The sequence below is a fragment of the Passer domesticus genome, chromosome 6, assembly GCF_036417665.1.
Source record: "Passer domesticus isolate bPasDom1 chromosome 6, bPasDom1.hap1, whole genome shotgun sequence".
NCBI lineage: Eukaryota > Metazoa > Chordata > Aves > Passeriformes > Passeridae > Passer > Passer domesticus.
This window is the reverse complement of record NC_087479.1, coordinates 73,200,116-73,270,034: the sequence shown is the minus strand read 5'-3', so window position 1 is coordinate 73,270,034 and position 69,919 is coordinate 73,200,116. Positions and strand designations below refer to the sequence as shown.

The 69,919-nt window shown below is 51.7% G+C and overlaps 1 protein-coding gene and 3 long non-coding RNA genes across 4 annotated transcripts; 2 read left to right on the top strand and 2 right to left on the bottom strand.

The window, feature by feature from the left end:
• The first annotated feature begins 18,707 nt into the window (after window positions 1–18,707).
• On the top strand, window positions 18,708–22,604 carry LOC135304030 (uncharacterized). The gene is made up of 4 exons (XR_010365467.1): window positions 18,708–18,758; window positions 20,345–21,086; window positions 21,274–21,357; window positions 22,002–22,604. It is a non-coding gene; the product is annotated as an uncharacterized LOC135304030 (long non-coding RNA).
• A 14,396-nt stretch (window positions 22,605–37,000) lies between these two features.
• LOC135304029 (uncharacterized) lies at window positions 37,001–40,914 on the bottom strand. Its single transcript, XR_010365466.1, has 2 exons — window positions 38,266–40,914; window positions 37,001–38,113 (listed from the first exon to the last, which is right to left on the bottom strand). It is a non-coding gene; the product is annotated as an uncharacterized LOC135304029 (long non-coding RNA).
• Window positions 40,915–41,977: 1,063 nt separating this feature from the next.
• LOC135302284 (uncharacterized) lies at window positions 41,978–45,776 on the top strand. The gene is made up of 3 exons (XR_010363987.1): window positions 41,978–43,283; window positions 44,454–44,513; window positions 44,666–45,776. It is a non-coding gene; the product is annotated as an uncharacterized LOC135302284 (long non-coding RNA).
• A 17,426-nt stretch (window positions 45,777–63,202) lies between these two features.
• On the bottom strand, window positions 63,203–64,150 carry LOC135302283 (olfactory receptor 14A16-like). The gene has a single exon (XM_064422672.1). It carries the CDS (start codon window positions 64,148–64,150, stop codon window positions 63,218–63,220), a length of 933 nt encoding a protein of 310 aa, XP_064278742.1. The 3' UTR covers window positions 63,203–63,217.
• Window positions 64,151–69,919: the final 5,769 nt, after the last annotated feature.

Sequence of the window (69,919 nt, the reverse complement as noted above, 5' to 3'; positions counted from 1 at the left end):
ATCTGTGGGAATCCTAGGAAACCTTTCTGCCAGGGCATCCCACCCAGCTCTGGCCATGGCCACAAGAGAGGGGGTGTCAACTGGATCAGCTGGCCACCCAATCTGCCCCACCACTCCCCCCCTTTCAGGCCATTCCCACTGACTAAGAAGGTGTCTTATTCTTTTCCATCGGTGTTCTTCCGCCTCTGGGTTCAAGGGAATTGTGGTTGGCAGCCACTCCAGAATGCCTAGTTCATTCTTCATTCTTGTTTCGGCAAGAACCCTTTGTGTGAGGACACGAGGCTTGACTCCATTTTCATCAGAAGGCTGATTTATTATGTTATATATTATACTAAAATACTACATTACAACTATACTAAAAGAACAGAGAGAAGAGATCAGAAGGCTACAAAGACAAGAATAGAGTAGGAATGAATAACAAAAATCCTGTGACTGCTCACAGCCTTGGCACAGGTGGCTGTGATTGGTCACTGATTTAAAATAATCCACATGGACCAATGGAAGATGCACCTGTGGCATTCCACAGCAGTAGATAGTTATTGTTTACATTTCTTTCCTGAGACTGTCAGCTCCTCAGGACAGGAAAAATCCTAGCAGAGGCTTTTTCACTAAAATATCATGGCAACAGTTGTCTTCACGTCAGGGGAGATCTCAAAGGTATCAGTCAGCTCTAACCTCTTTTATAGTCCTTTTGAAATGGGGGAAGGGGACCCATTTCAAAATAGTCTATTGATAAAGGGTACAAGGAGTCCATCAGCAGTCCATCAGGAACAGGTGTCGTCAGCAGCAGACGTTGTAGGCAGGAACCATTGTCTTCTCAGTCCAGTGGTCACTTGCAAAACTTGCTCCGGTCCCCACGCATACCTTCCCTCACCCTACGGCGGGGATTTCACTCTCAATCCTTTTGGGAAGAAGAGGGGAGCTTTTCCATGTAGGGGTCGCATGTCTCAGTCCTTGAGGGAGAACCCTCTCCCATCTCAGTCCATCTGTCACGGTGGATGATGTACGGGGAATGGAGGGTCTTTTAGTGGTGATCTCTGGGAAGGTCATTCCAGAGAGAAAGTCCAGGCAAGTCAGAAGGGTGGAGAAATTCCAGTACTAGCGTTGCTAGGTGATGCAGGCGAAGGAGAGCACACTGCCCCTTCTTGGGTGCACTGCACCCCTTCTTGGGTGCAGTGTTCCATGAGTTGAGCAAACACACCCGTAGGCAATAATCTGGCTTGGTGGACCGGACAGACCTGGATTTTCAGAACAGGATCTTTCCCCGGTGGTCTTGGCTTTCATGACGATCGAGAGGCAAAAAATGAGGGAAGTTTCGGACAGACTCTCACAGACGGTTGTGAGGCAAAGGAAGGGAACTCCAGAGTGTCTCTCACACATGCCATGTGCCAGGCAGGATTTGGTGTCACCCAGGTGCCCTCAGCCCCAGGCTGGCAGAGCTCCAGGCCCAGGGCAGCTGTCCCTGGCCCCTTTCCCAGCTCCATGTTGGCCACAGGCCTTGCCCAGAGCCAGACGCCACTGGCAGCTTTCCCCCTTTGGCCACGCACAATTCCCTCACGCTGAGTGGCCCCAGTGGCACCCGGCTTGCCTGCCTGAGCCCTGGGATCCGCCAGCCTCTTCCAGGGCACCCTGAACCCCGTTCTACCCAAAAGGATGGCAGCAGCCCCTGTCCTCCGGCCCCCTTGGGAATATTGTCTGCTGGGGGTCTATGTACAAATCACCAACAGGATGGGACTGCTGTGGAACACACCTCGAGCTGTTTATTTGCCAGCATAAGTCTCATTACATGGTTATGACAATGGGAAGATTGCAGCAGCTCATGTCCCTGACAGCAGACCGAGAACTCAGTGTTACAACTCCAAGGTTTTTTTGGCCAATCACACAAAGCAAAAGCATATTGACAGTAGCTCTATCCAACCGCTAGAAAAACATGTACCTTTGTTTAAAATAATGCTTGCTGATTTTGAATACAATACCTCCTTGTAAGCCTTAAAATGCAATGCACAGAGCTCCAGTATTAAGCTTAGAACTTCCTAATCTCTTTCTAGATATACTTTTCTGTAGCTTAGGGAGTTCTTCTAGCCAAGCATTAATACACTGACCACTGTTCTATTTCTCCTTACTTTTCTACTTCTAACATTACTTTTCTGCTGACAAACCTTAGGGCTACCACTTAGCTCTAATCACAGTTCTGCTGTCTCTGAGGCCTGCCTTTTGCAGCTTTTCCAAAATCCTCTGGCTCTGAGCATTCCCACAGAGGATGTGGCAGGGAGCTCTTGGCAAAGCTGCTCAGCCCTTCTGAGCCTGGGGGCTGCAGCTGCCCTCAGGCTGCCAGGGAGAACAGCAGCAGCCTCTTGCAGCAGCTGCAGCCTCCCGCAGCTGCCTCCCGAGCCTCCTTTGCTCCAGGCTGAACATGCCCGGCTCCCTCAGCTGCCCCTCACCAGCTCCAGTGCCATCTCTGCACGTGCCCCAGCCTCACAGTGTGGTCCCAAACCTGAGCCCACCATTCCAGATGCACCCGCAGCAGTGCCAAGTACTGGGAGATTGGTACAAAATCATAGAATATTCTGAGCTGGAAGGGATCCACGAGGATAGATCCTAAAGGATGCCAAACACTCTCACAGTGGTGTTCAAATGTAGAGAGCAGCAGAAGAAAGGAAGACATTTTTCATATCAGAGCATCAAACTGCCTGAATTAATCAAATTAGATGAAGAAACAGGTAATCATGGAATAAAATGAATTTATTTAAATACTGCTTTCCATCATTTTAAAACATGGCCTTATGTGATTGGTTTCAGGCATTTATCTCTTTTCTTTTCTTGAGCAGAAATGAAATAGTTCCTTTAAAAATAACACCAAGATGTGGGTACACTACTGGCTGTGATGAAGGCCATCAATGATGGCAGTAATGCCGCTGGGATAAAATAGTTATGAAGAAAAAAAAAAAAAAAAAAAGAACTGCCCAGATTGCAGCCAGAGAAGAGACCACAATGCCATGAGAGAGTCTCAGGGAAATTGCCTGTGGGGATGGATAGGAGCAGGGCAAGAAGCAGGAGCGGTCCATCAGCAGCAATTCCTCACAGCAGCACAGCGAGCCAAGGGAGCCTCCTCACAAGAGCCAAGTGGCCAGAGCTCCTCAGGACACTCCTCTGCCCACAGAAATGCAACAGCTAGAAGCCTCCTTTACTTCAGTGCTTAAGTAGAATACCTTATGGCCTGGAAATCCAGCATTAGGAAGGGGAAAATGAGGCATGGGCTTTTATGTGCTTAAAAACCAAACTGTGCATTTAAAGAGGATGAAGTAGACAATTTTGTAATAAAAACATAAGAAATGTGAAGTGGAATGAAAGCTGTGCTTTTATTTCCACAGAGTGCAGAAGGTCACATGGAGCCATTGGGTTAGGTGGGACAGAGGCTGGCAATAGGTGTCCTGTCTGTGAGGAGAGCCTTTGTCACCTCAGGTCCCTGAGGGCTCCCTCGGTGCCGGCAGGGCCCGGGGGCTCGGTGGCACAGGGCCCTGCTGGCCCCGCCGTGGGGAGAGCCCGTGTGCTGCTGCCTGGCAGGCCTGGGTTCCCGCAGTGCAGCCGGGGCTGCGGGCAGGCTGCAGCAGGGTTCCGTGCCCGCTGAGCCCCCGTGGCACCGGGACACCGCCCGGCCGGGCCGGGCACGTTCCGCCGGCACCCGGGCCCTGCCAAGGGCAGAGCCGCCTGTGGGCAGCGCCTGCGGGCTGCAGCAGCGCGGAGCGAGCGCAGCTCCACTCGGGGAGCGCTGCTCGGCCTGAAAGCCTGTTCCAGCGCCTTTCCTGCCGCTCGGAGACATTCCTCGCCCGCAAGCCCGCAGGCTTGTGCCAGGTAATTCTGCGCTCTGCTGCCAGGGGGCGAACACAGCAGCCGCGGCTGTCTCTGCTGCATTGCAGCGCTGAGCACCAGCAGGAACAGCTTCAAAGCCAGGCTCTTGCTCCTGCCTCTGCCAGCTGACAGCACTTTGCTGGGAAAGAGTCACTGACCAGCCAAATGGCCTTCAAGGCCTTCTGCATGCAAATATTTAGCATTATTCTCCTCCAGCTTGCAGCGGGACAAATCCCTTGCAAGTGCAGAGGGCAAGGTTGCAGGAGGGCTTGCTGCTGCAGATTCAGCTTGAATGCTAAGTGTCTCTGAAGAGCAGGAGAGCCAGGCAATCCCTGGGGAAGGAGGGTGACAGGGGAAGCCCAAAGGCCCCTGGCTTCTGCCCCACGTGCTGCCAAAAGGTGCCAGCACGGAGAGGGAGAGGCTTGAGGGCAGAGGCAGCAGATGGGTGCCAGGGGGAACTCTGGGCTTTTCCTGGGCACTGCCTGCAGCAGGTGCTCCAGCTGGGGCCTGGGATTGCCCCGTTGGGAGTGGGAGCAGCTGCCAGGGGCCACTCTTGCAGTTGAACGGTCACAGCCGGGACTCCAGAGGGAGGCTGCAAAGCCCACGTGGAAACAGCCACATGCCAAAGTGAAGCCAAAGGTATTGACTGATAATTTTTCAGTTTGAAGACTCAAGGCCATTATAATGACAGTGGCTTTGTCTGTATCTATATTTGTAATCATGTGTCTATAAGAACAGTGGCCACCAGAATATTTGAATCATTCAAGGATAGGTTGGACAAGTGTCTGTTTCACACCAGTTGTGCCAGTGGGGTGGTTCAGAAGCCATCACAGGATGCTCCTGTAACCTCCTCCGCAGCAAGAAATGATTCTGCTCCCTCCAGAGTGTGAGATACTGCAAGTCAATACCAATCGAAATGTAAATGTTTTCAGTCCTTTTTGTGGCTTTTTGAGATCTTGCATTGCAAGATTCCCTCTTGCATCTGTTGAGGGAATATTGTTATCTTTTCATCTAGAACTGTCTTTTAATTACTTTTTTTTACCCTCCATTTCTTTCCTTCCTCTTCCCACAAATGCTGCCATTCATGTGGGGCCCATTTTGTTGTCTACAGGCAGGGTTCTTAGGGCACTTTTGTTCTGAACATGGAACTAAATTTCCTGGAGGCTGTAGCAGTGGCCTGGTTTGTTGTGCTCTTGGCCAAATCTGGAGTTCAGTGCTGACTTGAAATGCAGCATCCCTGCTGGGGGAAGGGGAAAATGGATCTCTTGGTTCTCCCATTCTCAGCTACGTGTCATCCTTGTGTTTGGTTGGTTTCTGTTTAGGAGCACTGGAATGAGTCCCAGTTGGGCACTCCAGGCTCTGAGTGCAGCAAGTCCCTGGAGATCTTGACCTCCCCTTTAGGCATGAACCCGTGCAGATGGTGAATATCTGTTTGTTCTCTTCCAGAGAAGCTGACTCCAATTGAGGCTTCCTAACGGAACGGACAGACAAGCAGAAGAGAGACAATAGGTAGGAATGAATTTGATGTAATCTTGGCTTCCCGGGTGCTGTGATCAATGTTGTGATGGTTTAGAAAAAGAATTCCCCCTGCTATGCAAGAATCAGCATTCCAGAGTGGGAGAAATGAAGTAAGGATTGCCTGCCAGTGAGAGTGGCTTCAGAGCACATTGGTATTTTAAGAGCTTCTGTTACAGAGCCAGGCCTGGATATGATCATGGGTCAGGACAGATTCTCTGCTGAAATTTCTGAAGCCAATCTCTTATTGCTGGAGCCAGGGCACTCCCTTCTGCAGTTGGGGATGCTTTTGGCCTAGGAGTATTTTCCTGTTTCAGTCTGTAGCAACGCACAAGTTGCATTTTTTTGGGATGGGGGTGAATTGTGTGAATTTTTACTTCTGGTGTCAAAAGATATTTGAAGATGATGAGGACTGAGGTGATGTTTCAGGGCAGCCATTCAGTTTCATCTGCTTCTTTGAGCAGTCAGGTTGTTGGGGTTTTCCTGGTGACACATCAAGTGAGGAGCAGCTGCAGCAAGTACAGGACTATTTGTAAAGCTGCAGTGTTGAGCTGTTTTCGCCCCGGTGATGGTGGGCTTGGGACTGTGCAGTCTCCCTGCACCAAGGCTCCCAGGTGCTGGGTGTGTTGGTGCAAAGCCTGGAGGTGCAGTTCCCAAAGCTTCCAGTGTTCCCTGACCTTAAGGGAAATGTGCGGGGTTCTGAGTGGCAGCAGAGCTCAGGTTTGCAAAGGGTTTGAAGAGCATCTGGACAAACACCTTCAAGGGCAGGCCAGACATGGGCAGCAAAGGTGTCTCCAGGGCTGGGGAGACCGGGAGATCTACAGGCTTATCTAAAAAGTCTGGGCATTTCCGTAGACAGCAGACTCATAGACTCTGAATTAGGAATGCCATCCAGTGCAAAAACCTGTTGATTGTAAGTGGCAGCCCCTCAGGATGAGATGAGGCAGCTGTGCCTCGGCTCTAGGAATGATTAAACTTTCAGGAGCTGATTATTGGTGTGGTATTGGAGTAAATGTCACTGCTGGAGCAGACAAAGCTCCCCCCTTGCAACCCGGGACACTAGGGAATTTCATTTGCAAAGCAGACTTTATGAATTGTATGTACAAAGACTTTGCAGTAGAGTAGAAATAGATACCTGCATGCAATGTGCCTGCATGCTTTTCCTTCCCCAATGTCCATAAATATCAGAGCCAGAGTTTGCCCCATTTTGCAGTAGTCTTTCAAAGGCCAGGGACAGTTTAAAGGATCTGGCTTTCCATGCTGGGACACTTTATTGTTGTTTTCTTGTGTTATCTCAGCTGTGATTGAGTACATACATATGTGGCTGAGGAGGAACAGGGGGATTTGACCTGGTGTTTTCTGAATTCCTGAGAACTCCTTTCTAATTACACTGATAGGATGGCTTTAAATGCAGCTCCATGATTTCTTAGGGAAGCAGCTTTCCAAATGTATGTTTGAAGTCGAGAATGAATTTCCAAGGTTGTTAATAAAGTGGGCAAAGTTCAAGCCTTGAAAGTTGAAACACCTTCAGAACAGAAGATTCTGTTTGACTCGCAAGGGGGGAGACTGGGGTGAGAGGTCTGAAGGAGAACAAGACTGGTGCTTTCTCCCATTAATCATTGCAAGTGGATTTGCCAGCTCATGTGCTGATCAGCCCAGTGACTGCTTCTGCCTTTCACAAGGAAATGGGGGGAGAGTCCTTCCCTTCCCAGCCTTCTTGGAGGCTGGGATCAGGAGTAGCATTCCCTGAGAAGGATTGTGCTGTCCCCTGTGTGTCTCATGGCTCTGGGGCACAGCACACAGTGGACAGAACTGATCTGTCCACTGTCAGCATGCTGAGGATTTCAACATTGCTTTGCTGCTGGCCGTGTGCCCTTGTGGGAAAGGCCCTGTTTCTGCAGGGAGTATAAACAGGGCCTGGAGTGTTAAGTCTCTTTTCTGTGTCTCTGTGTGAAAGGTGGAAGAACAACAGAGACTTGCTCCGTATTCTGGAGCAAGAGAGGCGGAGGAGGCAGGTGGCTCCAGAGGAGAAAGATCCATTTTTGGAGAAGACTCCCCTCTTTGCCAAGCCCTACAAGGTAATGGGAGTGGAGTGCAGGCTGGAAGGAGAGAAGGAAGGAGGCTTGGGGTGGGAGAGGAGAGCTGTGCCTTCTGCATGGGCTGTAGCAGCCTAGAGCCTGATTCCTGCAAACACGACATCTTCCCGTCTGCTGCACTGAGCTTGCCTAACTGCCCTTGTGGGGATGCATGGAGATTCCATGAAGATGCTGAGCAATGTCTCTTGCTGAGCTGGATCTCTTGCTTGGGCTGTTTCTGACATTTCCCCCTCTCTGTTCTTGTGCTGCAGATGGATAAAGAAGATGAGCTGTCAAGGCGCATCAAGAACCTGCTGGGCGACGAGGACTCCAAGGTGCTCCTGAGCCATGAGTCCCCTCTGAATCCCAGATGGAACCCAAAAAAGCCTCAGTCCAACTCCCAGGCCTCCAGTCACAGGCCGGCCTCCAGTAAGACAAATCCATGTGAGGACATATGGAGAGAATCCTCACCAGAATCACTGAGCACCAGACCTAAGCCTGAGCAGAACTACGGTGCCAGCAATGAAGGCCTCTCAAATGGGAGGTCAGAAGCCAAAGCTCCACAATCTGAAATCTTTCTTGAGCCTGTCAAGGTGAGTTCAATTGTTGGGGTCCTCTGTTGCTGGAGTCCCTCAAGGCCAAGGGAGCAGCACACAGGCCCTGTCTGGTTCATGGCTCAGCCTCTCCAGAGGTCAAAGGCACTTGGTTGCCAGGTGCAATTTGGGGTTTTGCCAGGCTGATCCATCAGCACTGGGATGTTGCTGTGCCCTATGGAATGTAGGAGCCCACAGTGCTGAAGCACAGCAGTTGGTGTAGGATGGCCATGGAGATGGTTTTCAAATTGTGTTTGGCCCTTGGAATGAGAAGGAAAAGCTGGAGGCTGCAGCCAGCTTTTCCTGAAAAATGCTGTTGATCAGCTGCAAAGGACTCGAGACAACATCTTGTGGAAAACGGGAGGCAGCTGAGAGAAGTAGAGCACTGCAGGGCCTTGCTTTTTGCAGGAGCCATGCTTCATGCCAAAAAGATGAAGCAGCAGTGTGGATCTCCAACCCTTGAAAGTGCAGAGTGCTGCAATCAGCCCTGAGGCTCCCAGCAATGGGCAGTGTTTTTCCTTGCTGCTTGCAAGCCCAGTTGAGGGAGTGTGAAGAAAGGAGCAGGGATGCTGCATCTTCCTTGGAGAGTGCAGTGAGGGAGGGGAAGGAGTGTTTTTCTCTCAGACCAAGTGTTTCTGAGGGAGGGCTGGAGTCCCTGCCAGCTTCTGCCATCAGCTGGGGGTGGACTCAGCTCTTTGGGGTAGCTCAAAGTTAACTTCTCTCCATAGTGTGTCTCTGAGAACCCCTGGAGAACCTCCACTGCTCCAAATTTGGCTGCTAAATCCATCCCTTTGCCAAGCAAGGGGAGAGTGAGAAATGGTAGTCGGGGATTTGCAAATCCTGCAGGGGCAACAAGTGGATGCCTAAAGTCAGCCAGAACTTGCATAAACTGTGGGGCATCATTCCAGCAACAGGAGAAGTCAGTGTTTTGTCCAGACTGCTGTTGCCTTCAGAAGAATAAGGAGTCTCCTTTTGTTTGGGTGAATAAGAAATATTCCCCTTTCTCTAGAAATGGCTTAGAAGAATTGGGATCTATTATTTCTGGCTGTTTTTCTTTTAACTAAGGAAGCTTCTTGCAGAACTTTTTAAATGCTGAGGCAGCCTGTGCCTTTGAAGACAAAGTGTGTTGCTTGATAGTATAATAGTAGAATTCCATAAAGGGAGAAGACTGCACAGACATACTTACATCATCATAATCACAGTAATGATAAATAGCAGCAGTAGTAGTAGCAGCAGTAGTAGTAGTAGTAGTAGTAGTAGTAGTAGTAGTAGTAGTAGTAGTAGCAGCAGCAGCAGTAGTTTTCAAATGGAAAGAGTATTTCCAGCCTGCCAGGTTCCAAAGGGATTTCCTCTTTTCCTCAGTGGCAGAAGAGATGACTTTGGGAATTTCAGCTGCTTTTCCGCTTGGCCTCCATTCTCAATTCCCCTTCAGATGGGCCTTTTGATCCTCAGTAGCATTGGATTATGAATGGAATTGCATGCCATTTCTACAGTTGTTGGTAACCAAATGCTGCTGTGTCCAGGTCAATTAGTAAAAAAGCCAAACAAACTCCTCCTGCCTCCCTCATTCTTGTTTCAGAAAAAGAAGCCCATTGATGTGCCATCCACTGCAAAAACGTTGAAGTTTGGTCTCTTCCATAATAGATCTCTGTATTTGCTCATGTTCTGCATACATGAAAGAAATGGTTGGGGAAAAAATACATTGTTCAGCTCCTGCTGACACAGCAGACGTTGCCCTCCCTGAAAGTGTGTTTTGGGCTGGGCTGAGGAGAAGTAGGGATAAAAGCTGGAGTTGTAAGATCAGCCTTCCTCTCAGTCTGTGAGCGTAACGCTGCCTAGAGCAGTTCAAGGACCAGACTGACAACTCATGCCAGGCAGGCAGAGCTGCTCCTCCCTCAAGCTGGGGGATGCCTTTCCTGAGCTCCCCTTGTCCAAAGGCTCTGGACCTGCTGCCTCGTGTCTGGGCTTCCAAATTTCCATTTGGGAAACAAAGGGCATCCAGCCCCATGAGTTCCTGAGAACCAGATGCCGTTGTGTCTCAGAGTGTTTCTGAGTGGGCCAATGTGGCAGCAAACTTCTCTTGCCTCTTTTCCATTGTTTTCAGTAGGCTCTGTATGGGTAGAGCTGTAACACGTTTGAGCCAGAGGAGGCAGAGGAATGGAAAATGGTTCAGGGACTCCTACTTGTGTTTCAGTTGTGATCTGCAATGTGATGTTTTTCTGGAACACTTGAAGCATGTCATTTGTGTGGAAGCACAAAGCCCATTTTATCTTGATTGTCAGCACAAGCATTATCTAAGAGTGTTAGCCAGAAGTGGGAGTGCTGAGAGTGCTGCTGACCAAGTGGCTTTTAGGTGGTGCCTACGCCAGGCACACAGACATGCCTTGAAATCATTCCCACTTGTTGCACTGGGCTTAGTTCCCTCAGCTAACCTTGCTTCCTCCTCTCCTCTCTGTTTTTGTGACCAAAACAGGTTGTGGAAAAGCCATCTTCTTCAGTGGCTCCTCCAAGGTACAGTTGTGTCCCCATACTACCCTCTAGAACAAACAAACCACTTTTCATTTGAGGGGGAGAGGGAAGGGCTTCCTGGTTTCCCTTGAAGCTGCAGCCTTTGGTTTGATGCTGCTCAGGGCTGCTGTTGAAAGTTGGTTTCATTCTTGTGAGGGTTTCAGGAAAGCTGCCATTAGAAATGAACAATCCAGGCATGCTGGAGTTGGCCTAAGAACCAGACTTGTATTTCCCCTGGTGCTCCATTCTATTCTCCTCCTCACCCCCAGTGTGTCTGTAGATCCTCTGGTTTTGTATTGACCAAGAATCCATCCTGATATTTGTTACCCTCTATTGGAAGTGTTTCTTTGGGGGTTGGGGCTTTCAGAAAGGCACTGGGCCATTTTGGTAGTTTTTATCAACTTGAGTTGGCTGAATGCAGCTTCACAATGTAGCAGTGAAATCTGTTTACATTCTTGTCTGGCTGGGTGGGTGTTGGAGGTTTTATTATTCCCAGAGTGGTTTTTCATATATGCTTTATTTTTGGAGCATGGCAATGTATTCCTCTGGCCTTCATCCCTCTGCTCTGAGTGGCCAAACACAGGGCTCAGTTTTAGTTTTGAATGCTGCCATGTCAATGGAATAAGTAAGTAACCTTCCTCACTGCTGCTTCCTAATTTTGTCTCCTGGTGGCCTTGCAGAGCTCTCCAGTCCCAGCACAGGAGGGTGGCAGCAGCACAGCCCAGCAGCTCAGAGTCAGGGAGCACCAGGGAGTGCCACAGCTCCTCAGCCTCTGCACTTCCAAGAGCACCAGCACCTGAGGTGAATGCAAATCAAATGTAGAGGCTGCTCCCACAGCCCCTTGCCTCACCTTCTCTGCTGTCTGCGGGCAGTCAGGACAGGAGACCTTAAATACTGTCACTCTTCAGGTGTCCCCTTGAGACCTCTGCAGCAGCATCAGACATTTCTTGCCCTCTGCTTCCTTTCTAGATTTTCTCCTTTATAAACCCTTCCTGGACTTCGGGTGCTAAACCAGGCAGTGTTCCCACTTGTCCTTTGGCATCATTGTCTAGCCCTTCTGGAGCTTTCACTCCAGGAGGAGTCCATTTAGGAGCTGAGAGATGAAACTTGGAGTGAATATGCTGAATTATCCTCCTCTGCAGCAGGGATCTCTGACTTTGGCCCCTGAGTCACTGGTTTCTCTTCATGGTTGTTTTGGACAATGGCTCTGTAAGGAAAAAGTCCCATCTTTCATTTTCTGCTTGTTTCAGTTCTGTTGATATCTTATTTCCTTCCTTTGACTTCTTCGGAAAGATGAACCTGTCTTTGATCATACAGCCCTGCAGTGCTGAAGCCTGGAGAGGGAGGAGGAGGAAGAAACAGTGAGGCTGCAGCCCTGCATCAATGGCCTGTGTGCTGGGTGTTCAACATGGGAGAGGTGATTGGGCAACAGGGCTGGGCTCCTTGGCTCTCAGATAATATCCCGTGAGCTGTGCTGCATGCAGGAGAAAGATTCAGCCAGAGAAAGGATCTTGGCAAGGCTGATCAAGGGGGCCTTGGGATGAAAGGTCACCCCTCCCTGCTGTTTTGGGTGAAACAAGAGCTGTGGGGAGACTCGTGCCCTGCAGGGAACCTGACAGTGAAGAGGTCTAGAGCAGAAGAAACTCTGCTGTTCTTCCCTCTTCCTGCTATGAAAACCACTGGAATTAAAGTCTTTGGCCTCAGTTATACTGAACAGCCACACGCCAAATAGGATTTTTCCTGGCACATCCCTGGACATCCCTTAGGAAAGCCATTTCCTCCAGGCCAGGAGATTGGCTCATTCAGTGTCTAAGGCACATGTCACCTGCAGCTGGGAATTCCTTCTTGGTGGCTTCTTTTCCTGGCAGCACTGAAACCTAGAGGCTTCCAGCTGGAACAGACAAGCAGAATGCAGTGCAGAATGACTTAATCCACAGGGGATAACCATGCAGGGACTCACTTTGCCTTCACAGAGACACTGAACAACTCTTTCTCCTCTTGCCCAAAGCAGATCCTTCGCTTCCTACATCACCCCAGTCTCTTGAAGGCATCTGTCCAAAGGAGCTGTGAGAAGCCTTGAAAATAGTGCATCAATGAGGCTCAGATGTATCTCTTGTGCTCCAGTGCCAGGTTTCACCTCTTCTCCCAGCACATGAACAAAGCTGTTTGTAAAGCCAACCTCCTTGTTCGTGTCTTTAGGAGCCCCTCAGCCCCAGCGGGAGCCTGGTATTGACTGCACTGACAGACTGGGATGTGTCAGAGGCTTCACGGCAGGGCCAAGAATTAGGGAGTGTCAGTGTGCAGAAAGGAACAGGAATGGGGCATCTTCCGTGGAGTGCGTTGAAAAAGGAGAGTCAAAACAATCCCAACCAAACAATAAAAAGGGCAATTCAAGCTGTGTTCCTCTGCAGTTTACAAAGTCTGGAGGCGAGAAGCAGAATTTGAGGACAACTTAGAGTCACTGCTATTCTCAGGAAATAAGATTTCTCCATTGAAGTTGGCTGAAAACAGACGACAAGTCTGCTCTATCTTACATGAGCTCCATGTGTGGGTGCTTTTCTTGTGCCAGAAATGCTCACCAGAATCAAAGCAACCTTGCAGAGCTGGTCCATGAGCTGGGCTTAGTGTGAAGTTTGTGGTCTCTGCTTTAATCCTTCAGAAAAGCTCCTGTGCCTGTAAGCCTGAACCCTTTTCTGTGTTCAAGTGCTGTGTGTAAGAAGTAGTAGGATGCCCTTCCAGGAGGCCAAGTGATGATGGTCAAGTGCTTTGCCAAGCAAAAGCTCAATCTTGGCAGAAGGAGCCAGCGTGGAACCAGCCCGAGTTACCTGAACAGGAACAGTGTTCTGAACTGGAAGCCAAGCACCAACTGCACCTTACAAGGGCTGCATTTCAATCAAGGTCGTTTGGTTTTTGGGGTGTTTGGTTGGGGTTTTGGTTTTTTTGTTTTTTACTTCAGAGAAATGAGTCTCGTATTATTTGGGTGAATGACAAATATTAGTCCTTCTCTAGAAATGATCTGGGAATTTCTCTGGAATTGAAAACTATGTTTTCTAACTGTTTTTCTTAACTAATGAAACTTTTTGCTCAACTCTTTCAAATGCAGAGGCAGCCTAAGCCTATGAAGGCAGAGCTTAGCTGCTACACTAGCAACTACAGGAAGTGATATTCAATAAAGGGAGAACACGACAGAAACATACATTCATAATAAGATGAATAAAAAGTCAGCAATGGAAAGGGTGTTTCCTGACTGCCAGGGAAGCCAGACAAATGATCTTGCAGGAGGTGACTGGTGGTTTCAGCTCTTGCTGTGCCTGGTCTCTTTTTCTCAGTGCCCTTCAGACAAAACTGTTATTCCTTACTAGCATTTCATGATGGATGAACTTGCATGACATTTTTAGAGCTGCTGGTCAGGAAATGTTGACTGAGTGCATGCTTGGTTGCTATCAAGGAGGAAAATCCCCAAACAAACTGACAGTGCTTCCCTCTTTCTTGTTCCAGCCCATGGTGCACACTGCTGTGCAGTCCATTGAAGGAATATTGAAAGTGGGTACTCTTCAGTAGCAGATCTCCATGGGAAAGCCTGTACAGATCCATGGGGAGGTGGATCCCTCTGACTCTGGGAAGGGTGAAACTCCCTCTGTGTCCTGAGAGCTGCTTCTCTCCCTCTCTTTGCAGGAAATGTGCAGCCCCCTGTCCCCTCTCCTGCCATCCCTTCAGTCACCTGAGAGAACAGAGACTTCCAAATTTCCCGTGCAGGCAAAGGTAACCCAGCCCACTTTTTACGGGGCTTCCAATAGATTACAAGAGATCTTTCTGCTGAGCAGAAGTTCGGTCTTGGCAGAAGGAGCCTGCCTGGAGACCTGCCTGAGTTCCCTGACCATAAACCGTGTTAAGAGTAAGAAACCAAGCAGAAGCTGTACCTTGTGTGGGGCTGCATTATACCCAGGTGGTTTTGGTTTGTTTTTTGTTAACTTCAGTAAAAGAAAGACTCTGATTTTATATGTCTGAATGACAAATATTCTTGTCTCTTGTGAACTGTCTTAGAAGAATTGGCAATTATTATTTCTAACTGCTTTCTTGTTTGTTTTTTTAAACTACTGGGGCTTTATGCACAAGTCTTACATGCAGCCTGTGCCTTTGCAGGCAAGGAATAACTGCTTCAACAGCAGCTTAGGGAAAGTGCAGTTTCATAAATAGAGCAGATTACAAAAACATACTTTATTTTAAAATTACAGATAATAAGGATATGGTAGTAATAATGATGATGATAATGATAATAATAATAACTAAAACAATTATAATAATTTCAAAAATTAGTAATAGTGATAAAGAGCAGTAGGAGGAGGAGCAGTAGTTTAGAGATGGAAGCAGTGCCCCCTGATTGCCAGATTGCAAAGGGAAGACACACATCTCAGAGCAGGAAGAGTAAGAGGAGCTGACATTGCTGGGTTCAGCTCTGTCCATGCCTGGTCTCTGTTGTTAACTCTCCTTTAGATCAGCCTTTTTCATTCTTACTCTTACTCATCTGCAATACATTTATGGAGCTGTTGGTAAGCAAAGGTTTGCTGAGTTCCTGCCAATTAGTAACAAACCCAAACAAACTCCTGCTGTTTCCCTCGTTCTTGTTTCAGGCAAAGAAGCCCTCTGATGTGCCATCAATTGAAGAAATTTTCAGGGTAAGTGCTCTTAAATAGAAGATCTCTGTGCTTGCTAATGTTTCACATACATTAACAAACTGAGTGGGGGCAAAATCCATTTTGAGAGCTGCTTCTCTCCCTCTCTTTCCAGGAAATGAGCAGCTCACTGCCAGCTCTCCTGTCCCATCTCCAGACGCCTCCAAGAGCAGAGACTTCCAAACTTCCATTGGCAACAAAGGTGACCCAGCCCATTTATGCCAGGCCTTCTGAGAAATGACAAGAGACCTTTCTGCTGAGCAGAAATTCAGCTCAGCTCTTTGGCAGCTCTTAGAGTGTTTTCAGAAGATTTGTTCAAAAATGCACATGCCCATAAGGTGCCATTAACACAGTTTTGATGTCAGTAGATGTGCTGTTTAACTCCATGCTAAGCTCCTTTGTCCTTTTATTCTAGGAATCCCAACCTGATGGATCTGCAGCACAGAAGCAGAGTAAGTAGAATTGCAAAGTAAACACAGTTGTTTGTGTGCTGTCAGGTAATTTTGTGTGTTCTCTGTAGCAGAGACCATCAAGTGTTCCTACTGATGAAGCAGGGTGATTTCCTCTGCTTTGCTGAACAGGGATGGATTTAGGAATGGCTTAGGAAACTCTGACCATTCATTACCTTGAGCTCAAGGCAGCAGTTCAGCAGAGGACAAGCAATATTGAGTTAGGAAACTCCCATCTGGAGTGATGAACAATCTTGGTGGCAAAGCTCTCCCTAGAAGAAAGTGACTCTCTAATCTGGTGCTGAGAGACCACAGGGTAATATACGCTCTGAGGGAGGCATATAAATGCAACCTTTTCAATTCTGCTTTCCAGAGCAGGCTGGCACAGCTTCAGAAACATTGCTGAGTTCTCAGCCAAGAGCATTGTAAGTAACCAGGCTCTGTTCTCTTCTCTGCTGGGCAGTTGCTTACAAGAACCTGGAATGCACATCAGTTTGGGTTATTAGTAAATTTTTCTCAGCAAACTTGATTGCAGGGAATTTTCACCAAGAGAAAAAGTGTTGTTTTATGATGGACTCACTAAATTGTTAAGGTTTGAAAAGCACTTGAAGGTCATCAAGTCCTGTTGTTAATCCAGCAATGCCAAGTGCACTAAACCATGTCACGACTACACTGGCTGTGATAAAAAGCAAAACATAACAAAAGAGAAGAAAAAACCTCTTAAGTCTTTGTGTACCAGACTGAAGTTTTTGTCTTCCTTTAAGGTCTGTGCTGCTTAACATCTTGTCCCACTTGGCACTCGTCAACCTACTGATAATGCTGAGGCTGACATAAATGCCAAGGGATACCAGCTGAATCGGATCATTCCTGGCTATGGTTTTGGTGCCTGGCAGGACAAGTAATGCTACAGCTACCTAAACTGTGTAGATCTACTGATGACATTTTCAAGTTCCTTTGTTGTAAAACTTTCTTCAATTGCCCAAGTAGAGGTTATCAAAAATGTGTTGTAGTTCTTTTATTTCAAAAGAAGCACAAAGAAATATAGTATTTCACATTAACATTTTAGGAACCTCACTTTATATGCTTATAATATAGCTAGCTACAGAATGGGATGAAGACAAAATTTCTGTAAGCTATGGAAATTGTGTATGTTTGTCTGAATGGGTGTGAGTTTGAGATTTGATAATTTGCAAGCATTTTTTCATTCTGGTACTTTGTATTTTGAATAAGGCCATGTATTCCTCTGGCCTTCTCCCCTCTGCTCTCAGTGCCCAAACACAGGGTGCAGTTTTAGGTTTGAATGCTTCCATGTCAGTGGAATAGAAATAGAGTAGAATGGAACAGTGGAATGGAATGCTTCCCCCCTGCTGCTTCCTAATTTTGTCTCCTGGTGGCCTTGCAGAGCTCTCCAGTCCCAGCACAAGAGGGTGGCAGCAGCACAGCCCAGCAGCTCGGAGTCAGGGAGCACCAGGGAGTGCCACAGCTCCTCAGTCTGTGACAGAGAGATCAGCTGCAGTGACAGTGAGGAGGACAACCTTCCAAGGGTGCTGGACCTGCCAGTGTGTGAGGTGAATTCAGAGACCATGGAGAGGCTGCTTCCACAGCCCCTTGCCCACTGCAGTGCCGTGTCTTAGGAAGGAAGCAGATGTTGTACTCTATTACCAAATTCTGCCAGATTTGCCCTGGAAATACTGATGTGTAAGACCCCTCTCACTGCAATGAAGGCTTAGGTATTTGCCACTGACTTGTTTATGGTTTTGTATTCCTCACATATCCATGCGTGGTGCTCAAGGAGCAAGTTTGTTGCCAGTTAGTTTAGAGTCATTTCTTCACAGGCCAAAGGCCAGACTTGATGACCTCTGGGCAAGAGTCCCTGGGCTCTGGTGAGCTGTGCTAGGACAGAAGGAGTCACAAAAGGCACCAGTCTTGAATCCTTCTTTTCTCTTTTGTTGGCAGCCTGAGCCATCAACTGCTAAAAAGTGGTGCCTTGACAACCTGGTGACCCAGAGAAAGCAAGGATTGATGCCAAAAGAGGGTCTCAGGGAAATTGCCCATAGGAATGGATGTGAGGAGGGTGCAAAGCATGAGCAGGGCATCAGCAGCACTTCCTGCCAGCACCACTCCAAGGCAAGGGAGCGTCCTCCCAAGAGCTGTGGCCAAGTGGCCGAGGACACTCACAAGACCTCTGGCCAAACCACCAAGCATTTTCACAAGACCTCTGGCCAAGTGACTCAGGCTCCTCAGGAATCTCACGTTATGAGCACACTCAGCTCTCTGAAGCCTCTTGTGCACACCAAGGAGGCCTTGCCCAGGAAGACTGTGGGTATCAAAAGGCCCAGCAAGTCCCTGGTGCATGACAAATGGAAAAAAGTCCTGAAACTGGAGAGTGAGCCTGGTCCTTTGGAGGTCAGAGACCAGTCTTGCAAGCACCAGCCCCGAGTCAAGAAAACAGAGGAGCCAAAATCCACCACTAAAAAAGCCCTGCAGCCGGCACTTCACAAGCCCTCTGAGGAGAGAAAGGACAAGGGCTCCCAGCAGACCAAGGCCAAAGGCTTTTTGGATGCCAGGCTCCTGAGACATGCTCAGGAATGTGATGCCCTCATCCCCAGTGACCACAGGCATGGGGAATGGCACAAGGAGAAAGTGCCCTTGCCTCCTGGGGAGAAGAAGTTGTTCTTGCCTTCAAGGAAGGCAGACTTGAAGAGGAAAGCCATGAGGAGTCCAGAGGAGTCCCCTGGAAAGAAGAAGGTGAGAGGGGCCAGGGCAGGTGGGTTTGGACAATGAGCAAGATGGTGCTTGAAAAACCCACATGGAGTTTCCCCTTCATAGGTTGTCAGTGGAGCCATGATGCTTCTCCTCTCAAGGGAGTTCCAGTGTGTTATTTTTAATGTTTTCAGCCAGAATCTATCAAAGTGAGCTGTATTGGTCTGTACTTTAGGTAAACTTTTATGACCTGAGTCAATTTTTTCCCTTTTTTTATTCTTCCTACTAGAAGGAAGACAAAGGGGACACTCCCAGGAAGAAAAAGGAATGAGACAAAACATTGCCAACCAAATAATTTTGGCTTTCAGCCAACAAAGGCTCCAATCAACTGAAGTGAGTATGCAGTGATGGGATGTAAGAAAGATGTGCAAATCTAAGTCTCTCTTCAGAAGGGTAGCATGAAGAACTGGATCTCCTGTCCAGACACTCCAGAGTTTGCTTCTAACATGGTGTGCCTTCTGCAACTTCAGCTGCTGCAAATTGGCCTTTACTTGCTGGAAGCTGCTGTTGGTTGGTGGTTTATGTAGAAATCATAAATTGGATGGGATTGTTGTTGCCATGTTGGAGCATGTCTTAAGTTGTTTATTTTTTAGCATTAGTCTTATTCCATGGTTATGACAACGAGAAGTTTACATTTTTGGTAGCAGACATGGAACTCAGTGTTACAATTTACTATGAAAGTTTTTGACTAATCACACAAAGCAAATCATCTAGACAGTAGTTCTATCTAACTACTATATGTGCATGTATTTTTTGTTAAAAATATCTTTGCTTTTTTTGAGTGTAATACTTGTTTGTAAACTTTAAAAGACAATGCACAGAGCTCTATAATTAAGCTTAGAACTTCTTAATATCTTGCTAGATATACTTTTCTGTAGCTTAGGGACAAGTGTTAATATACAGAGCATTTTTTGATTTGTCTTAGTTTTCTACATCTTCTGTAATTTTTCTGTTGATAAATCTTAGGACCATTGCTTAGCTCTCATCGTAGCTTTTTTGTCTCTGAGGTTTGCTTTTTGTAGCTTTCCTAAAACTCTGTGATTTTAAGAATTCCCACAGCAGCACCCAGTGCAGAAAGCAGCTCTGAAGGTGTAGGTGGGTCAGGGTAGGGAGCCTTTCCCTTCTGACATTCTCTGAAAGCACAGAGGTGTCAGGGCTGTTGATTGTCTGGGAGAAGGGCTGTTCCAATGGCATTAGGAATGGAAGAGCTTTGATTCTGGAATTCCTTCCTCTCTTTTCCTCAGGGAAAATGAGCAGCTGTCTTAGTCATGTGCTGGCTTTTGGAGTGGCAAGGGTGGGAGGTAGTTTTGGGCAGAGAGGGCTCTGGAGCAGGTCGGGGATGGTGCTGTGCTCTGTGTCAAATGGTCCTTGGTGCAGCATCAGCTGAGCCAAGGCAGAGCAGCTGGAGAGCACATTTGCAGTGAGTGGGGACCAAAGCACGGGAAAAGTGGCTGCTGAAAGAGGTGAGAGGACTGTGCCATGCACAGCAGAGTCAGGCAAGAAGTGCAGCCTTACACCTGAGCCTTCTCACTGCGTTTAACTTCATTTCCTGCTCTTCTGATGCTGCAATCCATGAGCTGGGAATTTCTGCTTGGTGTGTTCTTGAAAACTTTGCAAAGCTGACTGCAAATGGTGCAAATGAGCAGTGGTGAAACAAAGTTGAGAGCTAATTGGTGCTGCTTCTTGTTGCCAGAATTCCGTGGACCTCCTGATTTCAGATGATCAGAGATGTGCTAGGCCACTCTGTTATTGAATGTGAAAGTCTCTGCCAATTCAGACTGCCTTTTACTTGAAGCTTCTCGTCTTTGAAATTGTTGCCTTGTTGACACAGCACCATGAATGGCAGGATGTAGCCAAGCTTTTAAGAAATGCCTACATTCTATGTACATCAGAGTCATGAATTTGCTTCTCTTGTCCAGAGCCTCAGAAGACTCATTCCAAACTGAGAGGGCAAATGTGTTGCTGCCACCTCTGCCAGCCATGACTGCTGCACAACGTGCACCAAATTTGACCATGACGACCCAAAAGAGACCCAGAGCTGTGACTGACAACCTGGAGCTGCCTGCCGTGGATAACCCTGCCAGGAAGCAGGATGGATTCTTAGCCAAGCACAGGAAAGTGGAGGAAGACCCCAAGGAGCAATCCCAGGCCATCACCATTGGTATCCAGGAGAGCTGGTGGGAGTATTCCTGCAACCCAGGCATGCTGTGTGATGCACTGCAGAAACATCCTCTCAGATAAGTGACCATTTCTGACTGTAGGCAACTGCAACTAAAAGGAGTGTGTGTATAAAAAGGAGTGTGTTTATAAAAAGAAAAGGACTGCAGCCTGGGCCTTCGGTTTTATATCATGTAGAGAAAATTATTGCATTTATGGGTTAAAAATTAGATTTTACTGGCTGTTTATAAAAATTTGGCAGTTTAATGATGGCTCGGGGTATGGGGTCTATGATATTTGGGGGTGAGGGAGCATGTGTCAATGTTCTGTCTTAGGCCAGGTTGTGCACAGTGCATTAGCTGCCTTCTAACTGCTTGCTTTTTCCTGATCATTTTCCTGCTTCCAGCCCTCACTGCACTCCCAGCTATTGAGCAAGGAAATCTGCTGCTGTATTTCTCTGTGCTTGGGAAAAGTTGAATGGTGCAAAGCATTGTGAGCTGCCAGGTGAGAAGCCAAGGTTGCATTTCAGTTACTGGAGGGATTGCTGGGAAAGAAGGCAAGAGGGGGAGAGCCCGGTGCATAGACTATGCCTGGGAGAAATTGACATTTTCTCTGGGAATTTAGGAAAGCCTGGCTTTGCAATTGCTTTAGGCATCTCTCTCTGAGCAGCTTTCTCTTGGTGGTTTTTCAGGGATCTGCAGTGGATGAGAAGAATCCTTTTCCAGTGCCTTCTGTGCCAAATGAAGCCAAGACAAGAAGACCTGAAGTTAGGACAGTAAGTGTTTGTTTTGCAGCCCTGCCTGTAGTTTCTGAAGACAGCAGCCAGGGCTGGCCCTGCAGCCACCCAGGCCTCTGCTTCCTCATGAGCACTTCTTTTGGGAGCAAAGAGAGAGGGAGGGATGGGGCAGAGCTGCCCTCTCAGGGAAGCACTTGCTGAGTAGCTTGGCTACAGCTGAACAGCACTTGAATTTTGACTCCTTGCTGGGCCTTGGATCAGTATTGGCCAGAAATTCCTAGAGCTGCTGATCTGTTTTTGATTGTACACCTTAATAATTACAAATGTTGCATTGTCCTGTGGTACAAGCAGTGGGGAATACTGAAAAGCTGTAACCTGCCATCCCATGGGGCCTTGGCAGTGTCATTTTTCATAAAACACCAGGGTTTGTGGGCCCCTCTGGGCAAAGGGATGCATTGCCATGATCTGCTGGCAAACTTGCAAAAGAAAATAAACACGATGGGGCTAGCTGAGTGGCTGGCAGGCTGTAAAAATCCTCTGCAGAAAGAGGCAGCTGCTGAAAGTCAAAAAATCTTGCAGGTCCTCTTGTAGTAAAGTCACTCCAGTCATTGATTGTGTTCTGCCAGGTGTGCCTGTTGGATGAATGCAACCAAATGTTTTCTCTCTTGCTCCTTTTGTTCCAGAGTTTGCTGCTGAACAAAGCCCAGTGAGGGGGCCAAGAACCGGCCTGACCTCACATAGAGAATGATTCAGAACTTTCAGTGACCCAGACTGGAACCAAGTGCCTTAACTGGGTCTCCAGGATGTAAATAGTTCCAAGTTCTCTGCTCTATGGAAACCTAACAAACTCTTTTGTTTTATTTACTGTTCAATGCAAAACAACTTTTTTGTTTGTTTGTTTTGTTTTGTTTTAAATACAGTTGTATGTTCCTTTGGTTACTTTTGGAAAGCTTTGTGGTTTTTGAGTGTAATGCTTTTCTATCTGGCGAAAGAAGAGATGGGATTGGTGTCAGCCATTAAAATAAAACTGTGGAGAGAAGGATGGTATCCCAAAATCATTGTGATGACAGGAAAGAACATCTCCCTTTTCTACATCATTTCATGATGTAGGAACAGCTTAGTGCCGTACTGAAATAAAGTTCCTCTTGGGTTTGTGGTTGCTCCAGCTGCCTGCCTGTGGTGACTCACACAGCCACATTTCCCAACAATCTTTTGGATACTGCCGTGAACAAAGACAAGACTCCCAGGGAAGTTCCTCCTGAAGTGGAAGAAAAGCAATTCTTATCTCTGAGGTCTAAGCATGTGGGGCATCTGTCTGCATCTGTCAGCCCCAGACTTTGCAAAGCCCGGGCTGCAGAAACCCTCGGGGTTCACAAGCACTGACAGTGATTCTGGCAGCCAGCGCCACCCTCCAGTGGGGCTGTTTGAACTCCATTCTACAATGGCTTTCTTTTTTGGGCTTGATAAATGCATTCAGAGTGCATGGATGGGCATCTCACCCCATGGCTCCATCTAAATTCCAGAAAATCATTCTAAAATCTTCACAAACCATGACTTACATTTCTTTAGGAATTACTTGGAAAACATAAGGGCCTCTGTCAATATAGAAATATTGCTTCTAAATTTATAGACAGTTTTATGTCCCATGCAGTCATTTTGAAATGCTCTACAGAACTGCTGGATCAGCTCTAACAGGAATCTCTTCAGTGAACGTTCAGTGAGAGCAAAAGGATTTCATTCCTTCATATACTGAGCATTCAAACTATGATCTACCACAACTCACTCCACATAGAAAAACTGGAAGGTGAGGTTAGAAATAGAAGCAATTTGCCATAACTTTTGCAGATCTTTAAAACACCATTAAGAGAAATCAGAATGTTGTCAGACTATAATCCCAGCAGATTTCTGCCAGTCCTTAGACTGTAAAAAAGAATAAAGTTCTTACAAATCTAAACATCCTCCAGCACTCTCAAAACATGCGGAGCTGTTCATCTCTAACCATGGAATTCATGCCGCAGTCTTCACATCATGGGGGTATACACAATTATGTCAATCTCCCTCAGAAAGAACTGGAGTCCTTTCAGGCATAGTTGATTTTAATAGATTATGTCATCATCTTACTTCTATCATTCATCTAGAAATCCCTGTGAAGTTTCAATCCAGGATTGCAAAGACAGCATTAATACAACATTGAGTTAGTGTGCTGAAGAAGTTCCAAACAACAAGTTACAGAAAGATTAACTTAGCGCCATTTTCTCTTTCTTTACTACCAAGGGAAAGGGCTTGGACAAGAGGAAATAGCCTCCAGTGGTGCTGGAAAGACCAGGACATTTCTCCAGGAAAGCCTTTCAGGTTTCTTCTCTGCCCATAGCCCTGTAACCTCACTGTGCCACAGGGAACATCCCAAGGAGACAGGGAAATGCACGGGATTTACGGAAAATGCAGACAGTGGGCATGCTCTGTGTCCCATACAATTCCCAAGGGCTGCCAAGGGACACGGGGCTGCAGTGACACGCTGTCACCATCCGCTCATACAAGCGGGGCTCGTGATGGTTCATTAACTGATCTCAGAGTGCACAAACAACACCAAGGGGATTTCAGTATTCATCAACAGAAATGTACCTTTCATAGAGTGCCCACAGCAAATGCCATAGAAGGATTAGAAAAGAGATAAAGGATAGAGAGAGAGAGAGAGAGGAGGCAGAATATTGCTACCAATAGAGAGACAAAATCCTCATGGTCTGGCTAATACATCCCTTTTGTCATGTGAGGAAGAATCTCAAAACACCTGGTTACCTCAAGGTTCTAGTATAGTCCATTCCTAAGGAGGCAACAGGTCTTGAAATCACTGAGGGGGAACAGATCCAATAAAGAAGAAGTCCATTGATCACTGAGGGGAAAAGAAGGTACAGCCAGTCTGTGTTCTCAGCAGTAGGTGAGAACCACTGTCTTCTTGGTCCAATGGCCACACCTGCAGACAAACATCTCACTTTTGGTCAGGTTGGCTCCCCCACACACCTCCCCCGTGTTAGGGGTTTCAGTCTCAGTCCTTGGCAGGGGGGAGCTTCTCCATAGAGAGATTTCATGTCACAGTCCTTGAGAGGGAGGCTTCTCCCATCTCAGTCTGTCTGTCACAGTGGTTGGAAAGCAGAGGATGGCTCTTCTGTGAGGGGAGGGACCACCAAAGGTTACCCCAGAAAAGTCCCACCAGGCCAAGAGGTGGGGAAATGCTCAAGCTATTGTCACCAAACAGGTGCCAGCGTATAGGGCGAGTCATCTCCTTGGCAGGCCCTGCCAGAAGCAGGCATTGTAGACACAGCTGTGAACAATCGCTTGGCAGGCCAGAACTCTGCTCAGGGCCTCAGGATTATTTGGCCTTCATCCACCACTGGCAGCCCACAATTCCCATCAGGGTCCTCAGGGTCCCCATGTCTGTCCTTGAGACGGTCGTGAGGCAAAGGGAGGGAACTCCAGACTGTCTCTAACACATGCTGTTATAAGTTTGGTCCTATTGGTTTTGGGGAAAGAATGGGGAGTTGTTTGTTGTGAGGAGAAAAGGTGTCCAGGACTTGGTGGGGACGGGAGGTGGACGAGGTGAGGAGTGATTGGGCCAGGGCACCAAGCAATCATTCGACGCCCTGAAGAAATGATTGGCCCAGAATGAACCTGGCTAAAGACCTATCAGAGCGCCTAAATTCCCCCAATCAGTGCACAGATCCAAACCCCACCAATCCTGGACCAAAGGGAGTTATAAAAGGGGGGGTTTTCGTTTGGGCACGGTTCTTTCTGGTTCGTGGGCAGTGGGATTAATTCACGCGGAAATAAACCCAACATGTTCACAGCACGTTGTTATTTTTTTTGAGCTGTTGTGAGGGGGTCCAAGCTTATCTTGGACCCTCCGTTCCTTCCGGCTTGTTTTTCAATAAACGAGAGCCTTTTTCATCTTTTTTTTTGAAATCTGGCCTCGTTCATTCATTACACTGTGCTGGAAATGGAGTATTGAGACACGTCTAAAAAGACACAGAGTCTCAAGAAAAAAGGGACATTTGATAAAATAACAGAGAATAATAACTATTTAGGGCTGTTTTAAAAAGAATGTGAATTATAGCTGAGTAATGAACTTGAACAGCACTTAATTGAAGAACAAGACACAATGCCTTTCTGCCTAATGCCTAAATCTGATATTTAAAAATCAGACAAGGCCCCATCTGGTCTTGTTTGGGCCTGAATGGTCAAAGCCAGCTCCCTTGGTTCCTCCTGGGGCCCTGGCCAGGCTTTGGGACGAACCCAAGAGGAGGATGAAACCAGATGTTCCTGCACTAGAAGTGCTGTCAGTTTGTTCATTCAGCACTGTCAGAGCTGGGCCCTCTCACAGCAAGGTTGGAGCCTCAGCTGTGGCTGGAGTCACCTGCAGGAATTCCCAGTGTCCAGGAGTGGCTCTGCAGCCCTTGGCTGGGACAGCTTCCCCCAGCTGCTGTGTGGATCTGGGGGATGGTAAAGGCTGAGGGGAACTGGTGTTGGATCTTTCTTAATCACTGCTGCAATCTTTGATCTTTGGTGGTGATGATTGAGTGCATTGCTGAGCTGCTCCTATTGTAATTATTTCCTAATGATTATGTGCTTTACTTTTGTAATTTTTGCAGATTTACCTTATAAAAATTAGATAGTTCCTTCAGTTGGTGTCTGTGTCTTTGATGCTGACCCTACCCACTGGCAAAACTGACCCTGTGGGCTCCACAGAACCAAGGGGCCCTTGTGACACTGCAGGGCCTCGTGTGACCAGGGGACCATGGTGACCCTGTGGGGCTTCATGGAACCAAGGGGCCATTGTGACCCTGGGGCCACATGGAACCACGGAGTGTATTCTGACACTGCGAGGGACTCATGGCGACAAGGGTCCATTGTTTTCCTCTTCCTGGCACTGCCCAGTTCAGCCTTTCCCTGCCCCTGCCCAAGCCCAGCAGAGCAGCAGAGTCAGGTCTGGCCCTGCAGCAGGAACTGCAGGCACTGGAGGTCAGGGACAGCCACTCTGGGTCTGGAATGCTCAGCAGATGCTCAGCTCGGGCAGCTCCTGCAGCCCCAGGGCCAGCCCCGCTGCCCAGCCCAGCAGCAGAGTTGGCCCCGGGGCTCCTCAGGCAGCTCCTGCTGGCCCAGGGACAGGGCAGCCTCTTGCCAGGGCTCCTCTGCACACCCACGGGCTCCTGCTCTGCTCCTGGCCCATGTCAGCTGCCCCCAGAGCCTTTCCCAGGGGAACACGTCTGTGCTGGCCCCAGCAGCCATTGCTGCAGCCCCTGCCCTGCTGCCCAGAGCCCCGAGCTGGGGCTGCTGCTCTGCAGAGCATGGGGGCTGTGCTGCCCGGGGCCCTGGGCTGCCTCTGCTGGGCTCTGCTGCTCAGCCTGGCACACAGAGGCAGCTGATGGTGCTCCCTGCACTCACCCCCTCCCACACAGGCTCTGCGGGGCCATGCAGGGGGCTCAGAGGTGCCTGCCTTGTGCCAGGGCTGCCAGAGGGGCTTGGGGCTGCCCTGGATCCTCCTGGGGGAGTTCCCTGAGGCTCAGAGCAGGCAGTGCCCAGACTCCTTTCCCTGGGCCTGCTGTGTCCCTGGGCTGCAGAGCTCTCCTGGCTCACAGCAGACATTCAGTCCTTGATCTCGGGGTGAGCCCAGCCTGGCCAGGCCTGTGCCCAGTGAGCTCCACTCCCTGCTGGTCCCTGGCACACCCTGTCCCTGCAGGTCCCCTGTGTTCTCCTGGCAGCTCCCAAGGCCCTCCAGACAAACCTTCCCCTGCCATCAGCCCTGGCACAAGCTGCAGAGCCCCAGGAAGGTTCAGCTCAGACCATTCAGCATCTGATGGGCACTGGCTACCAACAAGCAAAACCTGACCCAGACCTGAGTCCCGCAAAGGCCCCAGAGACCCTGATCTCATCCCACTGAGCCCTGGGAGAACAAGGAACATGAGGAGCCTCTTAGGAGTCCTGAGAGTGACTCTGGAGGGGAGCAAAGCCTCCCTGCCCTGCACTCAGGAGATGCCCTTTGCTGGTGGAGCTGCTGTGCTGGAGCCCAGCTGTGTCCCAGCAGTGCCCATGGCCTGTCCCTGCCTGAGGGCACAGCACAGACATGCAGCAGGACAGTGACCAAGCTGCCAGAGCACTCCGGCCTCGCACCCACAGCAGGGCTGGGAAGGGGAGTGTGGAGCTGGGAGGAGCAGATGTGGAAAGAGGCAGGGCCATTGTCCCTGGCTGTGCTGCTGTCCTGGGAGCCCCCTCCCTCCACCTCTGCTCACAGGCACTGCCCCTGCAGAGCCAGAGAAGGGCTGAGGAAATGCCTTGGGCACACAAGTCAGGGAAAACACTTATTTTTATTGAAATGGACTGGGAACAAGCCTCCTGAAATTCTTTGTGCTGCAAAACAAAAGTAGATGTTCATGTAAAAATGATGAGTAGTACTCCAGTAATTTATGAAAAATATTATAACACCAGAAAAATAATAAGAAAAAGGTCTGAATAAAGAAATGGACAAATAGGAAAAAAACAGTCAAGATTGTAAAGAGTTACCTTCTGAAGGTTCTGAGCAGAAAAAAAGAGAGTTTACTGCTTCTGAAAAGATAGAGTTATTATTTTCCTCTGGGCATCCTTGAGCTCCTGGTTCCTCAGGCTGTAGATGAGGGGGTTCAGGGCTGGAGACACCACCGCGTACAGAACTGACAGTACCAGATCCAGGGATGGAGAGGAGATGGAGGGGGGCTTAAGGTGAGCAAAGATAACCGTGCTGACAAACAGAGAGACCACAACCAGGTGAGGGAGGCAGGTGGAAAAGGCTTTGTGCTGTCCCTGCTCAGAGGGGATCCTCAGCACAGCCCTGAAGATCTGCACATAGGAGAAAACCATGAACACAAAACAGCCAAATACCAAACAAGCACTAACTGCACTGAGCCCCAGTTCCCTGAGGTAGGATTGTGAGCAGGAGAGCTTGAGGATCTGGGGGATTTCACAGAAGAACTGGCCCAGGGCATTGCCATGGCAAAGGGGCAGGGAAAATGTATTGGCTGTGTGCATGAGAGCATTGAGAAAGGCACTGGCCCAGGCAGCTGCTGCCATGTGGGCACAAGCTCTGCTGCCCAGGAGGGTCTCGTAGTGCAGGGCTTTGCAGATGGACACGTAGCACTCGTAGCACATGATGGTCAGGAGGGAAAACTCTGCAGCTAGGAAGAAATACAAAAAAAAGAGCTGTGCAGCACATCCTTTGTAGGAAATGGTGCTGGTGTCCCAGAGGGAATTGTGCATGGCTTTGGGGACAGTGGTGCAGATGGAGCCCAGGTCGCTGAGGGCCAGGTTGAGCAGGAAGAAGAACATGGGCGTGTGCAGGTGGTGGCCGCAGGCTACGGCGCTGATGATGAGGCTGTTGCCCAGGAGGGCAGCCAGGGAGATGCCCAGCAAGAGGCAGAAGTGCAGGAGCTGCAGCTGCCGCGTGTCTGCCAATGCCAGCAGGAGGAAGTGGCTGATGGAGCTGCTGTTGGACATTTGCTGTGGCTGCACATGGGGACCTGTTCATGGAGAAAGGACAGTGACAAGTCAGGAGAGGCTGCTTTGAGCCAAACCTGGGCCATTCCCTGCAGACTGTTCCAGCGGTACTCGCCCACCCTTGCTCCTGCTCTGGGAAAACCTTCACCCAGGTCCCTGCCTGAGCTCCAGTTGTGCTGGCTGAGTGTGCCAGGAGCAGCCAGGCCTGTGCATGGGGGCTCTCAAGGAGCCATCCCTGCCCTGCTGCCCTGGGTTTGTGGCAATGGGGCAGAGGGACAAGGCTGGATATTCAGGATTTGTCAGGGGAATCACTCCTAATGGAGAAAGAATTGGTACCATCTGCACTCACACTTCTAAAGAATGTCAGGAGTTGGGTTTTGGAATTGTTTTAGAACTTCATTCCTGGCTCTCTGAGGTCAGAAATCCCCAGCATTCCTTCTGCACTCAGAGTTTGCCACTGAGAGATGAGAGAGGCAAAGGATTCCCTGTGGCAGATGGAAGGTGAGGAGCTGGATGGGCTTGTTCCCAACTGCCCTGGCTTGGCACCTTTGGCTGCAATCAGAGCACAATCCCACTCCCGGGTCAGCCTGGGATTAACCACACCCTGCCCAGAGCAGAGGGATCCCTGAATGTCTCACCCTCTCTCAAGGTCTCTGGGCAAGGTTTCAGCACCCCCTTGTGCCAAGGACACTCACGGCTCTCTTGGCAAAGCCAGCAGCATTTCCCCAGCTGTGGCAGCTCTGCCCTTCCCCGTGGGACATTCAGGGAATGGCCAGAGGCTCTGGCACAGATTTGCACCCAGGAGGGCAGCTCAGAGCTTGGAAGGGCACAGCAAGGAGATCCCTGGCTGTGCCCATGATGGGATCTCAGGGAGGGGGCTCAGCTCATGCCCCTTTCCCATGGACTGCTTTGCCCACAGCCCCACAGGTCCCAGGGAAGCTTGGACACCCCATTCCCATGGACACCCCTGCCAGGCAGGAATGCCAAGGGCAGTGCCTGACTCAGCTGCTGCAAATGCCAGAGCCTCCCTGAGAGCAGCAGATAACAGTGACAATATCAGGGCAGGGCAGAAACAAGAGAAGATGCTGTGGTGCTGTGCCTGAGAGGGCAGGGCAGAGACAGCCGGGCACTCAGGACAGTGTTCCTGTGCCCAGCTGTGCCCGGCACCTCCCACACACCAACAGTGCCCTCCTGCCCCAGCACTGCTCTCTTCAGCCCCCTCTCCTTGCCTGAGCATCTTCCTGGGCCTGGACATTCCCTCCTGAGGGGAGCCTTGTCCCTGCCAGCGCTCACAGAGCCCATCCCACCCTGTGTGCCCTGGCCCCGGCCCTACAGAAACCTGCCTGTGTGCAGGGCCTTGGCTGGGGCAGGCTCTGTGTGCAGGTGGGCAAGGGCAGCTCAGGAGAGCCCTGCTGGGCCCTGCAGAGGTGATGCTGCTGCTGTCCAGGGCTGAGGAGTGGCTGAGGGTCCTTTGCGAGGCTCCCAGCAGAGAGACTGACCAGCCAAAATTACAGTTCTGGAGTCTCTGTAAATGTTCAAACATTCCTTTGGTGATCCTGTGTGTCCCTTTCAACTCAGAATGTTTTGTGATTCTGGGATTACAACTCCTGTTCTGCTACTCTCATCCCTCTGTTGTCTATAATCAAAAGAGAAAAAAAACCCACTTGCAACAGTGAAATAACATTTAAGTAAAAACTTACATTTATTGGAAGCTTCCAGGTGTCCCAGTGGGGATGGGGCACACACTGCCCCTGATTTCAACAATTTATTAACATTGATTAATTAGGATATTTAACAGGAACATCCAATAGGAGACTCAGTTGCCCCAGTTACACACCCCTGGATCAACCCATTGGAGTAGGTCCAAAGGTTTCTTTGCCTTCATGCTTTATTATAACTGTTCACATTCTGGTCAAAAACCAAAATGTTCTTCTTGTATGTCTTCTTCCTGATAATAAGACTACACAGTATTTCAGGACTGTATTTAGACAGTCCGCTTATTGTTCTAAAATCTAAGAGAAAAGTTAGGAAATGCACTAGAGTCAATTAAGGATTATAATTATAGAAGTATATAATAGTAGTTTAATAGAGTTAATTAAGAGTTCAAGAGATTTAAGTAAGGATTATAGTCTTATAACTATATAATGGAAATTTACAGAGCTAGGAATATATGAAAAAAATTATAAAATGAAAAAATCTTTTTGTCATTAACCCAACTTTCCCATCCTTCTCCAAGCAGGAAAAAGAAAACACTCTCAGAGAAAGCTCCTGATCTTTCCAGCAATGCCAGGCTTACCTTCTTTGGGCAGTGTCCTCCGGAGCTGTGCCCAGGCTGGTGTGGAGCTGGGAGCAGCCCTGCCCCACCCAGCCCCTCTCAGCAGCAGCACCTGCCCTGCTCAGGGTGGCTCCTTCCCCCCACAGCTTCTCCCCAGTGCTGGGAGCAGCTCCCCGGGCCGGCTGAGAGCTGTCCCTGGCAGGCAGCAGAGTCCCTGCCCCAGCACAGCGCCCTGGGCTGCAGGAGCCTGCTCTGCAGGACAGCCCTAGGCACCCCTGGCTGCTCTGCACAAGAGACAATCAGAGAATGTACTCACAGGGTCTGCAGGCATTGGGATGTTCCAGCTTTAGGAGATGGCTCCAGGAGCTGCAGCTGCATTGTCCTGCAGCCAGAGGTTCCTGTGCCAAGGGCTGGCAGTGGTTCTGCCCCAGGCACTTCTCAGCACCTTCCCAGCCCTGACTGATTGAAGCTCTCTGTGCCTCTGGGCTGTGCCCGGGCTGGCTGCAGGAAGTGCCCCAGCCCTGCTGGGCTGGCAGAAGAGCTGCTCATCAAGAGAAATGTGCTTTTGAACCTCTTCTTGCTTACCAGGAGCTGCCTCTGTGCCAGGAGCCCAGCCCAGCTCAGCAGCACAGACACAGCACAAGGACTTTAATGACCCTCTGGGGCTTTGTGCTCAGGCCCTGAACATCAGTCCCTGAGAGGCAGCTGAAGAAACCTCTCCAGAACTCCAAGGCAGAATCCAACTCCAAAGTTTCTTGGACTTTTAATGGGTCCCACTGAGGGACACAACTGAGAAAGTGTCCCCAGGCCCCAGGCAGAGCAGAGAACTGGAGGCAGTGATGACAGGTGGGGACAAAGAGAAGCCAAGTCTTGGTGGCCTGGGGCACAGCAGCAGGGTCTGTGCCAGCAAGGGCTGGGAGGAGACACCTTGTCCTGAGGCTCTGGGGCCTCCTGGCACAGCCCCAGCCAGGCTGGGCACTGTCAGCCCCTTGTCCTGCCCTCAGCATCCCCCCCTAGCCCACATCCCAGTGGCCTCAAGGATCTGCTGGAAGGAGTCCCTGGGGAGCCTTGCTCAGCAATGGCCCTGGGGGATCCTTCATGCTCCCAGGGACTGCAGGTTTTTCAAAGGACTTAGGCTTTTGCTTTTACCTTGACTTTCTGAGAGGCTTGTGCAATCATGGCCTCCAATTATCTGCTGTAATTAGTCCCTGGAGAGCCTTTGTCAGTAACAACACTCCATGGGGCTCATTAATGCTTCAGGGTACTTCAGTTATTTGAAGGTACTTGGTGTTTCCCTTTTGATACAGACTTTGGGAGAGGTTTGTGCAATCATGGTCCCAATTATCTGCTTTAATGAGTCCCTTGAGAGCTTTGCACTGACACCCAATTGGGCTCATTAATACTTTGAGATACTCAAGGTTTTTAAGGTACTTTGGATTTTCCTTTTCACACTGAGTCTCTGAGAAGTTTTTGTGGCATCCTGGCCTCCAATTCTTTCCTCCAAGGAGTCCATGATCAGCCTGTATTGGGGATAGACCTCAGTAGGACCTATTCATGCCTTGACAAACTTCGGGGTTTTCTTCTGACTTTGACTCCTGGACAGGTTTGTGCAATCTCCTCCCAGGCCCTGAGGTTCCAGGGCTCAGCTCCAAATGCACCATGGGGCTTGTTAGCATCAAGCAAGTCCTGACAAACCATGGCTCTTGATTTCCCTCTGCTCTAGTACTGTTCATCAGGAAGTTTTCCCGCTGGTGAAATATTTCAAAGATTTTCTAGGAAATATGTATTCCTATTTTCAAGGATGTCTTATATTATTTTTCTTATTACACAAGAGGTGATTGAAGCATTCTGTGACTGATATTGATCCAGGGACTCTCCTAAGGAGGTCTGGCCTGGTCAGAGAAGCTGTGCCTTGAGCTCTGACCCAGTGTCAACAGCCTTGCTCCACATTCCCCATTCCCATCCTGTCTCTCCTCACTCACTTAAGATCTGCTTTGCTTGGAGATCTGACTGCACACAGCCGAAGAGGGATATTGTCTTTCTAATTTTTTGAAGCAATCTAAATCTCTTGAGTTTCTCTATTGAAAACATAGACCCTCCTCAAGGCTGTGCCAAGCCCAAGCTGTCACCAAGGCCACTGCAGGCCTGCCCTGGGCCAGCTGTGAGGGTGGATCATCATCCCAACCTGCACTGGGCCATTGCAAGGGGCTGTTGCCATGGACACTGCACTGACCCCACTGCTGGGTTTGGGTACCATGGCAACCATCACCAGTTCAGGTTTCCTTGGAAACCACCCCAAGTTGCCATTTCTGCAGCCAGGTTCCATGGTCACTTGCCTGCAGAGCTGTTGCTGTCCTCGGCTGCCATGGCAGCCCTCAGGACAAAGCGGTGCTGGGGCTGTTCCAGGGACAATTGCAGTGACACTCGTTGGTGCCACCAGGTGCCATGGCAACAGCCAGAGGGACCCGTTCCTTAGTTTGGGCCGTGGCAACCAAGGCCTGGACCTGTTGGGATGGTTGGTGGCCATGGAGTCCTGCCCCGGGCCCCTTGCTCAGGGCTGGTGTCACTGCCCAGAGCCAGAAGGGATCCCTTGCTGGGGGCTTGTGCCATGGCCACCTGCCCTGTGCCGCGCTGGCCGCTCAGGCACCAGGAACCAGCAGCAAACGGCACTGCCAGGGCCAAAGGCCAGGTCAGCCAGACAGAAAGGGGCAGTGCTGGCACTGTTTCCATGGAAGCCCTCACTGGGGGTGACACCTGGGTCACCTGTCCTGGCAGTTGCCATGGAAACCTGGCTCATTGGAAATACAGCCGTTGGCAAAGGTTTTAGTGGGGCCTGTCACAATAGGACAAATGGGGGTGGTTTTAAACTAAAGGAAGGGAGGATCAGATAAGAAGAGATAAGGAGGAAATTTTTGGTGATGATGTTGCTGATACACCAGGACAGGTTCCCAGGGAAGCGTCAATGCTCCATCCCTGGAAACATTCAAGTCCAGCTGGGACAGGGCTTTGAACAACCTGATCTGGTGAAAGACGTCCCTGCTCATGGCGAGGTTTAGATGAGATGAGCACTGCAGAGCTCTTCCCATCCAAACCATTCCAGGACTGCATGGGGAGAAGGGGCTGCTCCGTGGACTCCATCCACTCCCTTGATGCCTCATTGTCTCTGCTGCACCCCACATCCAAGAGCCAAACCCAGCCCCTTCTCTGCCTTTCCTGCCCCCTGCCCCAGGGGCTGGCAGAGCCAGGCTGGCACAGGTGACCTTTAGGCTTTGCAGGGCTCAGGCACAAGGGCTGTGACAGAGTCAGGGCTGAGGTCACACTCTGAGGGCTGGGTCAGAGCCCAGGGAGAAATGAGCCCTGGGGCAGCAGCTCTGCAGTGCTGGCCACCAGGCCAGGCTGCCAAGGGAGGCTTCTGGCCATGCCCTGCAAGCAGCTGCTGCTGCCAAGGTGCCTTTGGTGCCTCAGGCTCTGCCTGGCCCAGCTCCCAGCACGGCACTCTGCCCTTGTGCCCGAGCCCTTCCCTGTGCTGGGGCTGGCCTGGGGCTTTTCCTGCAGCGGGACCTGCCCTGCTCCTGGCACAGGAAAGGCAGTTCCTGCTGGAGCAGGAGGCTCTGCCTGCCATGGGCTCCAACAACTCCAGCAAGGCCCTGTTTACAAAGCCCCCAGTGGGAAATGAAGGAGGGGGGTCATGCTGCTTTTCGGGTGAATAATGCTGAAACCAGCCTGACTGCTCCATTCCAAAGTTCCACATCCTCAGAGGGAGCTGAAGCTGTGGCAGAGCTGAAAAAATCCCCAAAGAAAGGAACAACCAAGGGACAGCACTGAGAGCTTCTGCAGAGCTGGTGAGCTGGCCCAGCCTGGGCACTCTGACTGACAGGGCAGCACTTCAGACTAGAAAAGCCCTGTCCCAAATCTTAACAGCAGCATCTCCTGACATTTCCCTTCTTGGGGGGTGTGGAGATTCTTCCCTGCAGTGGGGACACCACTCAAGGTCACTGCTGCAGAGGGATTTGCCCCTGGTCATTGGTCTGGGGGAGTGACATCAATCTCTGCTTAATTACTGGTTTTGTTTTAATACAGTTGCTTTGAAATCACTTCTGAGTGCTCTATATAAGATAATATGTTATAATATGTTACAGCTCTTATATCTTGGAGTAAATATTTCTGATTAAGATAATTTTGTTTCATCATTACCATAAGAGATATTTATATAAATATCTCTGGTTTGCTATCCTTAATCCTGTGGGAAAAATTCTATAAAGGTTTAATTCCAGCTTGAAAATTCTTTCCACATGAACGCTTGAAAAGTCTGGGGATGGGACTGGACAGATGCTCCAAGGCTCCTCTCGCAGAAGGAGTTTAGAAAGCCTGGAGGTCCTTGGGGGTGTTTGGGTGTGGATATGACAGTCTGGTCAAGACAGAGAAAGCTAAATAAGCTTTCCCATGCATTGGTCTGGGAACTGTTAGGGAGCTGGAGAGAAAGAATTGTAAACAAGTGGTTTACTGAAGGATGTTATCTTAATTAGCCAGACATATGAAATGTATTGATTAAATGACCAATGAGGTCCACCTGTAGCAAACCAAGGTATAAAATAATAGGCTTGAATAAATGGGTGGCTTTTGGCCCTTAGCCTTCTCATCTGAGTCTGTGTCATCTCTGACTCAACAGTGACATTTGGGGATTTATGTGGGCTATTCTTCGCCTTGTGACCCAACAGGAGCTTCTCTAATAAACTTTGCCTGAAGCTGCCACTGTGCCCATGACAGGAACCCCTGTGAGTGTCCAGGACATCCCAGTTCTTTGGCAGCCTGGGGACTCCTGCGATATCACCGTGGAGCCCCTGTGAGTTCCTGTGACAGATCGGTGCCTTTGCAGCCCAAGGTCCCCTGGGGTGTCACCATGGAATGGCTGTGACTACCTCTGAGCACAGGGCTCTTTACCATCCCCAGAAACCCCTGGGAGGTGTCCGTGGAGCCCCTGTGTCTGCCTGTGACATTCCAGCTCTTGAACAGCCTGGAGTCTCCTGGAATGTCCCCATGGGACCCTCTGAGGGCCTGTGACAAATCTGATCCTTAGCAGGCAACCATCCCCAGCCTCCTGCTGCTATGGTCAGTTTCCATGGCAACCATCCCCAGCCTCCTGCTGCTATGGTCAGTTTCCATGGCAACCATCCCCAGCCTTCTGCTGCTATGGTCAGTTTCCATGGCAACCATCCCCAGCCCCCTGTTGCTATGGTCAGTTTCCATGGCAACCATCCCCAGCCCCTGTTGCCATGCTCAGTCCCTTGGCAGCTCCATGCAGACCCCAGGCCAGGGGTGGGTGCCATGGACACCAGCTCAGGCCTGCAGCCAGAGCCCGTTGCCATGGCAACCATTGGCAGCCCCATCCCCAGGGTCACGGGATCCCAGATCCACAGAATTGGCTGAGCTGGGAGGGACCCATCAGGATCCTGGAGTCCAACTGCTGGCCCTGCACAGGACACCCCAACAATGCCAGCCTGGGCCTGGCAGCGCTGGCCAAACGCTGCTGGAGCTCAGAGAGCCCTGGAGCTGGGAGCCTTCCCTGGGGAGCCTGGGCACTGCCCCAGCAGCCTCTGGGCAAAAACCTTTTCCTGAGATCCAACCTGAGCCTGCCCCGACTCAGCTGCAGCCGTTCCCTCCAGTCCTGTCCCTGGGCACCAGAGGGAAGAGGGTCCCACAGCCCCAGCCAGGGACCCGCTCCCAAGGCTGCTGCCATGGCCACCAGGGTTGGGACCAGCTGGGATGCTCGGTTTCCATGGGCCGGGCTTTAGGAATGGGATTCCCCAATATCCTGTTCTCGATAAAACCGCACTGCCGCTCACTGCCCTCCCACCTCCCAAGGAAAGCACAAAAGGTGAAGATCCCAGGCTGGGATAAGAACAATTTACTGGGAACAGCAATGACATAAGGAATAAACAGGAAAAAAAGCAATATTGATAACAGAAGGGATAAGAAAAACTATTTACAGGGAAAACTACAACATCACCACTGAGTGGCTCTTCCTGGCCAGGTATTTCCTCCTGCCTGGAAAGGACACCTTTCTCCTCAGGGAGAGAGTCCCTTTCCTGCCCCTGGCAATGACCTGAGGTGGGAGTGAGTGTAATGACAGGGCTCTGGCCAGACCCTCTTGTTCTTCAATCCCACATCAGGTCACCAGCAGGGGCAGGAAAAGTGACAAATGTCTTCCCACCATGGATCACAGGGAACATGGATCAGCAGGTCTCTTCCCAATGCGGGTCCTCCAATGGGGGATGAAGCTGGAGCAGCACACGAGGCTCTTCCCACACTCAGGGCACTTGCAGGACTTCCCTTACTGGTAATTCTGTTGGTGTTTGGTCAAGTTAGAGCTGTGGGTAAAGATCTTCCCACACTGGGGACACTCGTAGAGCCTCTCCTCGCTGTGGATGCACCGGTGCCTGGCGAAGTTTGACTTGCAGTTGAAGCCCTTCCTGCAGTCTGGGCAGCGGAAGGGCCTCTCCTCTGTGTGAATCCATTGATGCTGGAGGAGACTGGAGCTGGTCTGAAACCTCTTCTGACACTCGGGACAGTCCTAGGGCCTCTCCCCGGTATGGATGCGTTAGTGAGTGATGAGCTCAGAGCTGCACCTGAAGCCTTTCCCACACTCCCCACACTCGTAGGGCCGTTCCCCAGTGTGGGTTCTCTGGTGCACGATCAGGCTGGTGATCCACCAGAAGCTCTTCCCACACTCCAAGCACCTGTGAGGCTTCTCCCCATCAGGAACCTGCTCATGGACCACCAGCTCCAAGCTCTGGCTGAAGCTCTGTCCACGTTCCTGGCACAGGGTGGATCTTTACTCCTCAGAGCAACCTGGGCTGCGTTTGCAGCCCCTCCTTGTGCAGGATCTCCAGGGCTTTTCCTCCCTGTTGGGTTCCTGCGCTGTGGAGCCACTCAAAACGGCCTCTGCCACGAGGTTCTGCCGCGGGGATTTGTCCTCCCTGCTCTCCAGGCTCAGCTTCGGCTCTGGGGGAGGAAGGACAAGGACAGGATGGCATTTGCCACCGGCCACAGGCAAGGGCAAGGAGATGCCCCCAGGCTGCCCTGCAGCTGGGGGCTGTGCTGGGCTGGGAGATGGAGCAGGAGAGAGGGGAAAGGGGCACTGACTTCCTCCTCACCTGCTTGCATGTTCTGGGGCATTTTCCTCACAGCCTCAATGGGGGTTGGCAATGGAAATCCTGGTTTGAGGAAAACAAAGGATGAGCACATTGAGTTTGAAGGTCCCTCTGCCCAAGTGCATCTCTACAAGTCACCGGCCATCGGGGCTCCAGAAAAAACTCCCAAAGACCACGAGTCAGCCTGGAAAAAGCCTCCCAGGAGTTCCCTGTCCCTGCTCCCACCCCTCTGCTGTTTAGGGTTCCCCCCTGTCCCATCTGCGGGGGTCACGCTTGCATTGGGGGTCCCCCTTCTCCTCGGTGCCCGTCCTCCCCAGCCTGCTGGCAGTCCCAGCAATCCCAAAAGCTGCCCCCTTTTCGCTCCCCATTCAGGGATGCCGGGGCTTTTCGGGCTCCCTTTTGGGCTCCCTTCTCCCCTCATGCTCTGCTCCGGGCTGCAGGGGCTCCAAGGAGTCCCCCCTGCCCCTCTCCAGCCTCTGCAGGCTCCCGCCCATGGTGGCGCTCCCCCCTCTCTGGGCTCCCCACTTTGGGCTCCTGGGGGACACAGGGCTCTGCTCCTCCAGGCTGCCTCTGCCGCCAGCCGCCACCGCCACCCCCCGATGTCCCCCCGAGGGGCCTTTTCCGCTCAGCCTCGCACTTCTTCATTCTCCAAACATCCCCCCAGAAAACCCAGCTGGGAGGAACTGGGAGTGACGGGGAACATGCTGTTGGTTACTGGAAAAAACTGCGCTTATCCTGGGATCAACTGGGATCACGCTGGAGGTGACTGGGATCATCCTGGCAGTGAGTGCCACTGCACTGAGGCTGACTGGGAGTGCTTGGCAGCAAATGGGATCATACTGGGGAATAATGGGAGGGACTGGCACCATGTTGGAGGGAACTGGGATACACTGCGAGATATCAGGAGTGACTGGAACCAAAGGGAGGGTGAAGGAGAGCAACTGGAACCATGTGGAGCACAACTGGTTCATACTGGCAGGGACTGGGAGCACACTGGGCTCATCTCTGGATCATACTGGGAGGGACCGGACTAATACTGGGAGAATCTGAGAGCGACTGGGAGCACACCCTGCACATCATCCCCCATACTTGGCCTGACTGGGAGCAACTGGGATTATACTGGGACCACACTGGGAGTGCTGGCATGTGACTGGGATCCAACTGGAGCTTACTGGGATCATATTGGGATTGAAAGGGAGTGACTGGGATCACACTTTGGGCTACTGGGAGCACCTGAGAGAAACTGGGATCATGCTGCAAGCAAACTGGAGGAACTGGGCAGGACTGGATGCATGCTGGAGGCAGCTGGGATGTTCTGGGCATGACTGGGGGATCACACTGGGAGAACTGACACCTTCCTGGGGCCCCTGGCAGCGCCTGGAAATGACTGCAGACATGCTGGGACAAGGTGGGAAATGTTGGGGGGTTTTGTGGATTTTGGGGGGTTTGTATTTTGGGGGTTTAATTGGCGCTTTGGGGTGTGTTTTTCTGGGGGTGTTTGGGGGTTTATTGAAAATTTTGGTTGTTTTTTTTTTTTTTTTGTATTTTGGGAAGTTTTACTGGGATTTTGTTGGGGGTTTTTGCAATTCTCATAAATTCTGGGGGTTTTATTGGGATTTTTAGGAGATTTTGAGGTATTTATTGGAATTGTGGAGGCATTTAATGTGATTTATTTGGGATGTGGGTTTTTTGGCAATTTGGGTTTTTTGGGAGTTTTGGTGGGATTTTGTGAGGTTTCTTGGTTGTTGCTCTGATTTCTTTGGGTCTTGGGGGAGATTTTGCAAGATTTTTTAGGGGACATTTTTGGGGGATTTGTGGGGTTTCATCAGGATTTTGGGGGTTATTGGGATTTCAAAAGATTTCATGGTCTTTTATTGGGATTCTAGGGTGTTCTAATGGGACTTTGCGATATTTATTTCGGATTTCATGAGTTTTATTGGGACTTTTGGGGCTTTTAAGGAGATTAAGGAGATTTTGATGCCTCTCAGCCCTTCCACAAACCCTGGGACAACCCCAAAGGTCCCAGACGCCCAAATCCCCCACAAATTCCACTAAAAATCCCAAATTCCTCAAGAAATTACAAGAAGATCCTCCAAAACCCCAGAGAATCCCACAAAATCCCAGTGAAACCCACCAAAACTTAAAAAAACTCCCCAAAATTTCACTAAACCCCCTCAAAAATCAACTCCCCCAACCCCAATAAAATCCCCCAAAATCCAAAACTCCCCAAATCCACAAAACCCCCAAAATCGCATAACCCCCCGAAACACAATAATTCTCTCTGAAACCCCACTAATACCCCCTCAACTTCCATCAAAACCCTCCAAAGCTCTAAAAAAAGCCCTCCCAAAATCCCCAAAAACCCTCCCAAAATTGCCCCCCAAAATCCCCCCAGACTCTCTGGGGCCGTCCTGGGTCAGGGGCACCGGCCGGTGGAACAGGAGCCACCTCAGGGGCCCTCGGAGCTCTGTGGGGAGGGGACACCATGGGAGACCCCCAAACACGGGAGTGGGGGGGGGGCTGGGAACCCCCAGGAACCCCAAATCTCCCCCGGGAACCCCAAATCCCCCTGAAAAGCGCCCAAGGTTGGCCCAGGACCACCCTGGAACCCCAAAGTCCCCCAACACCCCCAGGACCCCCCTCGAGACCCCTCTCAGGACCCCTCCCCACCCCCAGATCCCCCCACAGTGCCCCAGGACCCCTCCCCAGACCCCTCCCTGACACCTCACGATCCCCCAGCCAAGACCCCTCCCCAGACCCCGCCCCACACCCCCGGAACCCTCCCCAAAGCCCCCCCGGACCCTCCCACGCCCCCCCGATCCCCTCTCAGCCCCTCCCGGCCCTGTCCCGGCCGCCTCAGCAGCTCCCGGAGCGCTCCGGCCGCTCCCAGCGCCGCCCCCGCTCTCTGCAGCGCCCGGCACCGGCACCGCCGCTGCGGCTCGCCTCTGATTGGCTGCAGCGCCGCGGGGAGGCGGGCGCTGCTGAGGGGAGCCGCGCCCTCATTGGCTGGTTCGGGGCGGGGCGCGCCGCTATTGGCTGGGGAGCCCGTGCACGCGGCGGAGGCAGGAGATTCAGAGGCGAGCGCGGCTGAGGAGGGCGCTGAGGGGAAACTGGGGGGGTTTGGGGCGGTCTGAGGAGAAATTGGGGATTTTGGGGAGATTGACGGGAAATAGGGGGGTGTGCGGTGGGTTTGGGGGGCGTGAGGGGGTCAGAGGGGGCTTTGGTGGGTCTGAGGGGGCTTTAGGGATCTTTGGGGGCAGCTTGAGAAGGTCTGGAGTGTTCTCAGGTGGGTTTAGGGGGATTTGAGGGGAATTGGGAGGGTCTGAGGGGATTTTGGGGGATTCTGAGAGGAGCTGGGGGGCTCTGGGGGGTTCTGAGGTGCATCTGGGGGGCTTTAGCGGAGTGTGAGGGGATTTCCCAGGGTTTGGGGGGGATTGAGGGGTCTGAGGGGGATTTGGGGCAGTCTGATGGATTTGAGGGGGGTCTCAGGTGGGTCTGGGGTCAATTTTGTGGGGAACTGGGGGGTCTGAGGGTCCCGGGAAGGTTTTGGGGGTCCAGGGTGATCCTGGGCCAAACTTGGGGGGGTTTGGGGCCCCCGGAGGGGTCCCGGGGGAGATTTGGGGGTCCCGGGGGTCCCAGGCCCCCCCTGAACCGGGGTCTGGGGGTTTCGGGGCGAGGGGGCACAACAGGGGTTCCACCCCCCCCTCCCGTTTCTGGGGGTCTCCCATGGTGCCCCCTCCCCACAGAGCTCCGAGGGCCCCTGAGGTGGCTCCTGTTCCACCGGCCGGTGCCCCTGACCCAGGACGGCCCCAGAGAGTCTGGGGGGATTTTGGGGGGCTTTTTTTATGACTTTGGAGCAATTTTGATGAATTTTAGGAGGGTTTTTGGGGATTATCTTGGGGTTTCTTTTGGGCTTTATTGGGTATTTGATGGAAGTTTAGGGGGAATTATAGAGGTTTTGGAGAGACTTATTGGCTTTCGGGGGGTTACGGGATTTTGGGAGTTTTGTGGATTTGGGGAGTTTTGGATTTTGGGGGATTTTATTGGGGTTGGGGGAGTTGATTTTTGAGGGGGTTTAGTGAAATTTTGGGGAGTTTTTATGAGTTTTGGTGGGTTTCACTGGGATTTTGTGGGATTCTCTGGGGTTTTGGAGGATCTTCTTGTAATTTCTTGAGGAATTTGGGATTTTTAGTGGAATTTGTGGGGGATTTGGGGGTCTGGGGTCTTTGGGGTTGTCCCAGGGTTTGCGGAAGGGCTGAGAGGCATCAAAATCTCCTTAAAAGCCCCAAAAGTCCCAATAAAACTCATGAAATCCGAAATAAATATCGCAAAGTCCCATTAGAACACCCTAGAATCCCAATAAAAGACCATGAAATCTTTTGAAATCCCAATAACCCCCAAAATCCTGATGAAACCCCACAAATCCCCCAAAAATGTCCCCTAAAAAATCTTGCAAAATCTCCCCCAAGACCCAAAGAAATCAGAGCAACAACCAAGAAACCTCACAAAACTCCTCTAAATCCCACCAAAACTCCCAAAAAACCCAAATTGCCAAAAAACCCACATCCCAAATAAATCACATTAAATGCCTCCACAATTCCAATAAATACCTCAAAATCTCCTAAAAATCCCAATAAAACCCCCAGAATTTATGAGAATTGCAAAAACCCCCAACAAAATCCCAGTAAAACCTCCCAAAATACAAAAAAAAAAAAAAAAAAAAAAAAAAAACCCAAAATTTTCAATAAACCCCCAAACACCCCCAGAAAAACACACCCCAAAGCGCCAATTAAACCCCCAAAATCCAAACCCCCCAAAATCCACAAAACTCCCCAACATTTCCCACCTTGTCCCAGCATGTCTGCAGTCATTCCCAGGCGCTGCCAGGGGCCCCAGGAAGGTGTCAGTTCTCCCAGTGTGATCCCCCAGTCATGCCCAGAACATCCCAGCTGCCTCCAGCATGCATCCAGTCCTGCCCAGTTCCTCCAGTTTGCTTGCAGCATGATCCCAGTTTCTCTCAGGTGCTCCCAGTAGCCCACAGTGTGATCCCAGTCACTCCCTTTCAATCCCAATATGATCCCAGTAAGCTCCAGTTGGATCCCAGTCACATGCCAGCCCTCCCAGTGTGGTCCCAGTATAACCCCAGTTGCTCCCAGTCAGGCCCAGTATGGGGGATGATGTGCAGGGTGTGCTCCCAGTCGCTCTCAGATTCTCCCAGTATTAGTCCAGTCCCTCCCAGTATGATCCAGAGATGAGCCCAGTGTGCTCCCAGTCCCTGCCAGTATGAACCAGTTGTGCTCCACATGGTTCCAGTTGCTCTCCTTCACCCTCCCTTTGGTTCCAGTCACTCCCAGTATCTCCCAGTGTATGCCAGTTCCCTCCAGCATGTTCCCAGTCCCTCCCATTATTCCCCAGTATGATCCCATTTGCTGCCAAGCACTCCCAGTCAGCCTCAGTGCAGTGGCACTCAGTGCCAGGATGATCCCAGTCACCTCCAGCGTGATCCCAGTTGATCCCAGTAGAAGCGCAGTTTTTTCCACTGACCACCAGCATGTTCCCAGTCACTCCCAGTTCCTCCCAGTTGGGTTTTTTGGGGGATGTTTGGAGAATGAAGAAGTGCGAGGCTGAGCGGAAAAGGCCCCTCGGGGGGACATCGGGGGGTGGCGGTGGCGGCTGGCGGCAGAGGCAGCCTGGAGGAGCAGAGCCCTGTGTCCCCCAGGAGCCCAAAGTGGGGAGCCCAGAGAGGGGGGAGCGCCACCATGGGCGGGAGCCTGCAGAGGCTGGAGAGGGGCAGGGGGGACTCCTTGGAGCCCCTGCAGCCCGGAGCAGAGAATGAGGGGAGAAGGGAGCCCAAAAGGGAGCCCAAAAAGCCCCGGCATCCCTGAATGGGCAGAGCGAAGAGGGGGCAGCTTTTGGGATTGCTGGGACTGCCAGCAGGCTGGGGAGGGCGGGCACCGAGGAGAAGGGGGACCCCAATGCAAGCGTGACCCCAGCAGCTGGGTACAGGGGGAACCCTGAACAGCAGAGGGGAGGGAGCAGGGACGGGGAATTCCTGGGAGGCTTTTTCAGGGCTGAATCTTGGTGTTTGGGATGTTTTTCTGGAGCCCCGATGGGCGGTGACTTGTAGAGATGCACTTGGGCAGAGGGACCTTCAAACTCAATGTGCTCATCCTTTGTTTTCCTCAAACCAGGATTTCCATTGCCAACCCCCATTGAGGCTGTGAGGAAAATGCCCCAGAACATGCAAGCAGGTGAGGAGGAAGTCAGTGCCCCTTTCCCCTCTCTCCTGCTCCATCTCCCAGCCCAGCAGGGCCCCGGCTGCAGGACAGCCTGGGGGCATCTCCTTGCCCTTGCCTGTGGCCCGGAGGCAAATGCCATCCTGTCCTTGTCCTTCCTCCCCCAGAGCAGGAGCTGAGCATGGAGAGCAGGGAGGACAAATCCCCGCGGCAGAACCTCGTGGCAGAGGCCGTTTTGAGCGGCTCCATGGCGCAGGAACCCAACGGGGAGGAAAAGCCCTGGAGATGCCGCACGAGGAGGGGCTGCAAACACAGCCCAGGTTGCTCTGAGGAGTAAAGATCCACCCTGGGCCAGGAAGGTGGACAGAGCTTCAGCCAGAGCTTGGAGCTGGTGGTCCATGAGCAGGTTCCTGATGGGGAGAAGCCTCACAGGTGCTTGGAGTGTGGGAAGAGCTTCTGGTGGATCACCAGCCTGATCGTGCACCAGAGAACCCACACTGGGGAACGGCCCTACGAGTGTGGGGAGTGTGGGAAAGGCTTCAGGTGCAGCTCTGAGCTCATCACTCACTAACGCATCCATACCGGGGAGAGGCCCTATGACTGTCCCGAGTGTCAGAAGAGGTTTCAGACCAGCTCCAGTCTCCTCCAGCATCAATGGATTCACACAGAGGAGAGGCCCTTCCGCTGCCCAGACTGCAGGAAGGGCTTCAACTGCAAGTCAAACTTCGCCAGGCACCGGTGCATCCACAGCGGGGAGAGGCCCTACGAGTGTCCCCAGTGTGGGAAGAGCTTTACCCACAGCTCTAACTTGACCAAACACCAACAGAGTCACCAGTAAGGGAAGTCCTGCAAGTGCCCTGAGTGTGGGAAGAGCCTCGTGTGCTGCTCCAGCTTCATCCCCCATTGGAGAACCCGCATTGGGAAGAGACCTGCTGATCCATGTTCCCTGTGATCCATGGTGGGAAGACACTTGCCACTTTTCCTGCCCCTGCTAGTGACCTGATGTAGGATTGAAGAACAAGAGGGTCTGGCCAGAGCCGTGTCATTACATTCACTCCCACCTCAGGTCATTGCCAGGGGCAGGAAAGGGACTCTCTCTCTCTCCCTGAGGAGAAAGGTGTCCTTTCCAGGCAGGAGGAAATACGTGGCCAGGAAGAGCCACTCAGTGGTGATGTTGTAGTTTTCCCTGTAAATAGTTTTTCTTATCCCTTCTGTTATCAATATTGCTTTTGTTCCTCTTTATTCCTTATTTCATTGCTGTTCCCAGTAAATTGTTCTTATCCCAGCCTGGGATCTTTGCCTTTTGTTCTTTCCATGGGAGGCGGGAGGGCAGCGAGCGGCAGCGCGGTTTTAGCGGGAGCAGGAAATTGGAGAATCCCATTTCTGAACCCCGGCCCATGGAAACCGAGCATCTCAGCTGGTCCCAGCCTGGTGGCCATGGCAACAGCCTTGGGAGCGGGTCCCTGGCTGGGGCTGTGGGAACCTCTTCCCTCTGGTGCCCAGGGACAGGACTGGAGGGAACGGCTGCAGCTGAGTCGGGGCAGGCTCAGGCTGGATCTCAGGAAAAGGTTTTTGCCCAGAGGCTGCTGGGGCAGTGCCCAGGCTCCCCAGGGAAGGCTCCCAGCTCCAGGGCTCTCTGAGCTCCAGCAGCGTTTGGCCAGCGCTGCCAGGCCCAGGCTGGCATTGTTGGGGTGTCCTGTGCAGGGCCAGCAGTTGGACTCCAGGATCCTGATGGGTCCCTCCCAGCTCAGCCAATTCTGTGGATCTGGGATCCCATCACCCTGGGGATGGGGCTGCCAATGGTTGCCATGGCAACAGGCTCTGGCTGCAGGCCTGAGCTGGTGTCCATGGCAACCACCCCTGGCCTGGGGTGTGCATGGAGCTGCCGAGGGACTGAGCATGGCAACAGGGGGCTGGGGGTGGTTGCCATGGAAACTGACCATAGCAACAGGGGGCTGGGGATGGTTGCCATGGAAACTGACCATAGCAGCAGGGGACTGGGGATGTGTGCCATGGAAACTGACCATAGCAGCAGGGGGCTGGTGATGGTTGCCTGCTAAGGATCAGATTTGTCACAGGCCCTCAGAGGGTCCCATGGGGACATTCCAGGAGACTCCAGGCTGTTCAAGAGCTGGAATGTCACAGGCAGAGACAAGGGCTCCATGGACACCTCCCAGGGGTTTCTGGGGATGGTAAAGAGCCCTGTGCTCAGAGGCAGTCACAGCCATTCCATGGTGACATCCCAGGGGACCTTGGGCTGCAAAGGCACCCATCTGTCACAGGCACTGACGGGGGCTCCACGGTGACATCCCAGAAGTCCCCAGGCTGCCAAAGAACCGGGATGTCCTGGACACTCACAGGGGTTCTTGTCATGGGCACAGTGGCAGCTTCAGGCAAAGTTTATTAGAGAAGCTCCTGTTGGGTCACAAGGCGAAGAATAGCCCACATAAATCCCCAAATGTCACTGTTGAGTCAGAGATGACACAGACTCAGATGAGAAGGCTAAGGGCCAAAAGCCACCCATTTGTTCAAGCCTATTCTTTTATACCTTGGCTTGCTACAGGTGGACTTCTTTGGTCATTTAATCAACACATTTCACATGACTGGCTAATTAAGATAAAACCCTTCAGTAAACCACTTGTTTACAATTCTTTCTCTCCAGCTCCCTAACAGTTCCCAGACCAATGCATGGGAAAGCTTATTTAGCTTTCTCTGTCTTGACCAGACTGTCATACCCACACCCAAACACCCCCAAGGACCTCCAGGCTTTCTAAACTCCTTCTGAGAGAGGAGCCTTGGAGCATCTGTCCAGTCCCATCCCCAGACTTTTCAAGCATTCATGTGGAAAGAATTTTCAAGCTGGAATTAAACCTTTATAGAATTTGTCCCACAGGATTAAGGATAGCAAACCAGAGATATTTATATAAATATCTCTTATGGTAATGATGAGACAAAATTATCTTAATCAGAAATATTTACTCCAAGATATAAGAGCTGTAACATATTATAACATATTATCTTATATAGAGCACTCAGAAGTGATTTCAAAGCAACTGTATTAAAACAAAGCCAGTAATTAAGCAGAGATTGATGTCACTCCCCCAGACCAATGACCAGGGGCAAATCCCTTTGGCTCAGTCTGCAGCAATGACCTTGAGTGGTGTCCCCACTGCAGGGAGGAATCTCCACACCCCCAAGAAGGGAAATGTCAGGAGATGCTGCCATTAAAATTTGGGACGGGGTTTTTCTCATCTCAAGTGCTGCCCTGTCAGTCAGATGTGCCCAGGCTGGGCCAGCTCAGCAGCTCTGCAGAAGCTCTCAGTGGTGTTGCTTGGTTGTTCCTTTCTTTGGGGATTTTTTCAGTTCTGCCACAGCTTCAGCTCCCTCTGAGGATGTGGAACTTTGGAATGGAGCAGTCAGGCTGGTTTCAGCATTATTCACCCCAAAAGCAGCGTGACCCGCTCTCCTTCATTTCCCACTGGGGGCTTTGCAAACAGGGCCTTGCTGGAGCCCATGGCAGGCAGAGCCTCCTGCTCCAGCAGGAGCTGCCTTTCCTGTGCCAGGAGCAGGGCAGGTCCCGCTGCAGGAAAAGCCCCAGGCCAGCCCCAGCACAGGGAAGGGCTCGGGCACAAGGGCAGAGTGCCGTGCTGGGAGCTGTGCCAGGCAGAGCCTGAGGCACCAAAGGCACCTTGGCAGCAGCAACTGCTTGCAGGGCATGGCCAGAAGCCTCCCTTGGCAGCCCGGCCTGGTGGCCAGCACTGCAGAGCTGCTGCCTCAGGGCTCATTTCTGCCTGGGCTCTGAAAAGCCACTTCTGCTCCAGGAGCCTGCCTGGGAAGCCATTGGCCCCAGCACCTTGGACACAAGATATTCATGACAAAACTCTTCATGCCAGCAGAGACAAGGCAGGGGCAGAGGAAAGGGCAGAGCCAGGCCCAGGGGACAGGGCTGCCATGGTGATGGCTGTGAGGTCACTGCCCCTGCAGCAGCCTGGCTGCCCTCAGCAGACATTCTGGCCAGAAGCTTTGTGAGGGCACCCAGCACATCAGAGAACCCACACAACAGGAATTCTGTTCTTGGGGAGGGGAAAGGGTTTCGCTATGTCAGGCTGCACAAAGCTCCTGCTCTTGGACAATTCTCTGGAAAAACAGTTGCAGTTTTGGGCCACTCTCATAATTGTAAAATATTTTCTTCTTTTAACAAATGTAAATCCACCCTCATTCAGTTGAAAGATGTTGGCCCTTGTCCTGTCACTGCAAGATTTGGGAGAAAAGAACTTTGACTACTATTTTTCCATTTTCACAGACCTTGGAGAAGACTGAAAAATCTCCCAAGATGGGGTTTGGAGGCCTCTTCACATAACCAGCAGGGAGAGGCTGATGGCTCTGGGCTCAGTGGTGTGGAGACTGAGGACAGAACAGGAATAGCCTGGGAGGGAGTGAAGGGTGGTTTCAGAGAGGCTGGAGCTTTTCTTCATAGAGAATATAAGCATGAGAAGGCAATAATGGCACCAAGGGCAGCTGGGGAGGCCCCGACTGATTGCCATGAGAAAGGAATTTCCCTGCCAGGGCAGGGCTGTGGTGCAACACATCTCCCAGAAGGAGCCTGGAGCAGCCCAAGGCTTTGTGTGGCAGGCAGAGGCAGGCAGGAGGCAGAGCTGTCAGCAAAGGAAGGGGCCAGCCAGGTGGGGCAGCTGGGGATGAGGACAGCCTGCAGGGACAGAGGCCAGGGCAGGGACACCGTAGGACAGCCTGGGCTGCACAGGGCACAGGGATGGGCAGCAGCTGCAAGGCCCTGACAGAGCCACCTTGGGCAGCACTTTGGCCATGGCTGCTGGCCCTGGGCCTGAGCCAGGAGGGGACAAGTGACCCTGGCAGACCTGGGGCCTCATTGCCTCCTTGTCCCTGCTCAGCAGCCTGGCAGGGGCTGCCCCATGGTGCTGCCCTTGGCATTGCACATCCCCACATCCCAGAGCCCATCCTGGGAAGAGCCCTGAGTGAGGAGGGAGGGACAGGATCTGCCTTGCCAGGGGCTGGGGCTCAGGCCTTGGCCCTTTGCATTCCTGAAACACATCCAGGTTTGCTCAGCACCACAGACACCTTTGCCTTGCTTGTCCCCAGCTGTCATGACTGCCTCCAGTGTTCTGCTCTATCTGGAACCTGGGGACACTTTCACATGAGTTTTATCCCTCAGTGGACCCCATTTAAACTACAAGAAATGTCTATGTTTCAGCTTAACTTGGAGTTCTTGAGAAGCTTTTTGAGCACACTCCAAGGGACTGAGTCTGATGCAAAGAGCACCAAAGCCCCAGAGGGTCATTAAAGTCCTGGTGCTGTGTCTGTGCTGCTGAGCTGGGCCGGGCTCCTGGCCCAGAGGCAGCTCCTGGCAAGGGCAGCGCTGCAGAGAGACAGCTCTGGCCAGGAGCAGCTCCTGGGCACAGCCCAGCAGGGCTGGGGCACTGCCAGGGCAGCTCAGGGACACCAGCAGGGCACAGCCAGAGCTGACAGGGGCTCAGCACTGGCAGGGGCTGGGGGATGTCCCAGAGGGGGCTGTGTCACAGCGGCACCTCTGTGGCTGTGTCCTAGAGGCACAGAGCAGCTGTGATGTCAGCAAGGGGGTGTGTGACAGCACAGAGTGGGCTGTGTGAGGTCACAGGTTGGGCTATGACACCACAGAGTTTGTTGTGTGAGGTCACTGGGCAGCCACAGCATCATAGAGGGGATTGTGTGACATCACAGAGCAGGCTGTGACATCATGGCATGGCTGTATGACATCATAGAGCAGGCTGTGATGTCTAAGTGTGTGCTGTGACATTACAGAGTGGCAGTATGACATCACAGAGAGGGTTTTGTGACATCACTGAGGGTGTTGTGACATCACAGAACTGTCTGTGACATCATAGAGTAGGGTGTGAGGCCATGGAGCAGAGTCTGCCGTCATGGAGGGTGGCTCTGTGACATAAGAGAGTGGGTTGTGACATCACCAGGTGATGGAGCAACATCATAGAGCCAGGTGTGCAATCACAGAACAGACTGTGACATCACAGGGTGACTTTGTGACATCACCAAATCTTCTGTGACATCACAGAGCAGCTTTATGATATCACAGACTGATATCCCAGCACTGGCCCTGTGATATCATGAAGGGGTTTTGTGACATCACAGAGCAGCTGTGTGTGTCATCACTGAGTTGCCAGTGATTTCATAGAGTAGGCTCTGTGACATCATAGGCTGGACATCATAGAATGGATTCTGCCATCACAAGGTATCTGTGTCACATCACAGAGGGGTTGTGACATCATAGAATGGCTGTGTGACATCCAGGATAGGTTGTGTGATATCACAACATTATCTGTGACATCATAATGAGGGCTGTGACATCACAAATGGGCTGTGTGACATCACTGGGGTTTTGTGACATCACAATGGGCCTGTGTGATGTCACAGGGGGTTGTGTGACATCACAGGGGCAGTGTGAGGTCACTGGGGAGGTCACTCTGCCCCAGACCCCCTCACAGTTCCCCCCAGAGCAGTCCAAGGCTGCTCGTGCACAGCGGGGTCCCCTGTCCCCCCTGTCCCCCCGGGTCCCCCCGCCCCCGGCGCCGCAGCCTCCCCCAGAGGATGTTCCACGAGATCGACCCCAGAGCCTGACACGGGGACGGGGGGCTGGGGCTGTGGGGGTGGGACAGGGGTACAGGGACCCCCCAGCAGCGTCCCTGTGTCCCCCAGGGCCAGAGCCTGGGCCAGGGCTCCTTCACCCTATTACGAGCGAGGGCTTGAGAGCGCTGAAAAAATCCCTGGGAAAAGATCAGCAACAACCAGATTTAATATTAAGCGACAGCATCACAAAGTTCCTTGGCAAGAGTCACTCTGCTCCTGGCTGGCCACTTCAGGCACACCGGGGGAACAAAGCAACAACAAAACCAAACCAAATCCAGGCAAATAAAGCAGAAATGAACCAAGAACGGTCCCTGTGTATGTGTGTGTGTGTGACACAAGGACAGTGAGGACAAGGATAAAAGGAATATGATCTAAAAGCTGAACAGAGCTCAAACTTAACAGGACTTAACTAATACCTTAACCTTAACTTCTCCTGTAAACTTAACAATTTAGTAAAAGAACAACACTTAACAGTCTTTAACCTCATTTATAACCTATGACTAAATAATTTAACAGTGGAATAACACTTAACAATACTCATCTTAGCTAATAACTTAAATTAAACCTAACAAATTAGCAAAAGAGCAACTCTTAGAAGCAATTAACTTAGCTTAGACCTTGTGACTTAACCTCACCTACAGGCCTGACTGACTTAGCTATGCAAGGCACTCCAACCCCTCCGAGAGCAGCATTTCTGCCATATTTCCCCAGCACAGGCACTCCTGGGTGCACACAAACACAAAGAGTCAGTGCAAGGCACCTGTGAGAAATTCCCCTGAGGGCAGGAAATGCTCCCTGTGGATGCTTTGGCATCTCCCCAGCGGGTGAAGGGTTGAGCCTGGAGGAGTGGGGGGATCGGCCCAGGCTCCCTCGTTGTTCAGGATCCCCGAGTGCAGCAAACGGGAGAGTTCCCGGCTGGGAGAGGCCCCACTCAGAGGGAGTCGCTGGCCCAGGAGAGCTCCAAGGGGCTCCTTTTGCAGCGCTGTTTGTAGGGCCCCAAGAGAGGGGCTGCAGTCACAGCAATGGTTCATCCTGGCCGCACTTGGCATCAACAGCTTTCTTTGGCACTGTGAGAACAGGCATGTTGTGCCACTGAGGGAACACAAACAGTTCCCAGGGCTGCTCCTACAGCAACCAGGAGCTGGTTGGGCACAGCAGTGCCTGGAGCAGACAGTGTTTGTGCTGAGCTGCAGAGGAGCTGAGCCCAGGGGCTGTTGGCCAAGGCTGAGGCCCAAGGAGCATTTCTGAGCTGGCCGGGCGGCCTGAGAAGGGGAGGGGGGAATGCAGCAGCACAGGGCCCATGGAACCAAGGGAGCATGGTGACACTGTGGGGCCCTGTGAGACCAAGGGACCATAGTGACACTGTGAGACCCTATAGTGCCAAAGGTCCATTGTGACATTGCAAGGCCTCATGGAACAATGTAGAGACCCTTAAGAGACTTCACAGCCTCATGGAACCAAGGGGCCATTGTGACACACAATGGAGTCAGGGGATCATGGAGACCATTGTGACACTATGAGGCCCCATGGAATAAGCAAAGCATTGTGACTCTGAGAGGCCTCATGGAACCAGTGAGATCATTGTGATCCTGGGGGTCCCCACAGAACCAAGAGGACCATTGTGATGTTGTGGGGCCTTGTGAAAGCAAGAGGCCTTTGTGACACTGCAGGGCTGCATGGAGCCAAAGGTTCATTGTGACATTGTGGGGCCTGGTGTCATCAGTGGTCCATTGTGACACTGTGGAGCCAAAGGAGACCATTGTGACACTGCAAAACCCCGTGGTCCAAAGGTCCATTGTAACACTGCAGTCTCATGGAATAGAGGAGTCATGTGTCATTGTGGGGCCTGGGGAACCACAGAGACCATTGTGACACTGCAAGGCCTTATGGAATTGTTGGGACCATTGTGACATTCGGGGCCTTCTGCAACCCAGGAGCCATTGTGACATTGTGTGACCCCATTGAACCAAAGCACCATTGTAACACTGCAGGACCCCATGGAATCAAAGCACCATTAGGACACTGTGGGGCCCTGTGGAACCAAGGGGACCATGGTGATACTGCAGGGCCTCTTAAAACCACAGCAACACAGAAGAGGTCTGGCTGGTTTGGCCTCCCATGGACTGCCTGACTGGTCCAACTGACCATGGCATGTTGAAGGCCTCTTCTCTTCTGCTGTTGAAACACTTGTGCTCCATACTTTCTTTCATATGGAAAAGATCTGTCCTTCTCCTGCAGGCATCCATGGCCAGAACTGGGATTTCATCTCCAGATTTCCTTATATCTAGGGATTATTCCCATAGGAATATTGCCAGGACAAGACTGGCTGACAACGGTTTCATGAGGGTCACCTCTCATCAGTCCCCAAATCTCTGGGGAAGGCTCCATGCTTTCCTTCTTGTGGAAAGAACTGCCCTGCTTCTCCAGGCACCCATGGCTGAGATTGGGCTTCCACCTCCAAAATTCCCTACATCCAAAGACTGCTCCCAGACAAAATCTGCCATTGCTGACAAGTCTGGCTGGCCTAGTGAGACTCTCACCTGCCTTCCAAACACTGGGGCTCTGTGCTTTCCTTCCTATGGAAAAGAGCTCTCCTTCCTTTCCAGGTGCCCATGGCCAGAACTGGGATTTCACCTCCAACATTGCATCCTGTGGCAGACTGCAGGAGATTGTTGGCTCAAAACATTTCATGTGTCGGGGAGGAATGGGCAGATCCAGCCTTGCCCTGCCCTGGAGCACTGCCCTGCCCTGGAACCCCATTCCCCCCAGAGCCTCTCTCCCAGCCCAGCAGTGTCTGCCAGTCCCTGGCACAGCACAGGCAATGCTCCACAGCCACCTCTGGAGCCCCAGCCCAGCTCCTGAGTGACCAAATGACACCAAGTCCCACCTGGGGGAAGGGCCCAGCAAGACCAAGGGGTATTGAAGGCTGAACCACAAGGCAAACACACATCTTGACCCTACCTCCTCTTGGCATTTCCATCTGAACTGCTAGAGTCCAGGAGTTGGTAGCTCTGTCTGTGCTTCTATAAATCTTATTTTTCTTTCTCTCTTTCTGTGTCTACTTCTTCTATTTTTGTCCTCTTGCAAACTCTGACTAGCTTTAAATTGAACAGGTTTAGAGTTTGTGAAGTCAAACAGGGCAAGTTATTGCTTTGAGAAGTGTTTTTTGGTGATTGAATGATGCATTAAACATTTTGACTAAATTTCTCTGATTTTCTAAAGTTGCCAGTAAAGGCTGTTTTGTTGTTTTGAGCTCCTCAGAATCTCTTGTTGGTATTGTTCCCATGCATCCAACTCAGAGTACACAAACAACTGTAATGCCTTTTGAATGTCTCCTTGAGAGAGTTTTTTAGTGGATGGGGGTCAGGGCTTGTCTGTCCTGCTTGGCACAGCCCAGGCAGGGCTTTCCCAGCCACATTCCATACTCCATTGCCCAGCTGGAGCCGCTGCTGCCTCTGAGTTCTGCTGGCCCAGCCCCAGGGATGCTCTCCTTGTCTGCCCATTCCCCCACGGTCTCTGGGCAGGGATGGCCTCAGTGGGGGTTGCTGACATCCTCAGCAACTTGGAGGCTGCTGCTGGATTTCACTGCTCCAGAGGCTTGTTCAGCCTTCAGCTCTTCAGTGCAGGAATTCAGTGTCCCAGGGCTCATTCACATTCAGAACACCTTAACAAGCCAAGCCTCTGGGGATAGTTGTTTTCAAATCAATTTTTTCAAATAAACCTTTCAAATAATTGTGGTTAATTAGACTGATTTCAGGAGTGTATTCAAACTGAATACATTCTACTTTCAAGGACAGTGAGAAAACATTTTTAGGTCCTGTTTAGGGTTTTTTCCTCTTAATAAATGGATATGTGCAATCTCCAATTGATATTGAATCCAAGTACCTCCTCATGCAGATATGAAAATCAAGACCCTCCATGGCTGACAATCAATCAGACTCTGTCCCTACCCCCACCCCACCATTTCCCCCATCCAAGCCCTGGCACTCAGAGCAGCCTTGTGCCAATCTGAGCTGCCTCCAGCCCAGGCTGGACCTGCAGCTTTCAGCTCCTTGGCTCCAACTGACACCTGCTTTCCTTGGAGAAGGAGCTGCCCGAGACACAGAGGGATGTTCATTGATTGTCAGCCAACAAAGCCAAGGGAAGGCACAGCTCCATCAAATGCAGAAGTCATTCCTCTGCTGGATATTAAATCCACTTCCCACAGCAGACAGTCTCAGAGCAATGGAAAACACCTTCTGTGCCCAGCACAGATCCCAAGGTCCCCCCAAACCCTCCCTGCCCTGATTCTGCCTAAATTTGTTCTTTGCACACACAAGTCACGTGCTGAAGTCATGAGCTCCCTCCTTGCCCAGAAGGAAGAAAAGAGAGAAAATGAAGAGCTCTCCTGTGCAGAGCCAAGGTCCAAGTGGGAGCCACAACTCATTGGGTTTGTGTCCTTTGGTCTCAGGGCCTGGTGACACTCAGAGGCACAGAAAGGTTTCTTGCCAACAAACACAAGTTGAATATTTGAACAGTTTAATCACTATCACAGTTCTTCCCTCGGCTCTCTGAGATGTCCCTGCAGCATCTGACATGTCCACCATCCCCAAGGGATTTCTGTACAGGAACAGTGTTGGACAAAGACACCAGAAAAGGTAATTCTGTGATAGATATATACACAATTAAGCTGACGATTAATTATATATTTATATGAACTTCAGAAAGATTGGGAAACTTCCTGCAGATCAAAGCATGAAACCAGTAAACTGAGAGGCACTTGAATGACCAGAGACTTCCTGAAAGAAGAAATCTGAGAGCAGTAGGAAGTACATAAATCCACCTGCTCTAAAGGAAGAGATGTCCTTTGACATGGCCATTTCAACAAAGAGAGCTGCAAACATCTGAGGAAGAGGGAGAGAAAATAATAAACAGAATATTGGTGACACCAGTACCAGGCAAGATGAGTATTTCTCCTCCTCCCATCAGTACAACTCCAGGAAATTCCTCTTCCTTGTGGGAAAACTTTGCCATTCCTTAAAAGTACTCAAATGACCCAGATAATAAAGATGTGATTGTATATTATGAAACTAACAGGTATTAACACTTGTGCCCCTTTCCAGGCAGCCATCAGTTGTGTGCCCATGAACAGGCAGTGCCACTTGTGCCCTGAGGTGCCCAGCTGGGATTGGATCTCTCTGAGAGCACCTGAGGGAGAGCAGAGCACCTTGCGAGCTGCAGGTCCCTGAGAGCCCTGCAGGGCTCCTGTCCCATCAACATCTGCTCTGCTCCAGTCTGAAACAGGGCCCAGCATGGTGCCGGGATCATCAGAGAGCTGAGGTGTGTGCTGGAATTCAATGGCCTCCCCATCCCACATCAGCCCTGCATTTCCCCCCTGCAGCCTTGGTCTCCAGCACAGCCATGGAGGCTCTTTGGGCTCCTGACTGTTCCTGCAGCCTCCAAGGGCAGCTGAGCTCTGCCTGTGGCACAGTCAGGCCTGGCCAGCGCAGGCCATGCTCAGCAATTGCTTGTGTGTGCCTGGCCTTGCTGTCAGCCCCGGCAGCGGCTGCGTGGCCCCTTGGTGGCCCTGTGCTGGCCCCGCCATGGTGGCCCAGCCCCTGTGCAGGCCCAGCCCAGGCCAGGAGCATTGCGGCTGGGAACGGCCCCTGTGCCGTGGTGCCCACAGCAGCCTTGGGGCTCTGTGCCCCATGGCCTCCCTGCTGGGCAGCCTCTGCCAGCTCCTGCACAGCCCCTGGCACCTGTGGGCCTGCACAGACAGCCCTGCCCCGGGCTCTGCCGGCCTCTGGGCCAGCAGAGAGGCCGGCCAGGGCTGGCCATGGCCGGGAACAGGCCCTGAGCCCCGCAGGAGTATGGAGCTGGGCCACAGCCAAACTCAGCCCAGGGCAAAGCTGGGCTCAGCAGCCAGGGCTGCCAAGGGCTGGGGACAGAGGCTGGTGGTGACAAATGTCTTGGGCCCCCTCCCTGCTCTGTCCATGCCCCCAAGGGCACAGAGCAGCCTCCTCTCTGGGGCACTTGCCTGTTTTCAATGCCTTGCACAGGCGCTGGCCCTGCCCTACAAGGCCTGGCCTGAGTCCTGCCCCTGCACGCTCAGCCAGGCTGAGATGGACACTGATGGTTTCTGGGGCAGGCTCTCTGAGCCCAGCCCAGCTCCCTGCAAGCTCTGCCAGCTGCCCTGAGCTCTGGGCAGCACCAAGGGCCTCTCCCCAGCCCAGCCCAGCCGGCTCTGGCCCCACAGCTCTGCTCAGGCCAGGCTGCTCTGGCCACTGGCCCCACGGCCTCAGCCCCTGCCAAGGGCACAGCAGCAGCTGCAGCTCCCACAGGACTCAGCCCCAGCCATGGCGGAAGGTGCTGGGCCAAGGCCAAAGGAGGCTCCCTGGCTGCCCTGCTCCCCTCTGGCTCAGGTGCTGAGAGCTCTGCAGCCCCTGCTGCCATCCCATGTGCCCAGGGCAGCACAAAAGCCCCGGCCTTGGGGCCCTCAAGAGCTGCTCCGGCTCCAGGCCCAGGGCCCATCCCAAAGCTGGGGCAGCCACAAAGCTGTGCCCATTGCTGTTCATTGTTGCTCTGATGGAGATGGATCCTCAGCCACTTGGAGGTTGCTGATGAATTTCACCACTCCAGAGACCTTTTCTTTCTTGAGCTTTTCAGTTGAGAAATTCAGTGAGAAAGGCTCATAAACATTTGTTCAAAGCACGCAAACAAGACAAGCCTGTGGGAGTAATATAAGTTTTCAATTCTTTCATAGCTTATTGGATAGATTTCAGAAGTGTATTCAAAGTGAATACGCTATATTGAAACCAATGCAGAGAGAACTGGTTTTTCCTCCTTTCTTTTCCTGTTTATAGATTGATGTCAGCAATCCCCAATTGATATAGACCCCCAGCACTTCATAATACAGTCTAAATACAGATGAAAATCAAGGTCCTTTATGGCTAACAATCAATCAGACTTTGTCCCTGCACCCTCCCCACCATTTCCCTCATCCACCCTCTGTCACTCAGAGCAGCAGTGGGATGGCGTCTCATCCAGGGGTGTCCCCAGGGCTCAGGACTGGGGCCAGGTCAGTGAAATCTCTTTACTGCTGATCTGGATGAGGCCATCGAGGGCATCCTCAGTCAGTTCCCAGGTGACTCCAAGCTGGGTGGGAGTGTGGCTGTGCTGGAGGGCAGGAAGCTCTGCAGAGGGATCTGGGCAGGGTGGAGCCATGGGCCCAGGACAATGGGTTGAGGTTCACTAAGGCCAAGGACCGACTCCTGACCTGGGCTCACAACCACCTCAAATCCCTGGCTGTGCCCTGCTCCTGATCCCCACAGCCTGTCCTCTTTCCTTCATCCCTGCATTGCCAGGGACTCTCTGGGACAAGGGAGCTCTGCTCTGGCTGTGGAGGGAGGTGCAATGCCACCACTGGAATGGGAACCACAACTCATCAGGTTTGTGTCCTTTGGGTGTCAGGAACTGGGAAGACTCAGAGGCACAGAATGTTTCTCTTCATGGCCAACAGACCATGGTTGAACAGGATACAATTTAATAACAATCACACTCTTCCCTGAGCTATATGCAACGTCCCAGCAGTGTCTGATGAGTCCACCATCCACAAGTGATTTCCATACTAGAATTAATTTCAGAAAAACGTGTTTCTGTGATAGATATAAACACAATTAGGTTCTTGTATCAGGATGCTCCCACCAGGCCCCCTGGTGAAGAGCCTGGCTCTGTGTTCTCCATCACCTCCTGGCTGGCACTGCTCTGGGCTGGGATGAGGAGCCCCTCAGCCTTCCCTGCTCTGGGCTGGACAAGCCCAGCTCCCTCAGCCTCTGCTCACAGCCCAAGGGCTCCAGCCCCACCTTGGAGGCCCTTCCCTAACCCTGCTCCAGCTGCCAGACATCTTTCCTGGGGAACCCAAAGCAGGCTGCAGTGACCTGGATCATCCGCGGCCTTGATGTCCTGGTCACACAGCCGTCGCCTCTTGTCCCCATGTCAGGCTCAGGGCTGGATCCTGTGGAACATCCTTTGCTGGAGGCTGTGGCTCCAGGTGGACCGGGGGGATACCGAGGGACAGGGACCCTGCTGGACATGAACAGCCTTGGACTTGTTGGGAGAAACTGTGAGGAGAGCTGGGGCAGAGTGAGTAACCCGGTGACCTCACACAGCCCTCCTGGGATGTCACACAGCCCCTCTGGGATGTCACAGGCAGCTCTGTGATGTCATAGTCTGCTCTGTGATGTCACAGCTCATGTGCTCATGTGACACACCTGGACTGTGATATCATAGTCTGCTCTGTGAGGTCACAACCCCTTCTCTAATGTCACACAGATGGTCTCTGATGTCACAGCCAGCTCTGTGATGTCACAGAAGTGGCCTGTTATTGTCATAGCTTCTCAATGACCTCACATACCCCAGTCTGCGATGTCGTATCCCACTCTGTGACCTCATGTTACCAGATGATCAATTGTCTACACCAGGTGAGCTCACATCTGTAGCTTGTTCCCCAAAACCCCAGGCCTATGGAAATCACTCAATGCCCATTGTGTGAGGAGGGGAACTGGAAGTTCACCAGCCTCAGTGTCCTGCCAACTCAGACAGGCCCACTGGAACATTGGGGTCCACAACCACCAGGGACTACCAGAGAGACCCCCAGGACAGAAGAATGCATGGGTAAAGGGGAGGGGAAATATGTCAATGATTTTGGGGAAATGATTACCGTATGTGTGTTTAGTCCAGGACAATCAATGAATATGTGTGCAAAATACAGAATATAAACAGAAACTTTCCTGTACTCAGCCTGCACGGCTTAGGGAGGAGCTCTCCCCCGTGCATCCGCCTGAATAAAGAATGCTGCTTCTTAATGCTGCATTGGGGTTTAGGGGTTTTCTGTTTTACCAAATTTTGGTAACACTCCCACTGCCAAGGAAAGCTCTGTCTCCTGCTGTTCACAAACAGAGAAGGGCTGGTGGCAGATGGGGTGGTCAGAGGCTGCCTGGGGCACAGTGAGCATGAAATAATCAAGTTTTCAATGTTCTGTGAAAGAAGGAGGGGCAGCAACAAAACTTCTACACTGGAATGAGGTAGGGCAGACTTTGGCCTGTTTATGATGCAGATTTGGGGAGTACCGAATCAGGTACTGATTTTTTTTAAAGGAAACAGCCCTTATAAACAAAGGGGTCCAGGAAGGATAGACATGCTTCAGGAAAGTAATCTTAAGGGAGAAGGAGCAGCCTGTCCCAGTGTGGCAAAAGATGAGCTAGAGAGGAAAACAACTGGCCTGGCTGCCCATGGAGCTTTTGTGAGAACTCAAGGGGAAAAAGAGGGTGCATCAACCTTGGAAAGAGAATCAGGCAACTCAGAAAGTGTTTAAGGATGTTGTTAGGTTATGCAGAAAAAAAGGAAAGAGGTGAAAGCTCAATTAGAGCTTTACCTGGCCACTTCTGTGAAAAATAATAGGAAAAGTTTCTATAAATAAATTAATAGCAAAACACTGGATAAAGAGAACCTCTATTCTTTATTGGATGCACTGGGGAATGGAGTAACTAAATCTAAATAAAGGCTGAGCTGCTTAACATCTTGTTTGTCTCAATTTTCAATATTAGGACAGGTTGTCCTCAGGACAAGTGTTCTCCTGAGCTGGTAGATGGGCACAGGGAGCAGAACAGCCCCCTGGAATCCAGGAGGAAGCAGTTGGTGACCTGTTGAGCCACTCAGATGCTCACAGGTGTATGGGATCAGATGGGATCCATCCTAGGGGGATGAGGGAGCTGGTGGATGAGCTCCCCAAGCTGCTCTCCATCATTTACCATCAGTTCTGGATCACCAGGGAGGTCCCAGAGGAGTGGAGGTGCCAGTGTGAGCCCATCCCCAAGAAGGGCTGGAAGGAGGATCTGGGGAGCTCCAGGCCTGTCAGCCTGACCTGGGTGCCTGGCAAGGTTATGGAACAGATCACCATGGGAGCCATCACAGGGCACCCACAGGATGGCTGAGGGATCAGAGCCAGCCAGCGTGGATTTAGGGGGGGCAAGTCCTGCCTGGCCAACCTGGTCTCTCCTTTTATGACCAGCTGACCCACTGGTGGATGTGGGGAAGACTGTGGATGTTTTGTGCCTGGAATTCAGCAAAGCCTTTGACACCGTCTCTGACAGCATTCCCTGGAAAAGCTGCAGCCCACGGCTTGGGCAGGTTCTCTCCTTGCTGGGAGATTTAAGAGCTGGCTGGAGGCTGGGCCCAGAGAGTGGTGGGGATGGTGCTGCACCCAGCTGGTGTCCAGGCACTGTCCCCCAGGGATCTGTGTTGGGCCCAGTTCTGTTTAATATCTTCACTGATGATCTGGGTGAGGGGATCCAGTCCACCATTCACAAACTGCAGATGACACCAAGCTGGGTGAGAGTTTGGATCTGCTGGAGGGCAGGACAAGAAGACACAGCATTAAGCTGCAAGAGGGGATGTTTAGGCTGGACAATGGGAGGAAGTTCTTCACAGAAAGAGTGATTGGGCATTGGAATGGGCAGGCCAGGGGGAAGGTGGCGGAGTCACTGTCCTTCTCCAGTGGCACTCAGTGGCATGGTCTGGGTGACAAGGCGGTGTTAGGGCATTGTTTGGACTTGATGATCCCAAAGGTCTTTTCCAGCCAATTTGATTCTGTCATTCTGTGATGACTGGGACACTCTGGGGCCATTGTGACACTGCAGGGCTTTGTGGAACTAAGAGGACCATGGTGACACTGTGCAGACCCAGAGAACCAGGGGTCCATTGTGGTGCTGCAGGGCCAAATGGAACCAGGGAGTGCACTGTGACACTCGGGGTCCTCATTGAACCACAGAGGCCATTGTGACACTGCAGGGCCTTGTGTAACCAACGGGGTTTCGCCATTTTGACAGTGAGAAACCAAGGAGATCATTGGGAGACTCCAGGGCCCAGTGGAACCAAGGGGCTGTTCTGACACTGCGGGGCCTCATGGAACCAAGGGGACATTGTGACACTGCAGGATCCTGTGTAACCAAGGGGCCACTGTGACATGATGGGGCCTCAAGGGATCCGGAAGAACGCTGTGACACTGTGTGGCTCATGGAAACAAGGAGTCCATTGTGACACTGAGGGCACTTGTGGAACCGCAGAGACCTTGGTGACAGTGTGGGACCTCATGTAACCATGGGGCCATTGTGACACCCTGGGGCCCCATGGAACCAAGGGGCCACTGTGAAACTGCAGCACCAACGAGATCATTGTGACACTGTGAAGCCCCATGGAACCAAGAAGAGCATTGTCACATTTCGGGGACCCAGGGAACCAAGGAGAGCATTGTTGCTCTGCATGGTCTCATGGAACCAAGGAGAGCAGTGTGACAGTGCAGGGCCTGGTATAACCAAGAGGCCACTGTGATACTGAGGGGCCCCTTGAAACCAAGGACATCTTTGCAGATGACACCAAGCTGGGTGTGAGTGTTGATCTGTGGGAGAATAGGGGGGCTCTGCACAGGGACCTGGACAGGCTGGATCCAGAGACCAAACCCAACCCAAGGTGAGGTTTAACAAGACAAAGTGCCAGGTTCTGCACTTTGGCCACAACAACCCCTGCAGCACTACAGGCTGGGGACAGAGTGGTTGGACAGCAGCCAGGCAGGAAGGGACCTGCAGGGACTGAGGGACAGCAGGCTGGACATGAGGCAGCAGTGTGCCCAGGTGGCCAAGAAGGCCAGTGGCTCCTGGCCTGGATCAGGAATGGTGTTGCCAGCAGGACCAGAGCTGCTGTGCCAGCACTGATCTGCCCCCAGCTCTGCACACAGACATTGCTGCTGCAGCTCCAGAGAAGGCAACAAAAGGGCATCTCTGCAGAAAACTTTGCTGGGAGATCCTTTAGTTCCTTTAAAGCCACCAAGAGCACAGTCCCTCATTGACACAGTCTGTTGCCAGAGGGAAGGTGGAGAGAAACAAAATGAGAAATTATACAAACAATGACTGTTTTGTGGACAATATGCAAAAAAATAAAACAAAGGAAACAAATCTCCAAAATTAAACTAACAAGAAGCATCAAAGACAACTTTTATTACAAGTGATTTTCAGAAATTGCCCAGCAGTTTAATGTTTCTGAAAGCATCCAGTCATCAGTGTCCACACTGCAGCCTTGAGCTCCTGGTTCCTCAGGCTGTAGATGAGGGGGTTCAGGGCTGGAGGCACCACCGAGTACAGAACTGACAGAGCCATATCCAGGGATGGGGAGGACATGGAGGGGGGCTTCAGGTGGGCAAATATCCCAGTGCTGAGGAACAGGGAGACCACAGCCAGGTGAGGGAGGCAGGTGGAAAAGGCTTTGTGCCGTCCCTGCTCAGAGGGGATCCTCAGCACAGCCCTGAAGATCTGCACATAGGAGAAAACAATGAACACAAAACAGACAAAACCTAAACAAACACTAACTGCAATGAGCCCAAATTCCCTGAGGTAGGAATTGGAGCAGGAGAGCTTGAGGATCTGGGGGATTTCACAGAAGAACTGGCCCAGAGCATTGCCATGGCACAGGGGCAGGGAAAATGTATTGGCTGTTTGCAGCAGAGCATTGAGAAAGGCACTGGCCCAGGCAGCTGCTGCCATGTGGGCACAAGCTCTGCTGCCCAGGAGGGTCCTGTAGTGCAGGGGTTTGCAGATGGACACGTAGCGGTCGTAGCACATGATGGTCAGGAGATAAAATTCTGTTGCAAGAAAGAAGAAAATCAGAAATACTTGGGCAGCACATCCTGTGTAGGAGATGGTGGTGGTGTCCCAGAGGGAATTGTGCATGGCTTTGGGGACAGTGGTGCAGATGGAGCCCAGGTCGCTGAGGGCCAGGTTGAGCAGGAAGAAGAACATGGGCGTGTGCAGGTGCTGGCCGCAGGCTACGGCGCTGATGATGAGGCCGTTGCCCAGGAGGGCAGCCAAGGAGATGCCCAGCAAGAGGCAGAAGTGCAGGAGCTGCAGCTGCCGCGTGTCTGCCAATGCCAGCAGGAGGAAGTGGCTGATGGAGCTGCTGTTGGACATTTGCTGTGTCTTGGCATGGGGACCTGTTCATGGAGAAAGGACAGTGCCAAGTCAGGAGAGGCTGCTTTGAGCCAGACCTGGGCCATTCCCTGCAGACTGTCCCACTGGGACTCACCAACCCTTGTTCCTGCCCTGGGAAAACCTTTCCCCATGTCCCTGCCTGAGCTCCAGCTGTGCTGGCTGAGTGTGCCAGGAGCAGCCAGGCCTGTGCATGGGGGCTCTCAAGGAGCCATCCCTGCCATCCTGCCCTGGGTTTGCAGCCATGTGGCAGAGGGACAAGGCTGGATATTCAGGATTTGGCAATGGAATCACTCCTAATGCAGAAAGGCTTGGTTGCATCTGCATTCCCAAGTCTAAAGGATGGCAGGAGCTGGTTTTAGGAATTGTTTTCCTACCCACACATCATTGTTCCTGGCTCTCTGAGGTCAGAAATCCCCAGCATTCCTGCTGCACTCCAAGTTTGCCACTGAGAGATGTGAGAGACGAAAGATTCCCTGTGGCTCAGGGAAGGTGAGGGGCTGGATGGGCTTGTTCCCAACTGCCCTGGCTTTGCACCTTTGGCTGCAATCAGAGCACAGTCACACTCCTGGGTCACTCTGGATAAACCAGACCAGAGGCATCCCTGAATATCTCACCCTCACTCAAGGTCACCGGGCAAGGTCTCAGCACTCCCTTTTGCCAAGAACACTCACGGCTCCCTTGGCAAACTCAGCAGCACTTCCCCAGCTGTGGCAGCTCTGCCCTTCCCCATGGGACATTCAGGGAATGGCCAGAGGCTCTGGCACAGATTTGCACCCAGGAGGGCAGCTCAGAGCTTGGAAGGGCACAGCAAGGAGATCCCTGGCTGTGCCCATGATGGGATCTCAGGGAGGGGGCTCAGCTCATTCCCCTTTTCCATGGACTGCTTTGCCCACAGCCCCACAGGTCCCAGGGAAGCTTGGACACCCCATTCCCATGGACACCCCTGCCTGGCAGGAATGCCAAGGGCAGTGCCTGACTCAGCTGCTGCAAATGCCAGAGCCTCCCTGAGAGCAGCAGATAACAGTGACAATACCAGGGTAGGGCAGAAACAAGAGAAGATGCTGTGGTGCTGTGCCTGAGAGGGCAGGGCAGAGACAGCCGGGCACTTAGGACAGTGTTCCTGTGCCCAGCTGTGCCCGGCACCTCCCACACACCAACAGTGCCCTCCTGCCCCAGCACTGCTCTCTTCAGCCCCTCTCCTTGCCTGAGCATCTCCCTGGGCCTGGACATTCCCTCCTGAGAGGAGCCTTGTCCCTGCCTGCGCTCACAGAGCCCATCCCACCCTGTGTGCCCTGGCCCCGGCCCTACAGAAAGCTGCCTGTGTGCAGGGCCCTGGCTGGGGCAGGCTCTGTGTGCAGGTGGGCAAGGGCAGCTCAGGAGAGCCCTGCTGGGCCCTGCAGAGGTGATGCTGCTGCTGTCCAGGGCTGAGGAGTGGCTGAGGGCCCTTTGGGAGGCTCCCAGCAGAGACTGACCACCCAAAGTTACAGTTCTGGTGTCCCTGTAAATGTTCCAACATTCCTTTGGTGATCCTGTGTGTCCCTTTCAACTCAGAATGTTCTGTGATTCTGAGATTACAATTCCTGTTCTGCCTCTCTCATCCCCCTGTTGCATATAACCAAAAGAGAAAAAAACTCCTTGCAACTGTGTTAGAACAGTAAAGTAAAAACCAGACATTTACTGGAAGCTTCCAGGTGTCTTAGTGGGAGTGGGGCACACCCAGCCCCTGATTTCAACAATTATTAAGGTTGATTAATTAGGGTATTTAACAGGAACATCCAATAGGACATTCAGTTAGCCCAGTTACACACCCCTGGCTCATCCCATTGGAGTAGGTCCAAGGGTTTCTTTGCCTTCACTTTTTGCTATGACTGCTCACATTCTGGTCAAAATCCAAAACATTTGTCTTGTAGATCCTCTTCCTTATAATAAGACTATAGAGTATTTCAGGAATGTATTTAGAAAGTCAGCTTATTGTTCTAAAATCTGAGAAAAAATTTAGGAAACCTACCAGAGTTAATTAAGGATTATGGCTATATAAGCATATAATAGTAGTTTAATTGAGTTAATTAAGTGTTTAATAGAGTTAAGTAAGGATTATAGTTTTATAACTTTATAATAGTAGTTTACAAGGCTACAAATATATGAAAAATGTATAAAAAGCAAAAATCTTTTTCACATCACCCCAGTTTTCCCATCCTTCTTCAAGCAGGAAATTGAAAACACTCTCAGGAAAGCTCCTGATCTTTCCAGCAATGCCAGGCTTACCTTCATTGGGAAGTGTCCTTCGGAGCTGTGCCCAGGCTGCTCTGGAGCTGGGAGCAGCCCTGCCCCACCCAGCCCCTCTCAGCAGCAGCACCTGCCCTGCTCAGGGTGGCTCCTTCCCCCCACAGCTTCTCCTCAGCGCTGGGAGCAGCTCCTGGGCCGGCTGAGAGCTGTCCCTGGCAGGCAGCAGAGTCCCTGCCCCAGCACAGAGCCCTCGGCTGCAGGAGCCTGCTCTGCAGGACAGCCCTGGGCACCCCTGGCTGCACCTGCGGCTGCTCAGCCCTGCAGCAGAGCCTGGCAACAGGAGCTGCCTTGGGCTGTGCCTTGGCTAGGGCAGCAGGGAAAGCCAGCCCTGCCCTGGGGCCACATCCCTGCCCTGGAGCAGCTCTGAGAGTGCTCCTGAAAGCTCCTAAAAGCTGTGGGATGTGCCAGCTCCAGGAGATCCCTGCAGGAACTGCAGCTTCTCTTCCACAGCCAGAGAATGACTGTTTGAAACCCAGGATGATTTCTGCTCTAGTGAGCCCTGAGTGAGCTCTGCTCTGTGCTCCCAGCCCAGGCTGAGTTTAACCCCTCTGTGCCTCTCTGGGCTGTGCCCGGGCTGGCTGCAGGCAGTGCCCCAGCCCTGCTGGGCTGGCAAAAGAGCTGCTCCTCAAGAGAAATGTACTTTTGAAGCTCTTCTTGCTTACCAGGAGCTGCCTCTGTGCCAGGAGCCCAGCCCAGCTCAGCAGCCCAGACACAGCACAAGGACTTGAATGACCCTCTGGGGCTTTGTGCTCAGGCCCTGAACATCAGTCCCTCAGAGGCAGCTGAAGAATCCTCTCCAGGACTGCAAGTCAGAATCCAAATCCAAAGTTTCTTGGACTTTTAATGGGTCCCACTGTGGGACACAACTGAGAAAGTGTTCCCAGGCCCCAGGCAGAGCGGAGAACTGGAGGCACTGATGACAGGTGGGAACAAAGAGAAGCCAAGTCTTGGTGGCCTGGGGCACAGCAGGGTCTGTGCCACCAAGGGCTGGGAGGAGACACCTTGTCCTGAGGCCCTGGGGCCTCCTGGCACAGCCCCAGCCAGGCTGGGCACTGTCAGCCCCTTGTCCTGCCCTCAGCATCCCCCCCTAGCCCACATCCCAGTGGCCTCAAGGATCTGCTGGAAGGAGTCCCTGGGGAGCCTTGCTCAGCAATGGCCCTGGGGGCTCCTGAATGCTCCCAGGGACTGCAGGTTTTTCAAAGGACTTTGGGTTTGGCTTTTGCCTTGGAGTCTCTGAGAGCTTTGTGCAATCATGGCCTCCAATTATCTGCTGTAATTAGTCCCTGGAGAGCCTTTGTCAGTAACAACACTCAGTGGGGCTCATTAATGCTTCAGGGTACTTCAGTTATTTTAAGGTACTTGGTGTTTCCCTTTTGAACAAACTCTGTGAGAGGTTTGTGCAATCATGGCCCCAATTATCTGCTTTAATGAGTCCCCTGAGAGCTTTGTACTGACACTCGGTGGGGCTCATTAATACTTTGAGATACTCAAGGTTTGTTAAGGTACTTTGGATTTTCCTTTCCACACTGAGTCTCTGAGAGGTTTTTGTACCATCCTGGCCTCCAGTTCTGTGCTCCATGAGGAGCCTGTGTTGGGGATGGACCTCAGTGGGACCCTTTCATGCTTTGAGACACTTTGGGATTTTCTTCTGACTTTGACTCCTGGAAAGGTTTGTGCAATCTCCTCTCAGACCCTGAGGTACCAGGGCTCAGCTCCAAATGCACCATGGGGCTCATTAGGATCAAGCAAGTCCTGACAAACCATGGCTCTGTCTTGATTTCCCTCTGCTCTCATGGAGTTCATTAGGAATATTTCTGTAGTGGCTTTGCTTTGCTATGTTGAGATTACTTGGTGAATGCTTTAATTATTGTGGTAGGTTCAGTGTTGGCTAATTACCATTGCACTCACTAGAATATACTTAATAATTTCCTGCTGTGAGATAGGATTAGAGAAGGGCAAAGTAGGCTCAAAAACTTAAGAAATTATAAAGAAAGGTTTATCAATATTAACTAAAAGAAAGAGTAATAAGAATTCAGAACAGTTCTCTGCCTACAACATTTTCTTTCTTACTGACAATGTAAGGAGACAAAACCTAAAATTTTCATCATTTTACCACCTCTAGAATAATCTTTCTTGCTTCTACTTAGGGAGAGGAGTCTCTCTTTAATTATATGGAGACTTCTCCGTAAGAAAACAGTTCTCTCATGGCTCTCACTTTCCATGAATAGTAACTGCCCAGAAAATCTGCAGTGGTGAAGTCCCTCCCATTTGTTCCTCCACAGGGTTTCCCACAGCTGTGTTTATGGGCCATGACAGCTTATGTGGTATTAGTTTCAAGATGAGCTGTTAAAGAGCAAAGGTTCTCTTAATCTATTTCTAAAATCATCTTTGTCTCTGAGAACAGAGATCTTCTTCTCTTCATGAGGACCCAGGGTCTCATCACTCTGCTCTCTTTCTCTGTTCAAACTTCTCAGCTACTTCAATATTTGCTTACTTTAGCATGGTGGCCTGTGCTGAACAAGTCGTCTCCCCATAGTTTTCAATGCATTATAGGGAAAAAGAGAGTCTGATGGATCAATTACATCCTTCTCCATAGCTTTACAAGAGGATTTCATCCCCAAGATCAAGGCATATCCTCATCCCTCTCATATGGGACGCAACTTCTCCTCACTGACCTCGGTGTCTTCATGTTGATCCTCTGTGTGCCTGCACTTTGTCCATTTCTCTCACTCCAGGGAGGATGGAAGCACTGAAAGAGTTAATATCTCTCCCGGGGCCTGCAGATGGTTCCGTGACCCCGGCCGGGCTCGGTCCTTGCGGCCAGAGCTGTTTTACGATGGAGGTTTCTGCAGCGGCTGCGCTGGGGCTGTGTCAGGATGGGCCGCGCTGGGGCAGGGCCAGGATCTCAGCAGCCAGGCCAGAGCACAGCAGCAGCACGGCCGGGGCCCATGGCTTCTCCTCCCCCTGCCCGGGGCTCGCGGGTGAAGCCCAAGGGTGGCAGAATCTTGGCCGAGCTGGCCCAGCCCGGGGCTGCTCCTGGGGCCCGGCGGATCCTGGCTGGGCCCGGGCTGGCGGCGGGGCAGGGCTCGGCAGCGCCCAGGTGTTGGCAACCGCAGCCATGGCCCGGCCCGGCCTCGGCCCCGCGGCCTCCCCTGCCCTGCCCGGCAGCCGATGGGGCCTGGGGGGCTCGCTGGGAAGGGGCCCGGCCCCACGGCATAAGCCGCCCGGCCCGGCCCGGCTGAGACGGGGGCTGGGCCAGCCTTGTTACCTCTTTGCTGGCCAGAAGGGAAAGAGACCCTCCCAGGCTTTCTTGTCTTTAACATGTGTCTTCACAGAGGCATGTACAGTTTCCTTAGTGGTTTAACAGATTGTCAATTCTCAAAGCTAATTACTGATTGTTTTTTTTGTCAGACATGGAGGAAACTGCTAGCACCTTCTCTTAGGACATGACTTCCGTGATGC

What these genes read in the sequence shown, in the direction of transcription:
- LOC135302283 (XM_064422672.1), bottom strand. Translation starts at nt 64,150, where the DNA reads ATGTCCAACAGCAGCTCCATCAGCCACTTCCTCCTGCTGGCATTGGCA.